This window comes from Panthera uncia, assembly GCF_023721935.1.
Source record: "Panthera uncia isolate 11264 chromosome C1 unlocalized genomic scaffold, Puncia_PCG_1.0 HiC_scaffold_4, whole genome shotgun sequence".
NCBI classification, from domain to species: Eukaryota; Metazoa; Chordata; class Mammalia; order Carnivora; family Felidae; genus Panthera; species Panthera uncia.
In genome coordinates, this window is record NW_026057585.1 from 81,925,286 (window position 1) to 81,994,241 (window position 68,956).

General features: G+C 57.3%; 2 protein-coding genes across 2 annotated transcripts in view; both read left to right on the forward strand.

The window, feature by feature from the left end:
- Positions 1 to 29,778: 29,778 nt before the first annotated feature.
- LAPTM5 (lysosomal protein transmembrane 5) lies at positions 29,779 to 53,710 on the forward strand. Its single transcript, XM_049617641.1, has 8 exons — positions 29,779 to 29,949; positions 44,702 to 44,795; positions 45,463 to 45,539; positions 47,129 to 47,260; positions 47,951 to 48,073; positions 48,873 to 48,968; positions 50,943 to 51,035; positions 52,345 to 53,710. The coding sequence occupies exons 1-8, from the start codon at positions 29,863 to 29,865 to the stop codon at positions 52,432 to 52,434; spliced, it is 792 nt and encodes a 263-aa protein (XP_049473598.1). The 5' UTR covers positions 29,779 to 29,862; the 3' UTR covers positions 52,435 to 53,710.
- A 10,576-nt stretch (positions 53,711 to 64,286) lies between these two features.
- Positions 64,287 to 68,956, forward strand: part of MATN1 (matrilin 1) — an 11,614-nt gene continuing 6,944 nt past the window's right edge. Inside the window, exons 1-2 of the mRNA XM_049618893.1 lie at positions 64,287 to 64,400; positions 66,403 to 66,749. Of these exons, the coding sequence (XP_049474850.1) occupies positions 64,307 to 64,400; positions 66,403 to 66,749 (441 nt within the window). The 5' untranslated portion in view covers positions 64,287 to 64,306. The remainder of the gene's footprint in view (positions 64,401 to 66,402; positions 66,750 to 68,956) is intronic.

Genomic DNA, 68,956 nt, shown 5'->3' on the forward strand with positions numbered 1-68,956 from the left:
AGAGTCTCCTGCTCCACCAATGGAGCCGGCCAGGCGCCCCTCATACCCTCCCATCTTATAGCCCTCGCTGCACCTGCCGCGACCTGGGCAGGTGGCAGTGTGGTACGCGGGAGCCAAAGTTGGCTTTGGAGCCATATAGGGGACTTGCTGTGTCATCTGGGGCAAATCACTTTGCCTCTCTGAGCCTCAGTTCATCTGTAAAATGGGGATAATAATAGGACCTACTTCATAAGGGTATTGTGAGCGTTACTAGAAACAATGGTAGCAATTATTTCTAGTGATTGCAATTATTTCTAGACTTCGAGTGTTCACTATGTGTTGGAAACTGCAATCCCATTGAATCTTCCTAGTAGCACTAAGCAGCAGTTACTGCTAATATCCCCTTTTTACAAGGGAGGAAACTGAGGCTCAGAGGGGTTGGATGGTTTGTCCCAGTCGTGAGCGGTAGTGCCTGGATTCCAGCCCAGGTCTGTCTGACTCCAAAGCCCTGAATACTTAACCCTGGAGGGTTATTCAAGACATTTAACAATTGGCCTGGCCCGGCCCCAGGCCATCAGAATAGACGCCTGCCGTAAATAAACCAGCGGTATGTGTTCTCGCGGCCCCGTCTGATCTATTACACACTCAACTGTGTTAAATGGGATTAATCCAGGAAATGAGATTACAGATGTCAAGCAGCTTGGAGAACCTCGAAGCGAAGCTCTCCATAGCCTTGGATTCCATTTCTTCTTACGTCGTGGGGAAGAAGCCCGAGAATCAGGAGGCCTGGGCTGAACTCCCGGCTCTGCTGAATGACCTCTGCTGAGTACTGGAAGGCAGTTTCCAGGATCAGACCTTAACGGGTCTAAACCTGCTAAGGAGAAACTGTTCAGGTCCCTCCATGTGCTCATGACAAGGGGTTCCCTCCAACCAGACCCGGGAGGCCCTCAGCTTGGCCCCGGTTTGTTATATCACTCAATCAACGAATTCACATGTTCGTTTGTAAAGAACGACTTAACATACGTCGTACGGGGGGCGCCTGGGTGGCTCAGTCAGTTAAGTGTCTGACTCTTGATTTCGGCTCAGGTCGTGATCTCATGGTTGTTGAGATCGAGCCCCATGCTGGGCTGGGCTCTGCGCTGAGTGTAGAGCTTGCTTAAGATTCTCTCTCTCTCTCTCTCTCTCTCTCTCTCTCCTTCAAAACACAAAAACAACCTGCCCCTCCCCAGCTGTCCCCGCCCGTTCTCAGGCACACAATGATCTGTTTTCCGTCACTGTAGATGGATTTGCCTTTTCTAGAAGTTGATATAAATGACATCATACCATGTGAAGGCTTTGGGGTCCAGCTTCCTTCCTTTAGCACAGTCTTTTGAAGATGTACCATGCAGTCGTGTATCCTTTTGTGCTGCTGAGTACTGTCCTGTTGTACGGATATTCCACAGTTTGTCTTTCCACGCACCTTTGGATGGACATTTGGTTTTTCTCCCTGTTTTTGGCTGTTACAAATAAAGCCGTCAGGGACATTTATGTACCAGTCTTTGCGTGCACACAAATTTTCATTTCTCTCGGTAAATACCTAGCGATGGAAAGGCTGGGTCGTGCGGGCTGCTTCCCACGGCGGTCGTACCTTTTTACCCCCCCACCAGCAGCCTATGCGGGTAACAGTCTTCCACATCGTCACCACCACTGGCTCTCGTCGGGCTTTCCAGTTTTAGCCGTTCTGGCAGATGTGAAATGATGGTCACAGGATGTCACCCAGAGGGAGGCTGACTTTGTCTCAAGGTTCGGAAAGAGCGTTCTACGTGTCGGCGCGGTCCAATTAGGGAATGAATTTCCTAATGGAGTAGTGAGCCCACCATGCCTGGGAGTGTTCAAGGCTTTGAGTGCCTGGGTGAGATGTGTGGACCAAGGATCCTAACCCCAGATGGGTTTGGACTAGATTAAAAACAATTTTTTTCATGTTGATTTATTTTGAGAGAGAGAGAGAGAGAGAGAGAGAGCATGAGCAGGGGAAGGGCAGAGAGGGGGCGGGGAGAGAGAATCCCAAGCAGGTTTCACACTGGCAGGGCAGGGCCCGATGTGGGGCTCAATGCCACGTACGATGAGATCATGGCCTGAGCCGAAATCAAGAGTCGGATGCTTAACTGAGCCACCCAGGCGCCCTGGACTAGATTTTAATGAGCTCCCTCCAGCTTTGTGGCTCTAAGAATCTTAAATGATGAAAGCCTCACTGGTAGCATTATTCTTAATATCCTCATCTTGCTGGCTCCAACCCCCACCTTCCCCCGCGGGAAGCCACGTCCTGCGTGAGTTCCTCTCCCTTCTCAAGGGTGTGGGCGAATCCTGTGTGCTCATGAATCAGGGGAGACGGCCACCTGCGTCGTCCTCTGTGCCCATCAACCGCCATTTCCACTGCCCCCTTCAATTTCTCCATGACGGTCCTGTCCCGCCAGGTCCCGCCTGCCTCTGCTTCTAGATCGCTGCAGGATCTCCCTGTTTGCGGGTCACTAAGGGGAAGAGTGCTCCTCTAGGGTGGGATCCCCCAGCAGGGCTGTTTGGGACCACTCATAGGACGGCTCCCTCTCTTGCTCTCAGTCTCCTCCTCCCAAGGTTGGTGACTGGGTTGTAACAGGTCCAGGAACCAGCCGGCAGGATGGATCCAGACCCAAGACGCCCCCCATCCTGAGGCCCCTGGCTTGCCACCCGGACTCTGTGCTTTCTCTTAGGAAGGGTTTCTCCTTGGTTCCTGACGGTCCTTCCTGGCTTCCACTGGGTGTCTGCCTTTCGTCTGCCAGGCATGCCTCACGTGTGTCTGAACCCAAAGTAATCTGGTCCTGCTGCCATCTTGTGACCTAGTGGCTGCACGTGGATGGCTGGATGTGGAGCATCGCTCAGCCTTGCCCCCTAGGTGTGTCCGGTCGCCCCTGGCTCCGTCGGGACCCCTAATGACCCAGTAGAAGTAATCAAAGGCAAGCCATGTTTTAAAAAAGCTTTCTTGGGGCGCCTGGGTGGCTCAGTCGGTTAAGCGGCCGACTTCGGCTCAGGTCATGATCTCGAGGTCCGTGAGTTCGAGCCCCGTGTCGGGCTCTGTGCTGACCGCTCGGAGCCTGGAGCCTGTTTCAGATTCTGTGTCTCCCTCTCTCTCTGACCCTCGCCCGTTCATGCTCTGTTTCTCTGTCTCAAAAATAAATAAACGTTAAAAAAAAATTAAAAAAAAAAAGCTTTCTTTTAGACTAGCTTCCCCTCAGTTGATTTTGAATATTGACAACGAGCCAGCATATACACTGATTTTTTTTAATGTTTATTTATTTTTGAGAGAGAGAGAGCAGAAGAGGGGCAGAGAGAGAGAGGGAGACACAGACTCCGAGGCAGGCTCCGGGCTCCGAGCTGTCAGCACAGAGCCCGACGCGGGGCTCAAACCCACGAACCGTGAGATCGTGACCTGAGCGGACGTCGGATGCTCAACCGACTGAGCCCCCCCAGGCGCCGCCTCCCCTCCCCTCCCCGCCCCCACCAGCATATACACATTGGAAATCACTGTTACAGAATGAGTTGGTCCACAATCTATCCTCCGGTGTTCACACCCTTGCTTGGTGCCATCCGTCCACAAGGTCCTGGGGTTGTACCAGGGTTGGGCTTGGTGACCAATAAGATATGGGACTGCTGAGATTAGGTTAGAAAAGACCGTGTAGCTTTGGCCTGGGCCGTCTCCTCCCTGTCTTAGGCCTGGGGGCGCAGGGGACACAGGCGGCCCTGGGACCTGGCGGGTTTTGTGTTCCCTCCTTTGTGCTGCCAGCAGCCCGATGGTGGGGGAATGCCTCTGGCACTTACATAATCTTCCTTTTGATTTGAGCTTCCTTCAGTTCCTGCTTTTCCAATCAAATCATCTCAAGTCAATAATCTTCCTTGGCAACGTTCTCGAACAGACATGAAACGTTCTGCCGAGCGGACCCGTCTTCGTTTACGCTACCCCTGTCCTCTGGCGGGACATCGAGGTGATTTCCAGTTTCTCTCTGTCATAAAAAAGGCCGTGACGAACATCCTCAGCACCCCAAGCTTGGGTCACATCTCCAAAGATGCCTGCAGGAGGCGTTCGAGAAGTGGGGGGTGAGCGGGCCAAAGGTTGTGAACCTCCTTTAAGCAACAAAAACATCCTGCTAAATGTCCTTCCAGAAAAATGGCACTGAGTCCTGCCAGCAGTAGAGGAAATTCTTCATCTCGCTTCGCGCCCCCCCCCGCCCCCCCCAGCATCGGGTGTCCCACAAAGCCAGGGGCTTTGTGCACCTGCGCTTACTGGCTGTCGTGGGCCCGGCTCTGGGCACCTGCTGGGGGACGTGGCCGCACATCACACTGTTTAGGCAGCTGCTATGAGGTGCCAGTGCCTCTAGGGTCCACATAAGTCAGGGAAGATCTATGTCGTTTTCTTTGATTTCAAATGAAGTGGCTTCTAAACACCACTTAAAAATACGTTAATAATGGTGGCGACGTCTCACCCATCTTGAAGAAGTGACAGGCGTTTCCCTCAGCAAAATGTTGAAGTGGGAGAGTGGGTTAGGGCGTTAGGAGATTGATTCGTTTCTGCCAAGGGGCTCATTACCTCTTGTCTAGACGACCTCCTGACTGGCCCCCTGCCTCCAGCTCCCGCAGCACCCCCCCCCCCCCCCCCGCCTCCGGCCCAATCCCTCCCCTACACTGAGGTCTAGTTAACCTTGTTGACGTGGTTCGAGAAAGTGGGATGTGTGAGGGGCTTGGAGTCAGATGCCCGGGGTTCTGGTCTGTGTTCTGTCACTGAGTTCCTGGGTGTGGTGGATCCACATCTACCTCTGCACCCCCCTTTTCTCGGATCGGCACTCCGGGTTTCCTTTGAGGTCTCCCTTTCTCAGTCTTGGGATGTCATGGCAGGCTGACACTGCTTCCCCCCCCCCCCCCTGCCCCACCCATTCAGAGGTAGGCATATTATACCCAGGCTTGGCCATTGAGAGTTCTACAGACCCCCGGCCCAATGATCAAGGGGCAGCGTGTGTCTGAGGCTGAGCCAGCCATTTTCTGAGGGCTGGATCCAACTGTACCTGAAGCTCACTCTCAACATCCTGGTTATGTGAGCCAAATCTCCACTCCTCCTCCTCCTCCTCCTCCTCCAAATCCATCTGAATTGGGTGCTTGTTACTTGTAAACAAAAGAGCTGAGACTGCTACACAGCGTGACCTTGAGCAAGTCCTTTTTTTCTGTGGTGGTCTCAGTTGTTCCATCTGGGAAATGAAAGAGTTGGGATTCTTTGAGGTTCTTCTAGCCTGGGAAGTTCAAGTTCCCCATCTGGGTTGGGAGGGTCACAGGTGGAAGGGCTGGCTCGTCCGGAGACTCCATTGCTGTGCAACATCACCAGGAGCAACCTCAGTGGGCACGTTCTCCCCAGACCTCCAAAGGGCTGCCCTGGGGCAAAGGCAGTGTGGGTGACAAACGCTACGGAGAACACCCAGCCCAGAGGGAGAGAGAGGGAGTGTGGCTGGGGGACATGTTTTTGTGTTTCAAGTTTCCTTAAGGAGTCTCTACACCCAACGTGGGGCTCGAACACATGACCCCGAGATCAACAGCTGCATGCTCTAATGGCTGAGTCAGCCGGGTGCCTTGGTGGTTTCTGGTCTGTGGCCACGGAAGCTGTGATGTTTACGCAGACACCTGAAGGCTCGGAGGGGGGTCAGCCGAGCAGAGCTGCTGGAAGGGCCAGGGTGAGCGGGGACCGCGGGACGGCGTCGCGTGTGGGCCGGGAGGGCGGGGCTGCCTGGTGGCTTTGCTCAGCCGCGTGGACCCCTGCTGGAGGCCAGGATGGACACAGGAATTTGGAGATGTGGGGAAAGGTGGAAGCTGGAGGCGTGAGTTTCAGCAGAAAGAAGGGGGTTAGACCCGAGACTGCATGGGCACCGGGAGAGGGGGCGAGGGGGCAGAGCAGAGCCCCGACTTTTCGAGCAGGAGGAAGACTGAGGGGAGAGAGATTGTCCCCAGAAGTCAAGAGGAGAAAGCCGCGTCCCCCGCGTCCATGCCAGGGCCGGTCCCATGCACCAAGGGCTGGCGCTTGGCCTCTGGGCTCAGCACCAGGCAGGTGGTTGTTGACCTGGACGAGAGCGGTGGGGGCAGTGGAGCGGAGGCCCCAGAGGGAAGGGGTTGGCAACAGGGCCCGAGAAGAGCTGGGGTCAGAGGGCAGCAGTCTGGGGATGTGTCTTTCAGCGAGGCCTGAGTAGAAGTGGGGAGCAGGGAATGGGACGTCAGAGAGGAAAGTTCTACAGGCAGGCCACCAGGGGCAGAGCTTGGGGGAGGATGGTGGAAGCTTCTAGAAGACTTGGAGCACCTTATTTATTTATTTCTAAAATTGCTGTCTGGCTCTCAAACGGGGAACTTCAGAAGCCTTTGATTCTGAGCACACCCTGCCGGGCCCCTTCCTGCTGCCCCCGTCATCAGCGCCCTCTGACCCGCCCGCTGCCCCGTGGGTCCCGGCCTCTGGCCCCGCAGCCTCTGATCTTGGCCAGGCTGCGTGCGTGTGTGCGTGGGCCCTGGTCGGCCACCCGGGCGGCGGAAGTTGGGGCACGGCAGGCGTGTCCTGGGCAGAGCCGTGTGAGGGCCCTTTGTCCTGGGTCAGCTCTGGAGCTCGATCAGGCCCTCGTGGGGCCGGAAACGGCCTCTGATGCCCCCAGACAGAGGGTCTCTTTGAGAGGCCGAGAAGTGGGGAGCTGGGGTTTATTACCACCCCCCCCCCCGTTTTTGTGGGACCATCAGAGGGCCCTGGGCCCCGGTGGACCTCGATTACTGTTATGTCACGGATATTGTGATTACTGTTGGGGACGACTTCCCTCCCTGGCTTTGCGGGGCTCTGCCTCAGCCACCCCCAGCCTGCTTCCTGCCTCCCCCCTCCGGGGCACCTGTTTGGGGCCTCCCCGCCCACAGGAGTGACTAGGGTGCCAAAGCAGCGGTGGCTCTCACCGTGTGCCAGATACGGCCCCTCTAGGTGCTTTCCGTGTGTGGGTTCTGTGTTCATTCCCACAAGGACCCTAGGAAGGCCCGACTGCTCTCCTTCCCCCCGCTTTATAGACGGGCACCTGAAGGCATGGCGGGGTTCAGGAACTGGCCCAAGTTCATGTGTCAGGGGTGGGGCTGGGCCGTGGAGTGCAGAGGCCTGGGTGTGAATCCCAGCTCCTCGATGCTACTTGTGTGACCTTGGGCACGCCCCTTACCTCTTCTAACACATGGCTTCGAGGTGTGAGTGCCTCTCCTTCCGCTCCTTTGCCCCCAGGTGCCGTGTTCACCACAGCGTGGAAGGTGACATGTTTCAAGGCACTTACCTCAATAGTGGCCTCTGGACGCCCCCCTACAACCATAGCTTTTTTATTGGGGTGCCAGCCCGAATCACCTAGAAAATTATACAAAGACCCATGCCCCGAGTCCGACCTTGGAGATTCGGAAGCCAACTCCCACAAGCTGTTATATCCAAAGGAATGAATCTCTAATAGTGGAATGCCTGACTGTGATAGGTGGTAGAGAAGAGACTTAGAAGGCTGAAGTTGGGTGGGTGTGGGAGGGTCCTTCCCACATCCCCAGTGTGTTCAGTTCAGCCCGCCCTGAACTGAAAACAGCCCCCTTGCCTGGTGGCCCAGTAAACTGAGTCTGCTAAGCTTTGCACTTAATTAAAAGCGAGGGGAGTCAATGGCCTGGGGCTCCTGATCTGTCAAGAGTTGCTGTTCAATTTCCCTCCGTCAAACCTCATTTCCAAACGTCCTTTTCTGAGGGGAGGGCATCTAGTCTCTGTTTCTTCTCATGTCCTTTTCTGTCTTTCTAGTAAGAGCTGACCTTTATGTGTGTGTGCTGTCCTGGCCTGGAGGCACCCAGTTTGCAGTAGGTACACGTGTGCTCCTTTAGTAGATGAGGAAATTGAGGTTCTGAGACCACAAAACCACTTACTCAAGGTCACACGGCTGCTAATCTGTAAGCTAAGATTTTGAGTACATTCTTAACCCCCTACTCGGAGCTGCTCTATATCAGATGGGAGTGCAAACCCGGTAGGCTGCACCGACAGGAAACTTAGCAGCGTTGAAAGAACTCGGGACTTATCATTCTCACATATTAGAAATCTAGGGCTGGTACAGCAGCTTAGCAATATTGTCAGAGAACAGGCTGTCTCCCCTCTAATGTCCCTAACTTGTGGGTTTTGCCCTTATCGTTCCAAAGCGGCTGCCATACCTCCAGCGCTCTCATTTGCATTCCAGGCAGAAAGGTAGTGGAAGGACAAGAGGTCTCCAACTTGGGGAAGCTCCGTCTTTTTATTTGGAAAGTGAAGCCCTTCCAGCAGACTCCCGCTTAGGTCTCCCGGGCCGGAACATTCCCCCGGCTACCCTTGGCTGGAAGGTAGTTGGGAAAACGAGACTTTAGCTTTCCAGCCTCTAGCGTTTCAGATGTCAGTGAAAGAGTGGCTGGGAAAGGCGTTGGGGGCCACCCTCGGTTCCTGCTTGGCCTTCAGTTGTGGTCTTTCCGTGCAGGTCTCTTCACCTGCTCAGTGTCCCCCGCCCAGTCCCACTTCTGACCCGGGGCAGACATGGGGCATGGAGGGACTTTATGGGTGCCGCTGTCGTCCAAGGTCTGGGCAACGACGGGAAGCCCAGAGAGCTTCAATATCAGGACGGTTTGTTTTTTGGGCCTCATTTTCCTCATCTGTGAAACGGGGCCTGGGCCGCGGGGGGTTGAGGTGTGGGGGCCCCGCTGAGCAACTCCCTGTCTCCACGCGGGCATCAGGTTCCCCTGCTGGAAAGTGAGAATGAACTAGAAGGGTGAGGGCCTTTGGAGGGTCTTGTTCCACAGGGAGGAGGTGCTGTTTTCAGTCGACATTTGAGGAGGGAGGTGGGACCGGGAGCCACCAGCGCCGGGAGGCCCGGCAGGGGCCGGTGGAGCTCTTGACATCTCCCCTCCGAGTCCCGCTACCTCCGGAGAGGGACCCAGGGACCCATCAGATGGTCTGTCCCCCATGGGCCTGTAATGGCCTGACCCCCAGTGCTCTCCCACCGCAGCTCCCGTGAAATAGCTCTCTGCTGGGCTTTGAGCCAGAGACTACAGTGGCCTGGCCTGCCTGGCCAGCCACAGCACTGTCCCCGAATACGCCCCTTGGAGGAGCGGACGAGGCTCACTGGGACCCACTCTGGGGCGCTGGCCTGCTCTGCCTCTCTGTGTCTCAGTGTCCCCATGACTCAGCATCCTGGGGATGGTGGGAGCACCGTAGCTGCCTCTGCCCAATTCCATTTTGCCTTGGTCCCTGGTCTGTCTGGGCTGAGCTCTCCAGGGGCCCGGGAGGAGCTGGCGTGAGTGTACTGGGGGAGGCAGGTTCCAGGGGTTCCAGCGCTGTTCTGCCCCTGACCTGCCATGTGACCATGGGTGGGTGCCTTCTGCTCTCTGCGTTCCTCCCCTCCGTAAAAATGTCCCCGTTCTAAGCCCCTTGCGACTCCGCGCTGTGAGTCCATGACTCGGGGTGTCCCCCGCCCAGAGGCAGCTTTCAACAGACCTCGGAGGCCCCTGCCCAGGAAGATGCCCCAGGACAGTCAACCTCCCTGTCTCTGTCCGGAGAGCCGGGTTTGCGGGTGCTGTGCGCCCCCTGGTGGCTTCTCGGAACACTGCTCGTGGAGGCCCTGGTGAGAGTTTTCTGCGGGGCTGGGGGGCGGCGGGTACCGGGGAACCGGGGAGTGGGGGGGGGGGGGGAGGGGGGAAGCAGCTTTCTTTCCTTTTGGGGGGATGAGTGGAGGTGGGGTTGCTATAGTTCCTGGGAAGCTTTGGGCCCCCAAATGTAACCCTGCCTGCCACCTCCCCACCTCACTCAGAGAAACCAAGTTCCTGGTTTGGCTCCCCTCCCCCCTCTCGATTCTGCGGACCCCACTGGGGTACCTTGTCTCTGTGAGAAGGGTGGATCCTGCTCTCTGAGGAGAGGAGACTGAGACTCGGGGGTCTCATGGATGAGTCTGCCGCTGGCCTCCCAGGCTGGGCTCCCATTCCCACCCGTGCGACGCTCTTCCCCATCTTTGGAGGCACGGATGCCCATCCTGCAGGTCCCAACTCAAGCGCCAAGTTATTATCTATTATCGGCTATTATTTGTGGTGAATTACCCATAACACAATCGACCATTTTAAGCATCTGGAAGTGTATATTTCGGCGGCCTTAAGTACACTCACTGTGCGGCCACCCCCTCCATCCATCGCGGGAACTTTTTCATCATCCCACACTCAAACTCTGCACCCATAACGCGCTAACTCCCCATTTCCTCCTCCCCCAGTCCCTGGCACCCCCATTCTATTTTCTGTCCCTGTGACTTTGCCCACTCGAGCGGCCTGATAGAAGCAGAAATCACAGGCTGATTTCTCTGCATGATGTCTTCCAGGTTTGCCCATGTTGTGGCGTATGTCAGAATTTCCTTCCTTTAAAAAAATTTTTTTAAACGTTTATTTATTTTTGAGAGAGAGAGAGAGAGAGAGAGAGAGAGAATGTGAGCAGGAGAGGGGCAGACACACACACACACACACACACACACACACACAGAAACCGAAGCAGGCTCCAGGCTCTGAGCTGTCAGCACAGAGCCCAATGCGGGGCTGGAACCCACGAACCGTGAGCTCATGACCTGAGCCTAAGTCAGATGCTTAATTGACTGAGCCACCCAGGCGCTCAAGAATTCCCTTCCTTTTTAAGGCTGAACGATATTCCATGTGTACCCCACATGTTGTTTATCCGTTCATCCGTGGACGGACACTTGGGTGGCTCCTAACTTTTTGGCTGTCGTGAATAATGCTGTTCTGGATGCAGGTGCACAGATATCTGTCTGTCTGAGACCTTGCTCGCGGTTCTTCTGGGTGGATCCCCCGGAGTGAGATTGGCTGGATCATATGGCAATTCTGTGTTTGATTTTTTTGGTTTTGGTTTTTAGGCACCGCCATACCACTTTCCACGGTTGGTCACGCCATTTGACGTTGCCATCAGCAGGCACCGAGGATCCTTCATAGCCTCACCGACACCTGTGGTTTCCTTTTTGCTTTTTTTCTAGAGGCCATCTTAACAGGTACGACGCGGTACTTTGTAGTTTGGATTTGCATTTCTCTAATGATTAATGTTGTTGAGCATCTTTTCCTGTGCTTGTCAGTCTTGTCTTTTTTGAATTAACACTATTTCCCCCAGACCAGCAGCTTCAGCATTATCTGAGAACTTGTCAGAAGTGCAAATTCTCAGTCCCCATCGAGGGAGGATCGACTGAATGGGAAACTCCCAGCAATCTGGGTTTTAACCAACCTTCTGGGTAATTCTGATGCACACTCAGGTTTGAGAACTCCCGGTCTGGGCATGGTGCCAGGCCCTTTGCAGACCGTTATCATCCCCACTTAGCAGATGGGAAACCAGGGCTCAGAGAGGTACCTTGTAGGAGTCATGCAGAGTCTGAGGTCAAGCTCCTAGCCTGCCCACCGGGTGCCTTCCCTGGGATTTCCAGGAGCCCGGGACACATTCCTTTCATGGCCAGCATGGGGAGCCCTCGACCCAGGACCCAGAGTCTAGGCTTGGAAGGAGTGGGGAGGGCAGAGCTTGGAAGCCTCTGGAAGCTGGGCAGAGCCCTCAGGGCTCACCCCCTATGAGTCCCATACCACCTGCCAGACCCTCACCTCTCTGATGTGAGCTCTCAGCCCTGACTGTAAAGAACCCTGGGGCAGGTACTTGGGGCAACTTGGTCAAAGCTTGAGAGATCTCATTAACAAGCTGTGTGACCTTGGGTACGTTACTGGACCATTCTGACTCCCCAGTTTCCCCATCTCTAAAATGGGGATTACCATCCCCGTCCTGAGGATCCATTGAGACCATGAAAGTTCCTTCACGCCTGAGGCATTCTGGCTTCCTGGAGGGTTGAGGCCATCTGCTCTTTGTCTGGGGGGAAGAGAAAAACGAGCATTAAGCTGGGTGCTAAATGGGCGGGGGGCGCCCTCAATGTGACAATCCGTTTTATGCTGTCACCGACTAGTGGAGTAAGGACTGTTCTCCCCGGTTTACAGATGAGGAGACGGGGCTCAGAGAAGACATGTGGGTTGTTCAGAAAATGGCAGGGCTGGAGTTCAAACCCAGGCTCTCCCTTCTTCCGGCAGCCATCCGACAGAGGGCCAGCGTGGCATCCCAGGAGGGACGGGGAGACGAAGAGAGAAAGTGGCCCCCCTCCGTCCCTCCCTCCCTCCTTGGACCCTGGGATCTAGGCCATGGCTTTTGGTTCCATCACCTAGCAGCTCTGCCCCCAAGGGCACTCCAGGCTCTGGAGGAAATGGTCTCGTCCCTGCCCCCCTCCCTGCAGTCCGCCTGCTGAAACCTAACCCCCAAGTTGATGGTATTAGGAGGTGGGGCCTTCCAGAGATGATTAGGCCAGGAGAGCAGAGCCCTCGGGAATGGGACTAGTGCCCTTGTCAAAGGGACCCTGAGGACTCCCTTGTCCTCTGCCATGTGAGGATGTTCCGGAAGACAGCCGCCTATGAACCCTGAAGCAGGCCCTCACCAGACACTGAATCTGCAGGTGCCTTGATCTTGGACTTCACTGAATGCTCCCTTCAGCGACCCCGTTTTACGGGCAAAGGAACGGAGGCAGAGGGGCGCACAGCTGGTGAACGGTGAGGCTGGGATATGAACCTAGTCTGGTTCCAGAGCTCGTGCTGCTGGGTCACCCAGAGAATGACTCTAAAGGTTGCCGAGTGATCAGAGGCAGAGGGAAGGGCCATCTGGCAGACAAAAGCTATCTATGCCCTCTATCGCCCACGGGGTCCTTGATGACACAGAAGGCACCCAGTGCTGGGCTTGGCACACAGTGGGGCTTCTTTGGGATGAAAAATCCCCCTTCTTTTCCTGGGAGAGTCAGAGCTCATCAGCTTCATCCCCCAGGAACCGGGTTGGTGCACCCAGCCGAAAGGGCTCTGTGGATGCTGCCCCAGCCGGGGAGCAAGCTGGAGGAGGCCATTGGGTCCCTCCCTCCGAGAACCCCACTACCCTGGAGAAAGGCCTCTCTGTGTGTGTTAGGAGCCCCGGCTGAGGGTCTGGAGTCTGCAGACCCCACGTTCCTTGGGGCATCGTGCCCCCTCCTGGGCATCGCGCTCTTTCCCTCTGTGTTATCCTTGGAGCCTGCCGGCCGTGGGCTCACCGGGGGCTGGGGTGGGCCTCTGCTGGGTACACAAACACGGGTCCGCCATCCAGGGGCTTCTGAACAAGGGGAGCCCTCAGCAGAACTCCATAAGGTTTCCAAAAACAAGACTGCCGCCCGTCCCACTACCCTCCCCAATACAACATTCCTCCCTCCTGCTGGCAGCTGCTAATTTATGCTAATCAGATGTATGCAAACCCCAAGTCCCCAGGGGGCCCAGGGGGGCAGGGAGGGTCCAGATGGCTGGAAGGAGGCTGAGGAGGAGGCTGAGGCTGGTGTGCCCCTGGCTGCCCAGTCCCTGCCCTCACCAGGGCCCCTGGAGCAACCCCGTTCCCCTGAACCCCTGATGGGCTGGAGGGGCCAGACCTTGTCTTTGGTGCCAGGGACCCTGGGGAAGGTCAAGGGGATGGGGGCCTGGGGGTATGTAAGCTATCTGGCTGGGAAAGGGCCAGGTCCCTGAGAAGCAGTATTTCATGATTTCATTGACTTCTCCCCTGACAGCTCCCCACTACGCCTCAGGGGCCACTGTGGCTGTGAGGAGATGGGAGCCGGGAGGGGTGACAACCTTGGGGTCAGGTGACCTAGGTCTGAACTCCTGGATTGGCCCCTTAATACTGGGCAACCTTGAGCCGGTCGCTAATAATCTTCTGTGCCTCAGTCCTCCCATCTGTAAAGTGGGGATGATACCAGGGCTCCCTTCTGAGTGTCGGGGGTTGAATGTGATGTTGCACGTGGCAGGTGGGAGCTCAGTGGCATTGGCCATGACCATCAGCAAACCGCGAGTGGAGCTGGGAGCGGCTCCGTCGGTCTGACTCGGAGGCCCCAGGCTCTCTCCTCAGAAGATTCCCAAGGCCAGACCCTTTCGCTCCGAGGCCCAAGTGCAGGGTGCTGGAGGGCGGTGCCGGGGCCCCTGGGGGCCGCTCTTGGCTTCTGCAGCCCCTGGGTGGGCAGTCTCAGGTCATGGAAAGGGCCCACCCCTAGGGACCAGGGACGAGGCTCAAGCCCTGGCTCTGCCCCTTTCTTACCGTGTGACCCGAGGGTGGCCTTTTGCTGTGAAACGCGACCTGTGCCTCGAGTGCTCTGTTATCTGCCAGGCGGGTGCTGGGGGACAGCCGTCTCCACCTCTGCCTTTGCCTGCCCTGCTCCTGCCGTGCCCGTACCTTTCTCAGCCTCCCCTCTTTCCTGGGCTCAAACTGCACCTGCGTGGCCCCCTCGAGGCCTGTCTCCGACGACTCATGCTGGGATTCCCTTTCTTTGAACTTTTGCGGCCCCCTCCCTCTACTCACCTATTCAGCATTCACCCCCCCCCCCCCTCGCCCAGCTGCCGTCTTCGGTGTTCATCTGCACTCAGCACAGTGCCTGACCCACACAAGCACTGGACAAGCCTCACCTCTGCTCTTAGGGTTTTAGTTTTCCTACTCTGGCCTCAGTTTCCCCAGCTGTACAAAGTTAGCAGTGGGGCCTCTGGACAGTCTGTGGAGTTGGTGGCTGGGTCGACCATCTCTGGGCGTATCGTGACCTCTGGCTGTGTGAGGGAGCCCAGACACCGGGGGGCTGGCTTCCTCGGGCTTCTGGAACCATCAGAACCACAGCCATCAGGTGATTCTGGGTGGCCCTTCCGGAGGCCCGGACTTGCAGCCAAGAAGAATTAATTTAAATTTTCCATGGGGGCACTGGCTCCCAGCCCTGGCCACGTGAGTTATTTTGGGACACCTGGCCACTGCTCCTTGGGCCTCATCCAAATAAACTGCCCCAACCAGCGAGGTCTGGAAATCCCCCTCCCGCCCTCGTGAACCACTCCGCTCGGCTCCGTGGCTGGTCGGTGGCCGGAATCCGGCGTATGCCCTGGGTTCCCTAAACCCGGGCTGGGTGGAGCCGGCTCAGGATCCTGAAGTGTCCTGATCTGGTCGTGCCAGTGTGGTCTCGGGACCAGGCGGGGGCATCCTGAACCGAAGTAAATTAAACATAAAAATAAAATAACATAAACAAACTCAGTGTCACCTGTTGGTGGGGCCTCCACGGTGCGTGACTGGGCATTCGATTGAGCCTGAGACCAGGAAGAAAACTGTTTTCCTGTCCGCTGATGACAAACACACACACAGCCCGTGGGCCGGGGCAAAACGAGTCTGTAATTTTCCCGCTGGAGTGCTTTAGCTCTTTTTTCTTTTGAAATTTTTTTAATGTTTATTTCTTTTTGAGAGACAGAGAGACGGAGCGTGAGCGGGGGAGGGGCAGGGAGAGGGAGATGCCGAATCTGAAGCAGGCTCCAGGCTCTGAGCTGTCGGCGCATAGCCTGACATTGGCCTTGAACCCGCGAACCATGAGATCATGATCTGAGCTGAAGTCGGTCGCTTAACCGACTGAGCCACGCGGGCGCCCCATGGAGTGCTTTAGCTCTGAACGAAGTTGGCTAAGTTGAGCGTCCAGGTGTCCAGGGGCCCCTCTCCCTCTTTGCTGCCACTTCGCTCCCCCAGTCAGGGGCTCAGTACCCTGCTGCTAGCTCTCTCTGAGTCCTGCCCAGAGACCGGTGTTCCCAGCTCCCCTGGGCGGGCCTGAGAAGGTGCCACCTGCCTCCCCCCAGCAGGCCTCCGTCCTTACAAGTCTTGTAGTAAGTAAAGGCTTTCTCAGGGGGGTCCCTCACACGGGACAGCTTTGATGATTCGCAGGGCTGCGAGATCCCCCAAGCCTGGCCCCGGCAGTGAGAGGGGGAAGGGACGAGGCTCGGAGGTGAGGCCGGACCTCCTTGTCTCTCTGTTCGGGCAGTTGCAGCGACAGCAGCCATCATTTCCCTTTACATCTAGTGTGTGCCTGGTGGCACGCAATCTGCATAATCTTCCTGTGCCCATGACCCCCTGTGGGGGAGGTTCTAGTCAAGGATGTGCTGGGAAAGAGAGTTTCTGGAAAACAAAACCAGCGGCGACAGCATCACTAACCGCTAGTGTCTGCCAATTTCCTCGGTGTCCGTGTGACCGCCAGGGTGGCAGATCAGGTCGCTGTGAGGGCCGTCGGAACGCTCGGGCCCAGCTGGCCCCGCAGGGGGGCGGAGGCCTGCTCCAACGGGGCCGCTGCTCTGCTCGCTTGCTTGCTCACGAACGTGTGCTGGGGAGCACTTGGGAAGTGCAAACACAGATGTGTGAGGAGAGCAGCTTCCTTTTTACCTCCTGAGGTCTTCACCCCCCGAGTCATGAAAACGTCATCCTCTAGCCATTCTTGGCCCCCTGGCCCTGTCCCGGGGTTTTGCTTATGGCCGGGGGGTTCGCCGGGGACACTGGTGGGGAGGGACACATTAGACCCCGACGTTGTCGTCTTCTGGCTTCCCCTGCGTTGTCCCTGTTCTTGTCCAGTCTTGCTGAATCCTCCCTCATTCCTGATCACAAAGTCCCTTTCAGAGCCACCGGCTCCCTGGGGCCACGTCGGTGCTGGGCATGTGTGGCCATGGGGACAGGGACGGGCATTGCACAGTACCTGCCCGTCTGAGGGGAGAGCTCTCTGGGCGCCCGCCGAGGGGCAGGGCTCTGGCTGCCGCATCTGCCCCCAGGAAGGGCCACGACCTTGGCTCCTGTGCCAGGCGGCACCTCCACTCTCACCACATCCCAGGGCCTCCCTCTGTCTTGGGTCCAGAGCCATCTGGACAACTCAGACTGCAGAGGAGGGCTCTTGGGGACCCCCGGCCTCCCAGCTCTGTCCACTGCTCCTTGCGTGCTTCCTCTGGAGCTTGGAGATCCACCTGGCCTCAAGGGCAGGAGGACGCCTCCGGCTCATCACGTGGGCTCCCACATTTTCTACACTATGGCAGGGTCTGGACTTTGGAAACTCAGAAGGCAGGGAACTGGAAATATTCCTTATTTTGGCAGCATGGTTGCCCCCAGCCGTGGGGACTGGGGGGTGGGGGGAGGAAGGGAGGGGGATGGGGGGAGGGGACCCTGGGAGTTCTGGGGAGAGAGGCACTGGTGGGCATTTCGACATGTTATCCTGCCACGTGCTGACACCAAAACAAGCACAGAGAGGTTAAGTGACCTGGCCCAGGTTGTCCAGCGGGTCAGAGGCTGGAGTGGCCGAGCCCAAGTCCCCTCCCAGCTGCAGAGAAAGCCACTAGTGAGAGCATAGGAGGGACTGAGCTTGTCTCTTGGACCAGATGGGGGCTGGAGGGCCAGACACGGGAACAGACTCACTTAAGAGAGTGCGCAGGTCAAGGCGGGTGAGGGCTGGCGCTCAGGGCTCCTGTGTCTGTCTTTCGTCGGCCCCAGGGGACCAGTTGCTGCCCAGAATCCCAGGGGAGGCCTCAGAAAGCCTGAGCAGGGACAGAGAAACGCACAAAGAAGGGAGCCGCTGGTGCCTGGTTGCCCCACTTGCTGTGTGGCCTCAGGCAACGCTGTGCCCTCTCCGGATGTCCATATCTCTCATTTGCTGGAGGAGGTAGGAGGACCTGGCCTCTTTCAAGGCAGTTTGTTTCTCTTCCTGGCCTCTTCTGGGTATCTGGGCTTGAAACAGATTCATGAGTCGCCGCCCTCCCCCCCCCTGCCACGCCCCCCAAACACAACACTGATAAAATCCCCTGGATATGCTGACCGGGGTCAGCCTGCCCTTCTCCACTGTCATGTTACTCTTCCCCCATTTCATGATGAGAAAGCATTTTGCAGGGAGGGACTTTGAGTCCATGTAAATTGTCCGTTCCTCATCAAACTTTTTTTTTTTAAATTAATTTACTTATTTTGAGAGAGAGAGAGAGAGACAGAGAGAGAGAACCAGCGGGTGAAGGGCAGAGAGAGAGGGGGATCCAGAGGATCCAAAGCAGGCTCCAGGCCCTGAGCTGTCAGCACAGAGTCCGACGTGGGGCTCGAACCCACAAACCGTGGGATCATGACCTGAACCGAAGTCAGATGCTTAACCGACTGAGCCACCCAGGCGCCCCCCTCATCAAACTTTCAATTCATTTGTTCACTTATTCATATCAGTACCGACTTACAGCTACCTGTTTTGTTCAGGGGATGACAGTGGATTACTATTATTTTTTATTTTCTTGCCCCAAAGGGGTTGGAGAGGCCTTTCATGCTGCCTCCTGTGTCCCCATCCTTCTTGAATACTTCCTACCTTTCTGGCACCAAAAGACCTTCTGTTCTTTTCTTTCTTTCTTTCTTTTATTTAAAATTTTTTTTAATGCTTATTTATTTTTGAGAGAGAGAGAGAGAGAGAGAGAGCGAGCAAGCGGGGGAGGGGCAGAGAGAGAGGGAGACACAGAATCCCAAGCAGGCTCCAGGCTCTGAGCCGTCAGCACAGAGACTGACGTGGGGCTCGAACCCACAGACCGTGAGATTATGACCTGAGCCGAAGTTGGACGCCCAACCGACTGAGCCACCCAGGCGCCCCCAAATGACCTTCTTTATCTTGTTCTGTCTCTGGCCCAACACTGGCGTCAGCCGTTTCTTCAAGGAAGGGCCTAACTTTCCCATGTGATTCCCAAACGAGGCAGAACGTGCACTTATCGTGCCGTGTGCGTGCATGTTAGGTGTGCACTCAGAGTTTATTTATGAAACACAGCATTCAAAAAAACCCAGGTGTTTTATAACGGTATCTGGGCAGTCCTTATTTTTGAAAAACACACTAGAAGCTTTCAAAGCTGGGTGGGTGGGGGTCATGGGATCGTGCCCTGGGCCTCTCAGTGGTTTCTGCTTCGCCTCCTGGCCCATGGGGCACGCGTCCTCCACCCGGCCCCTCCCGCCTCGGCCAGCACAGCCAGAGCCTAGAGGGGCGCGGGCAAGGCTGGGGGTCCCGCCAGAGCAAACACAGCCCCTGCGTGTGGCCAAAGGAAACAGCCCTGGGTCAATATTAGCTCGTGCGGAACGGGCCCAAGGAACGTGTCGTTTGTCCCCTGTGGTCTCTGGGAGGGAGGAGGAGAGGTGGACCCAGTTGCTCCCAGAAGCCCAGGATGTCACTGGTCCAACCTCCTTCTGTGTGGATGGGGAAGCTGAGGCCTGGAGGTGGCAGGGACTTGCCTTGGGTCACAGCGTGAGTTGCAGGACTGGCCAGCAGAAGAACACTCATTTCTCCATTCTTTTCCCTTGGGGGTTTCGGCTTCTCCCCCCGGGGCTTTGGGGAGGGGACAGGAGGTAGGTCAGCGAGCACTGAGGTGGGAGTCAGGAATCCCGAGTTCTAGTCCCCACGCTGCGTGCTCCACGGTGGGGCTCCGGGATGTCCGCTGCCTTCCCCGCGATCTCAGAGCTCCCCTCTCCCAGCACACTGACCTCCAGTGTCTCCACGCTGCTCGTTCAGGTCCTCAAACTCAAGTGTTCAGGGGCCAGGTGCCGAAGGTGAGCGTGCGACGCGAGCAGCTTGCAAGGTGCCGGGCGAGGCGAGGGCTATGCAGACTGGAGGCGTGTGCCCTGCGAGAAGGCCAAGTGCAGCAGCCACAGGAAGCACGGGGTTGGTAGGCTCCGCCGACTGTTTTCCCCGAGCGGCTGGCATGGGGCAGAAGGACAGACCCCCGCTTTCTGTCCCAGTGGAGACGGCGGCGGCCTGGCTGGGGCTGCGGCATCCCAGGCCCAGGGGAAACCCCGCTGCGGGCTTTGCAAGGCTCAGTTGAGATGCGACCCGAGGAGCGAGGAGTGGGCCTAGCCGGGCCCGGGAGCGGCTTGGCCCTGTTCTGGCCTTTGCGTGGGGCCGGCTGTGGGGACGTACACAAAGCCCGCCCACCTCCTGCCTTGTCCGTGGGCCTCCTGTCTCCCAGCTCTGGCCACCTCCCCATCCACGCTCCTGCCACAGGAGAGCCACGGACTGGCAACCACTGTCTGTACCCTGGCCCAGCCGCCCCCACCCCCTGCAACCCTCAAAGAAGCCAAGAACAAGCCAGCATTTGAGCCCCAGCCCTACCGTGTACTGGCCGTAGGATCCTGGGCAAACTAACCTCCCGAAGCTTCGTTTTTCTCATCTGTAAAATGGGAATCCAATGTTGCTGGATCACTGGGTTGTTGTGAGGACTGGCCAAGTAAGGTATGCCGGTGTGCTACGAAGCAGGGGCTCGGTTGCACACCCATCCTCTCTCGCTTGGCTCCCAGATTGCCTCCTGCCTCCTCCTGGAGGTCTCTCTTGACTGCCACAGCCTGGGCTCAATTCCAACCTCTAGACTCAAAGGAGGAATAGTTTGGCAGTGGGACAGAGACGGGGGAGCAGGAAAGGAGCTTGGCAAGCGTCTAGAACACCTTCTCCTTCTGAAGCTCAGAGAAGAGGAGGGAGTTGGGTCGGGTGGCACAGTGACCTAGGGGCAGAGACGGTTCTGGAGGTCTCTACTGTTCCTCCTTGTGCAATCTCTCTGCTTTTTCCGTTTAACGTCCTGCCACATATAACCATTGAAGGTCCATGGGGGAAGTTCGTCTTATTTCATGAATGAGCAAACGGAGGCACAGACTAAGTCAGGACAGAAAGCCAGTAAAATAGAAGTGGCCCCCGGCACAGTGCTCTTCCCAGTATAGCGCATGGCCTCCTGTGGTCTGTACTCCTTCCCTTCCAGTAGCCCAGGCAGCCTGTGGACAAGCATTATGGACACCTGCTCTGCACCTTGCCTGGTTCAGCCTCCACTCCAGAGTAATACACAACAGGAAGAAGAGACGGCATCATCAGGGCCTGAAAAATGTTACCAAACCCAGGGCACACAAGTAATCAAAAAAAGAAAAGAAAAAAAAAAAAAGGCAAAAAAAAAAAAAAACCCAAACAAACAAAAAAACCCAAACAAACCAGGTAAGAATATGTTTATAACCTGACATTTTAACAGATACTGACACTTACAATATCAACACATTCGAAGCTCCTTTAAAAATGGTCACAAAACTCACCAGCAAGCCAAAAGATAAACTGTGTCAAAATGCTTGCAACGTCTATTACTGACCAGAGATTAACTTCCTGAATACGTAAAGAGTGCCTTCAAATCAATAAGAAACAGACTCCCCGACCAACGGAAGAAAATGGGCTAAGGATCCAGCCAGTTTACAGAAAAGGAAGCGCAAATGGCTCCGAAACACGTGAGAATATTCTTTACCTGTGAAATGAACCACAAAGCAAGCCATGTTTTCATCTCTCACATCGGTAAAGATTAAAAGTTTGATAACTCACTGTGTTAGTGAGGATGTGGGAAACGGGGGCTCTCTTACGTCACGGGTGGGAACATATATTAGTACGGCCTCTGTGAAGACCACTTTGTCCATTTTGATCAAAACTGGCACACTCATACCCTTTAGCCGAGTAATTCGGCTTTTAGGGACTTATCTCACACATGTATTCGAACAGTGTGAAATTGATGCACATACGAGGATACATATTGCTGTAGTGTTTGTGATTTGCAAAAGATTGGAGACCAGTCTCCCATCCACTGGACGTCCATGAAAGCTTCTCTAGTCGTGAGACAGTCACTCGAAGGAGGACAATGCAGCCATAATCCGGACTGGAAACGCTCTTCGTGTGCTTATACGGAACAAGCTCCAAACGTATTTTTCGGTGAAAAACTCATGGTGCAGAACGTGTTTAAGGAAGATAGGCTGCCATTCTCGGTAATGGTATGTGTGTGGCATAGTAATCTCTGGAAAGAAACATCAGAAACCGGGTAATAGTGTTGCCCTGGGGGGGGGGGATGAATACTTATTTTTCATTTTATAGTCTTTCGTAGACTTTAAGTGTGGTGCCACGTACCTTTGTTAGCTGTTCAAAATCGATTACAAAACTGAATGGCGAGGGTTTTGCTTTCCCCTTAGGGAGAGGGGTTGACAGGATACTCTCAGGCATCGTTGGACGGGAAACGAAGAAGAGGAGAAGGTCTCCACCCTGCGTGCATCTCAACATTTCTTTTGAGTCCTGAGCAGCATCGGGTGGTCCCGTGGTGTGGAAAGTATACAGGATTTCAAGCCTGAACGTACTCCTAGCAAACCGATTCACCGCAGGAATCCCCAGTTTCTTAGTCTGTAAAATGGGGAGAAGAACAGCGCCTTCAGGGGGTTCAGTGAGACGACGCATGTGAAAAGCCAACCCTCCGGAGGTGCTCTGCCAGGCTGCCCCCTCAGCGCTGCCCTCTGTCATCCCTGGGAACCCCCTCGGGGGCAGACCCCGGCCCCCTCTCCCCTCTCCCCCGCCTCCCCAGCAGGAGCAGCTTAGCAAAACAGCTGGGGGGGTGGGGTGGAAAATGTCAACATCAGATTAGCCCCATGGGAAATAGCACACTTGTCCAACCACAAACACCCCCACGTTTCCCTCCAGGGTAGTGGGGTTTTAGGCGAATGGGGTGGAGCTGAGGCTGGTGAAGCCGGTGACGTCTCTAGGCCTTGTACCCCTCCCCAGCCCTCTTGGCCCAGGTACCTTTGGGGGGCGGGGACAACATGGTCGGGGCTCTGGGCCTCATAGCTGCCCCACTCTGATGGATCCAGAAGACCTCAGAGAAGGTTTTGGCTTTACTGGGGTGGCGTGGACAGAGCAACGGCCTCTGATTAGCGGCTGCCAGAGAATGGATCCTATGGGCTATGGGGAGCCGCTGAATGTTCTTGAGCCAAACAGGGCTTGTTCCGAATCAGCCTTTAAGAAGTATGGTTGGCAGGGGGGACGGCAATCGATCGGGGGAAGAATAGATGCCCCATTGATGTCCAATCCAACATCCCCATCGTTATCTTGATCTTTATAATAATTCTGCAAGAAAGCTGGACTATTGTTACACCCGTTTTACAGATGGGCAAACTAAGAGAGGTGGTGAGGCTGGTCTCACAGCTTGCTAGGGGCAAAGATGGGGAGTGAACCTGGGTGTGCCCCCTTCCAGGGTCTGCGGACTTCCCCTGCACCTGACACCCCTCTCATTGAGGGGACAGCTTTTTTTAGATCACAGGTGCATCTGCATTATGCCTTTGACTAAGAAGTGGTATTGTTACCCGTCCCCGTGCTGCTCTTACTAATGTCATGACTGTGACTGGCCTTTATCTTCCCCAGTTGGGTTTTGGCTGGAGTCGCTGGGGCTGCTGCCTGTGGCCCCCGCCTGGCCCAGGCTGGAGGAGCCCCGAAGGGGCAGGAGGCCCCCACTCTGACTCTTATGAGGGGCTGAGATCTGGCGGGCAATAGGAGTGCCCTGCAGCCAGCGCCTTTGTGTGGCTCGCTGCTCTGTCCCCAAGGCCTAGCTCAGAGCTTTGCAGATGGTGGGCACGCAATACGGGCTTGTTGAATGGATAAATGAGTGATGCGGTCGCCTGGCAGATTCACACAGCTGCTCTGTTCCCTAGAGGGGGACCACCAGCAGGCCTGGATTCCCTTGACCTTCAGGCTGGTGTGGGTGCAGCCACAGGATCTGAACAGGTGCCTCTTATTAGGGCAGCCTCACGAGCACAGCGCCGGACTTTCGGCTTCTGGGCAGATTCTGTGGGAGGTGGTGTGGCCTTTGGGACACGCAGGGGTCCTCAGTGGTCTCCTCATTTGTCCAGTGTTTTTAATTGTTGAAGAATACACACACACACACACACACACACACACACACAAACGCATATATATGTGTATATATCACTCCACATATATGTATATATACATATACATGCAAGGCTGTGTTGGGGGTGGTGAGGCTCAGTAGCTGACCCGGGCAGGTGGCTAGCGGCCACTGGGGGGGGGTGACCAGAGCAGGGGCGGTGGCCCCTGGGGAAACAGCAGAGTCCAGTGGGGCTGCCTCATCGCCGCCCGGCTTGCCCACCTGCCCAGGGCCGTGCCCAGTGTTGGCAGGGAGAAGCCTCGGCCGCAGTTGGCCTCTTCAGCTCGCAGCCGGCTGGGGACCGAGCTTTCAGCAGTTGCTTGAGATTTATTGGCGGCCCTTAAAGGGCTGCAGTCAGGAGGCTTGGGCCCGCCGACCGGGGCCCCCCGGCTCTTTAGTCAGTGCCAAGGAATCTGAGGCCACGCAGTCAGGCTGGAGGGTGTCCAGGCGCCGGGTACAGCTGCTCCGAGTAGATGACCTGCCTGGCCCCGGGGCCTGGCCAAGGGGTGCCAGGCCTCAGACAGTGTGGCGTGGGACGCCTCCTTGGTGTTACAGACGGGGAGTCGGGGTGGATTGAGAGATGACCATTCCAGGTCCCACAGCGAGTCTGTTCTCCTCCAGTTAAGACGGGAAGCCAGGCCGGTGCAGGCCGCAGAGCGAAGTGTTTACTTGCTGAAATGGCCTTGTTTCTGCCGGTCCTTGTTTGTTCCCCCCCGCCCCCCCAGAACGTTCACCCCGTGAGAGCAGGGACCATGTCTGTCTCGTCCCCTGCTGCGTTCCAGAGCACCTAACACAAGCCTCTTGTTGAATGGATATTCATGGATATCAAATGAAAAAGACCTGGGTAGGGTTTCTGTTTCTCATGTCACAAGGTGTCCAGAGGAAGAGGGCTCCGGGCCGGTGCAGAGGCTTTGTGATGCGCTCAGGACTCCGGGCTCTGTCTCTCTCCGCCAGTATCCTTAGGGTATGGCTCTTGTCTTCATGCTTCCAAAATAGCTGCTGCTCCCCCACGCAGGAATGCCTGCATTCCTGGCGGTGATAGGGGAGTTCGGACAAAGGGTAGAAGGGCAGGCATTTGTGGAACCTGTCCCTTTCTGATCAGGGTAACCATAGATTTCCCAGAAGTCCCTTAATAGTACATTGGCCAGAACCCGAAATAGTAGTTCTCTGCCTTTCTTTTTCTTTAAGCCTCTTCCAGGGCCTGTCGCTTTTGTTGTTTGGTTGTTGTTGTTTTTATTTGGTTACGTAAAAATCCCCTATCTGGGGGAAATGCCCCAGTGAGATCATTCTTAACTGTGGTCTCAATGGCAGGTGTGCACGTTAGCACCAACTTTTTAGGGACCTGGATCTAGGAGGTTCTTTCCAAGGGTGTGGTTAACAGCTGCGTGGAGGGAGGTGCTGGTATTCAGCTGGAGGGCACTGGCGTGGCCCTTCATACTGTTTACATCCGGTGCCTTTTCTGACTGTGGTGCCATCACCTTGGGGCCCGCAGCCCAGGGGAGCCCACGGCAGCAATGACAGAGCAGTACAGGTTGTGATTATGCCCCTGGGTGCAGCCAGTGACCTTTGATCTCCTTGGCTGAGAACAGCTTCCTTGACCCTGTGTTGGCCAGACCACCTCAGGGGCTCCGCCTGTCCACGGGACGACGGCCTGGTCACGGGCTTGTGTGCGTTCCTTGCCAGGATGACCCTCTGAGGTCGAGGTCTGGCTCCCTTCTGCAGGGCAGGGGTGTGTTGGGGGGGTACCCCGAGGCTGCGTGTGCAGGCCCCGGGCCCCTGGCCGGCAGGCGGGTTTGGGCGGAAAGAGAGGGGAAAGAGTACTGCGTGTTTTCTCACATTTTCCAGGCCACCGGCCTTGGCCCTGCAGGTCCCAGCTCCAAATCTCAAAAGTGGGAGTGGGGTGGTGAGGGCAGCCAGGGGGAAATTATAGGCTGGTGGTCGGGTAGGAAGCTTGTCCCTTGGCCCCGGGTGAGCTGCAGAGGGCACGCAGGAGCCCTCTGGGGAAGAGAGCCCCGGAACTACCCTGGGCAGCACCACTCATCTCCTAAGCAGCTGTCCCCAGGCAGGGGGACACATTCTGGTTCGGCCGCTGACCAGCTGCGTGCACCAGCCACTGCCCCCTCCGGGCCTGCCAGGGGCCGATCGATTGACACCTCTTTGCCGCCTTCCTCTCCAGGCTGGGGCTGGGGGACGCTCAGCTGAGTTACTCGCTGGGAAAGGGCTTAGCTAATGCCAGGAAGAATCCTGGCAACAATCCTATCAAAGTAGCTCCCGCTGTTGAGTCGTGACTAGGAGCCAGGCCCTCCTGAACACTGCAGGTTAACTGAGAGGGCAAGACTCCCCAGCTCTTTGTTTGAATAAGAAACCTGGAGGAGTCGTGGCGGGTTTTATTTTTACCGCCAGGCCTGTGGGTGAAGAGGGAAGTCCCAGTGATGTTCTGGCCCAACAAAGAAAGCTCACAAGCAACTCTGCCTTTGAGGAAACCGAGAAGTCTGTTGAAATATATACTAAAAGAACATCAGGCGGGACAAGCAGCTGGAGGTACGGATGCTTTGGGGACACAAGGTGACCAGCTAGGAGATGGGAGTCCCCGAAGATCCCTTGTCAGAAGTGACACTCAGGAGGTTGGCGTCGTGGCAGGTGCATCCCCGCCGGGCTGCTGCTATGGAAATCTGGAACACCTTCTTCTCCTTCTCTGGGCTTCGGAAGGTCACAAGTTTGCAAGGTTTCCACCAGTTTACGGTGAGGTTAGGAAGAAGCCTGGAGAAGCCCAAACCTTGTCGTTTGTCATGGAAACGGGCTGAAGAGGCGTAAGGGGCACGTGCCGGGTTGCCGCCCACCTGGGCATTTCCTTAGGTCGTTTTCACAAACAGCAAGATGGGCGTTATCGTTATAGGACACGTGGCAAAAGGAAATCGAGGCTCAGGGAAGCCCGTGACTTGCCCAAGGTCCACAGCGAGGAGGCCAAGGGCTGCACGTGTGAGGATGGGGACTGTGGCTTCCGTGGAGTGTTGGAGGGGCCCAGGGTCCAGCGTGGACTCTACCGAGGGGCAGCATGTCTTTCCTGTCGCTGCTGTAACAAATCACAGTGTAAACAACACAAAGTTATTCCCTTACCATATTCTGGAGGACAGAAGTCCAACATGGCTCTCATCGGGCTAAAATCAGAAGAGGGCATCAGCGGTCAGCGGGGTGCATTCCCTTTGGACAGGGAAAAGTCTGTGCCCCTTTCCAGCTTCTAGAAGCAGCCTGTGTTCCTTCGCTGTCGGCTCCTTTCTCCATCTTTGGAGTCAGCACTTCCGCATCTTCCAATCTCTACCTGAAAAAGGTTTATTTATTTATTTTGAGTGAGAGAGAGAGAGAGAGAGAGCGTGCGGGGGGAGGGGGCAGAGAGGGAGGGAGAGAGAATCCCCAGCGGGCTCTGCGCTGTTAGAGCAGAGCCCCGTGTGGGGCTCCAACTCGTGAACCGTGAAATCATGAACTGAGAGGAAATCAAGAGTCTGACGCTTAACCGACTGAGCCACCCAGGTGTCCCTTGTGCTTACATTTTTGATGGTGAGCGCGAGACACTTTGATGATTCTGTTTTGCTTACCTGGGGCCTCTCACCTGGATATTCCAAGACAACCTTCCCAGCTCGGGTCTTAGTCACCCCTGCAAAGTCCCTTTCACCGTGGGATTAAATCTCTAAATCCAGGGATTGAGCTCTGGGTATCTTTAGTCTGCTTACCTCAGTGGCCTTGGCCGAGAGGTCTGATATTTTGCAGAACAAGCATCCCTCTCTCAGGAGGTTTGGAGGGGATGGAAATAAAGAGGAATGGGCTTCCACCCCGTGGGGGAGTGACTGAGTCTCCCCCTCCCACCAAGGGCCCGGCAGGTGGTGGGGGCAGCAAGGAGCTCACGATCAATCAGAACTCCATCGGTTTGGGAAGGGAGGTGGTGCCCCGGACCCAGGAGCAGACGGACCAGAATTCGAGTCCCAACCTTGCCTCTTCTCAGCAGCCCTGCGGGTGGGGGCGGGCGTGGGGAGCAGGCATGTCCCGGAAGGGAGGAAACAGACAGACGTGTTTGCACGTGATCTCATTTCGTCTTCTCCAAGGTAGAGCCTCTGCCCTCTGGTTCGCGGACGCGGAAACAACAACTCAGAGAGAGATCAAACGCCTTGTCTGAGATCACACAGCTACCGTGAGATTTCCCTCGGCCCAGAATTCCCAAACCGGGGATGCCCATCCTGCTCCGTGGCTGTTTGCCACATCTGCCTGCCTCCTGGCCAGCGGTGGGCTTGATGGTTTTCTTTAAGCCGACCCACCGCTTTTTTATTTAAAGGCGTCTGTTTTAAAAAGAGGCTTTCTATTACTCTCACAAATGGAAAGTCACAAAACTCATGGGCGAGTTATGTGTATTTTTATAATGCACATTAAAAGGAATTTATCACCGTAAAAATGAAAAGTGTTCATCCGCGTACCGTGCGAAATGGTCTCACACTCCGGCGGTGGGTTCTGGCACTCTCTCTGGGAACGGGCTCTACACCTGCCTTAGTTTCATCAAATCATGATGTTATTAATGGCTATCATTTGCTAGGGCATTAAATTTTCAAGTGGTTTCCCAGCACAATGAAATCCAGGCTCCCCAGCTCGGCCTCGGGGCACTTCTGGCCCTTGCTTTCTTTATCTCCTGCCACTCTGGTCCTGCCGCTCTTGGGCAAAGCAGGACTTTTCTCTCTGTGTTGTCTCTGTGGCCGGCAGGTGCCGGGAATTGAACCCGGGAGCCCCGGAGCCCACGCACGTAACCAAGTACCCTGCACCACCCTTCCGTGACGTCTGATCCAGCAAGGCCGGTGACGCCAGCTAAACAAGCTTGAAAGTAAAGTAGGGGAGGGACTGGCTGGGTCACCCAGGAACCCCAAGCTTGCAGAGCCCCCTTGGTCTGACAGGCAAACAGAGAAAGGTTTGATCAAGTTTACCAGCCAAGTTTTGTGAGTCTTGCCCGGGGGAGCAACTCTTGCCCGGGGGTAGGAGCAGAGAGACCTTTTATAACCTCTCCTGGGGCGGAAATGATGAGCAGCCGTGGTGGCCAATCCGAACTCCAGGACCTCATGCGAGGGTGGGGCTTCATGGCAGGTGCCCAGGAGTTCTCCAGGGGAACTATGCATTGCAAGTGAGCTCAGCATCAGCACAGAGCAGAATTCTGGCAGGGATTTCCCAAGTGCCTCGTATGCCCTTCTTTTACTGCAATAGGGATCACTTGTCGCCTGAGAAGGGCGTAGAGACGCTAGCTTGCCGGCGAAGCTTGCTAATAGTCACGCTTTATTAATTCCAACTCCTCCCAAGAGTGAGGGGGAGAAAAATCCCTGGCGGCATGTGAGCCTCGGGGTCCCTGTGGCCCACGGAGAGAGGCTTGACTGAGGGCTTCCCAGATTGCCGCGAGGCATAAAGGAGCCAGCTATGGGGAGAGCCCAGCTCAGGGCCAGACGTGTGACTGAGGGCTTTGCTCAGTAATCATTCTGTCCTGGTTCAGACAGAGCTCAGGAAGGACACGTTCTGAGGCTGGACGTAGAGTGAAGAGAACACCAGCTCCAAGGGGCCACCTCTCGGAGCAGTCGGCTCCCCTTCATCCCAGTTCCTCCATGGGCTGGCCGCATGACCTTGGACAAGTCGCTCCCCCTCTCTGGGCCCCCGTTTCTTCATCTGTAAACTAGGGCTGGTAATGCTACCTCCCTCAAAGGACAGAGGTGAGCATGAGAGCAACTCATCCAGGAGCACGCTATGCGGTAGCTACGTTTGCAGCCAGGCCGACCTGGGTTTGAATCGCGCCACCAGCACTGACTGCTGTGCGATTTGGGGTGGTTGCCTTGACCTCTCTGGCCCTGTGTTCCTCCGTCTACAAAATGGTAACGCTGCCTTCCACGAGCGATGGGGAGCGTCCAGTAAGCGGGGCGTGAGTCTGCTCCAACCCCAGCTCTACCGAACGGTACGTATGGAGGTGCAAGGACCTGCCCTCCCCTGGAGGCCCCTCCCCAGCCCCCCAGGGCTGGCAAAGGGCCAGCTGTGGTGCTGGAGGCAGCCTGTAGCCCTTCCCAGCCACCCCGCCCCAGTGGTGACGACCCGGCCCCTGCCTGTCTGAGGGGCAGGAAGGAAGTGAAGAGGGTAGCTGGCGGCTTCCTCTTTTCTGCCCTGCTCCAGGCGCTGGGCTCTCTCCCTCAGTGCCTAGGAGCAGGGGACGGCAGCACCATGGCCCCCCGCACGGCTGCCGTCCGCCAGACCTGCTGCTGCTTCAATGTCCGCATTGCCACCACCGCCCTGGCCATCTACCATGTGGTGAGTGGGTGGGTGGGCGCGGGGAGGCTGTGTGTGTGTGTGTGTGTGTGTGCAAGAGAGAGGGCCCCAATCTACTGACCCCCTCGGGTGGGAGGACCGCTGCCCACCACCTCTCCGCGGGAGCCCGGCCAGATCCCTTCCCTGCTCTGGGCCTCAGTTTCCCCTTTTTCAAGCCGGGAAAGGGGGGGGGGGGCCCTGCAGCAGCTGGCAGAGTGGAGCTGTGGTGGGAGGAGGGTCTTCATGCTGAGCGAATGGAACTCACGTTGTCTCTGAGGCTCAGTTTCTGCCTCTGTAAAATGGGACAAAAGAACAGCCTCAAGGTTCAAAGGCAGCAGCAGCCGGCAAAGTGCGTCGGGAGCCAGGCATCTCGGGAGAAATGTGGGCTGGGGCTGTTGCCAGGGGATGGGGTCGGGCCCCAGGCACAGCCTGACTCTTCCTGTGGGGGGTCCTGGGCCGCCGGGGGGATGAAGGTGGGACCCTCTCCTTTGTGCTCCGGGCGGGGAGGGAGGGGGCTGAATCCTCTTGGTTTACAACCCACCAAACCACCAAAGAAGATCTGAGATCTGGTGCTACGGGGTGGGGTGGCTTGCCTGGCCCGCACTGAGGGGGAGCAGCCCAGCAGTTCCCCTTTGGAAGCTGGTGTGCAAACCGCCCCCCCCCCCCCCCCCCCCGGCGTGGAGCCTTTGTCTTTTCGCTCGGAGCGACTGTGGGCAAGCCACAGCCCCTTGGGGCCAGCGGCTCCCCGCTCTGTCTCGGTGGGTGAAGCTTGGGGTCTCTGTTCACTCCTGCCCGGACCCCGTCTACCCCACCGCACGACTCCGAGCCACACCCAGCTCCCCCAGACCCAGGCGCCTTCCTCCTTAGGGTGACTCAGGGCCTGTGGTTAACAGTTCTCTCATGAGCCTAGAAGGGCTTCCTCAAAATTAGCCTAAATCCGGCATTCTGTTGTGGTGGGCTGCTGGAAACTGCTGAAGTCTGGCTGCATCTGCTTCCTGTCTTGGGCAGGACAGGCAGGGCTGTGGCGAGAGCCCGGCCTTCAGAGGGGCGGGGCTCCTCAGCGGATCAGTGCACAGCTAGCTTCGGGGTCCACTCCTGGGTGCAAATTCTCGCCTCCCCGCTTCCGAGCTGTGCCGCTGGGGACCGCCGACTTAACCTCTCTGGGCCCCGGTTTCCTCATTGAAAACAGTAATACCTCTCTGGCTGTGAGGGTCGGGGTGCCTGGCGCACAGCAGTGTTGTGAGCAGTGCCTCCGACACAGTGTGCTGCCGGGCACTTGGAGTGATGCCGGTTTGGGGCGCTTCTCAGAGGTTGCCTTGCCCAGCTCCTGCCGGCGTGAGAGTGATCCTGGGAGAAGCGAATGGCGCCTTGGTTGTCCCCACGTGAAATCCTTAGGGCCTCTCCAAGCTCAGACTGGGCAGCGTTCTCCGAAGGACGGTGATTGGCCCCCGCGGCGTCCCTGTGGGGGAGAAGGCCCCCGGGTCCGTACCCCAGCTCTGCCACTGACTGGTTGTGTGACCTCGGACGAGTTTCTCTCTCGGGCCTCCGTGTCCCCTTTAGAAAATGAGGGGTGGGGATGTGGACTGGCGCAGAGGTTTCAGACTCCAGCCTCTTGACGGGCCGGACAGGTCGCGTAAGTGAGCGTAGTGGGGCGGGCGGACCCGCGGTGACCTCGGGGCCCTGTTCTGGGTCTACCCCGGTGGCCGGTCTCTGCTTCCGCTGAGTGTTGCCACACAGGAATGCGGGCCCCAGCAGCCGCTCTTCTGACATTCAGAGAAGCAGGAAACACGGCCTTTTATGCCCCATGTTGTGGCGTTCCCATGTTGGCGACCGGCTCGAGGTGAAAAAGAAATCCCTGTGAGGGCGGGACCGCGTCCACATGCAGGCTGCTTGGGCTTGGCCTCTGTCCTGAAGGCCTCAGGCTTCGCGACTCTCGAGAGTTCTTCTTGACCACGCTGCGTGAGGTCCTCACCAGGACGTGGTGAAGCGACATCAGTGCCTGCCCGCAGAGCTGGAGAAAGTGTGGGCGAGTGACCAGGGAAGCCTCCTTGGAGGAGGTGCCATTAGGGGAGGCGTAGCGTATGGGGGGTGGTGAGGCACAGGTGTGCAAAGTGCACAGGCTGAGGGGTGGTGGCTTGTGTAGGGGACACTTACACAGCCCAGGCTGGAGGCTTTGGCTTGGGGTGCAGGTGGTGGTAGGGGCTCCGAGTGACAAGCTGAGGACTCTGGGAGTTCGGGGTAGGGTGCTGTTGATATTTGGGGCTGGAGAATTCTTTGTCGTACGTTGCGGGACGTTTCACGGCATCCTTGGCCTCTATCCACAAGGTGCCGGTAGCCTCCCCCCACCTGCCCAATTGTGACAACCCAAAATCCCTCCAGACGTTGCCAAATGTCTCCCGGGTGCTAAGTCACTCCCAGTGTCTGTAATGTGAACCACGGGGAGCCATGGGATGTTCTAGAACATAAGGCATGAGAACAGAGGAGAAGCCAGGAAGCTGTACCGGGCAGTGCTGTCTGGGGTCCTTGGTTGGTTCCAATGGGGGGATCATCCTCTGCTCCTTCCCAGAAAGGGCAGGGGGGCTGGGGGCTTTCTTGTGACTGAGCAACTGGGGGGACAGGTATACAGTCCTGGCCTCTAACATCTGGATGGAAAAAGGGAAGCTATTGCCCAGATGTGTTGATTGCCCAGATTGTCGTCATCTGGAGCCAGTCATGGGTGACAACATTAAGAGCTATTCATAGACTCGGCCTCTCTGGGGAGGCTTAAATTGGGTCTTTGGCCCCGGCTTGTCTGCAACCCAAAGCCTGTCTTAAATCAATGGTAAGAGGAAAGGATCCCCGGAAGGCCCTTTTGCTCAGAAATCTCTCCCTCCCTGACTTCTCCCCTCCAAGGCACCTGGAATCCCATTAGGAACGCATTGCCCGGACGAAAAAGCTTACGCCCTCTGTGGTTGCAAAACCTTGTAGCACCAGGCCGGGGAGGGATGGAGGCCGGGGCTGGCTGTCTCTGGGCTGCCAGGGTTGTGAAAGCTCTAATTGTTTCTACACTCCCGTATTTTTCGTGTCCGGTACAATGCACACGTATGACTTTTTAAAGTAAACTTAATTTTAGAACAGTTTTCGATTTACAGAAATGTCACAGACATAGTACAGAGTTCCGTACGCCCTGCACCTGTTTTCCCCTAGTGTTAGCACCTTATGCGATGGCTCGTCTGTCACAGTTGATGGGTCGCCTTCGACGCACTAACATCCACACTCTATTCAGATTTTCTCAGCTTTTCCCTAACATCTTTTTTTTTTTTTTTTTTTTTCCCTGTCTCAGGATCCCATCCAGGATACCGTGTCACATTTAGTCCTTATGTCCCTTAGGTTCCTCTTGGCTGGGACGGTTTCTCAGATGTTCCCTGTGTTTGGTGACCTTGACAGTTCTGAGGCGTGCTGGGCATACGTTTTGTCAAATATGCATCAAATGGGACTTGTCTGAGGGTTTTCTCTTGGTGAGGCTTGGGTCAGGTGTTTTTGGGAGGAAGACCACAGGGGTAAGGGGCCATCGTCAGCACAGCATATCAAAGGTATGGACTCCTGACGTGTCTTAGCACTGTTGACGGTGACCTTGGTCACCTGACGGCAGTCGTGATCGTCAGGTTTCTCCCCACTGCCCCCACTCCTCCCCCCTGCCCCACCTTCCATACTCTCCTTTGGGGAAGAAAGTCACTTAAAGAATGGGAAGTTATTTCTTGAGGGCGTTTGGAATTTCTCATGGGAGATTCGTCTGTTTTCCTCATGTGTTAATAATACGAAACGGTTTACTTATTTATAGCAGTAGAAACTCACGGATATTTATTTTGTACTTTGGGTTATCATCCAATGCTACTGTATTTATTTGGTTGCTCAAGTATATTGCTTTTTAAATTGGCAAAAAAGGGGCGCCTGGGTGGCTCAGTCGGTTGAGCGGCCGACTTCAGCTCAGGTCACGATCTCGCGGTCCGTGAGTTCGAGCCCCGCGTCGGGCTCTGGGCTGATGGCTCAGAGCCTGGAGCCTGTTTCCGATTCTGTGTCTCCCTCTCTCTCTGCCCCTCCCCCGTTCATGCTCTGTCTCTCTCTGTCTCAAAAATAAATAAAAAAAACAAAAACAAACAAACAAAAAAACCCGATAAATTGGCAAAAAAAAGTAAAGCCATCTTACTATTTGAAGGAGCCTGTCCTTAATGAAGATACGTTCTCCAACATGCCTTCTTTTTATGTGCCGAGCTCCAGACCAGGGTCTGGACCTCTAGGGGCTCCAGGCCCAAGGACGACTGTGACAATGCCTTTGCTGGATGACGGTGCTGACTGTTCTGGGGCACAGATGAGGGGCCTTATCCCAGTCCCGGAACAGACTGGGGAGGGGAGATTCAGGGGCGGCTTCTTGGAGGAGGCTGGCGTGCTAGGGATGAGCAGGCCCGAGCTTGGGGTGCTGGGGAGAAGAGTGCAGGCCAGGTCGAGAGAGCAGCTTGAGCAAAGCCTTGGGGGTGGGAGAGACCATGTGATGTCTGGAACACGGGGAAGCTCGTGAAGCTGGGGTTTAAGGAGGGATGGCTATGAGGTGTGGTGGGGGGAGGCTGGGCCGAGTTCCTCTTTTCTTGCAGGCTTCATAGCCAAAAGGAGGGATCTCTGCTTGGTCCAGTCCTCTCCTTTTATAGATGAGAAAAGCAGAGGTCCAGGAAGGTTCCTGGTTTGTTCCAGGTCACAGGGGGGGAACCAGTCTCCTCACCCAGTCTTCTCATCTTACCCATTTCTTCTTTATGGTCCAGCTCACGGGAAGCTTCCTCCTCCAGGAAGCCCTCTTGATTTGTCTTTCTCAGACCCCCCAGGGGCTCTCCTTTCCACTCCGTTTTGGGATTGAAAATCACAGAGCTGTCTCCTAACTTACGGGGTGACCTGGCGCAGGCAGGCACTTCGCTGTCTGGGGCCTCAGTTTCCTCATCTCCTAAATGGGGTCAGTAGCCCCGGCCTCAAGGGCGACTGCTTTGGGGCATTGAGCTGATGCGGTCCCATTTGAGGGAGGGGCTGCCGGCTGGTGCCCAGAGTGGGCTGGGGGAGCAGACTGCATCTTTGAAAGCTCGTCTGTCTGGGGCCTAAAAATAGGCCCTAACTGCCAGGTGGGGAAAGTCCCTGATGAAAGTCTGTTAGAACCTCCGCCTTCACGCCTGGTGCCCCCATGTGGGGCAGAAAGGCCTTGGTCTGTGCCCTGCAGCTCTGTGCCCTTCCTGGAGGTGTGAAGAGGCCGGTGGGGGTGGGGCGGGGGTGGCCCAGGGGCCCCGTTGGAACTGAGCTCTGTTCCTCATCTCAGGGATGTGCACCCCACCTGCTAACTTATAAAATGCTGGAGGCCTACACAGCTGCTCGAGGGGGCTGTCAGACCCACTGGACCCATGGGGGGCTGCGCGCAGGGCGCCCCCTGGGGGGCAAAGTTAAGCGTTTCCTGTGTCACCAGACCTGGAGGGCTGGGCGATGGAACTTTTTTACCCCGTGAGGGGGGAGAAGACAGGCCAGACCCCAGGCTGGGCTTTGTCCTCTTCCCCACTTCTTGGTTCTCAGGCCCCAGGGAAGGGCAGGAAGGGGCTTCTGGGCATGGGGTGTGGGTGGTGGTCCCAGTCTTCAGGAATCACCTGGATTGGAAGGACCCACTGCTGTCAGAGGGCCACAGCTAAGGGAGGCACCAGCTGGGAGGAGGGCGTCCACCCCACTCGGACTGGGCCCCATGACTGGAGGGCCGGGTCTGGGTGGGGTGACGTCTTCTCAGTCACCCAGGAGGTGAGGCTTCTATTTTGAGGTCCTGGGACCAGAGCCTCGCTCTGTGCTCACTGCAAAGCTTGTGCTGGTCTCCTGTGAGGAAGGGGCCCACGGAACGCCCAATGAGGCCGAAGGCTGAGCGAGAGGCTGCATAGGCGAAGGTTCTGGCTCCCTGCCCTGCCAGTCCTCGGCCCTACTACGGCCCAGACCATCCCTCCTCTCCCCCAGCCTCAGTTTCCCCCCCTGTCAAATGGGGGCCGGTGGCCCAGAAGTGTGGGGTCATTCCGGGACTCACAGGAAACCAGGTGGAGACATGCTTAGTCCCTGACGAGTGCCCCACAAATGGCAGCTAACGCTGGAGCCTCCGTTGGGCAGGAGAGGAAACAGGCTTGGAAGGGCCAGTCGACTTTGCAGCCTGTGGCAGATGAAGGACGAGAGCCCGGGGGTCCTGCTCATGGCCCAGACTGTGGTGGTGGGGGGGCAGGCTTCTTGGTAGTGACAGGGGAGGGGTCAACTGTAAGATCTGGGGGGGGGGGCTCGTTTGTAGAAACTCAGAGCCCACATGTAAAGACACAGTCTCGATTTTCCCTGCAAAATGGGGAGAAAATGAGAAAAACAGAACTTGCCTCACAAGGCTGAAGTGAGGATAAGGGGCAGGTCTGGAAGGGCCGAGGGGAGAGGGCAGAGGGCAAAGGGAAGGTCTTGCTGGGCTGTTACGTGCGGAGGGCAGGGGTCCCTGAGGATAGAACGCTGGCCCTCCCAGACAGCCCGGGCCGGAGCAAGACGCTCCCCACGGAGCGCTCCCATCTTGGCGATCCTTATGCTACAATGTGATAAACCGAGGCACGCGCCGTCCGAATCATGTTCTGTGAGCTCCCCGCCTTTGGACAAGCTGTCCTTTCTGCCTGGAGTGGTCTTTCTCGGGCTTCTGCCAGTCCCAAAGTCACGGCCCCTGGAAAATCACCTGTTCCCTCATGTCTCCGACACCCCCCACACCAGCCCAGCCGCACGGCAGCTACCGTTTCCTGGGGGCTTACTGGGTGCCTGGCACGGATGGCCCCCAAGTTACAATCCCCAAGAGAACTTCTTAGTTTCCTGAATGGGGCTCACCCACTTTTGGTCTTGTCCTTCCCTCTGCCTGGAACACCCTTCCCACTGCCCTTTGGGAGAAAATGTCTTTAAGACATACTGCTTCTCAGAAGCCTTCCTGGAGCCCCCAGTCCCGGACCCTGAACCCCCAATAGTCATCCCCATCCCAGGGCGGCTCCTCACCCCCAGCTCCTGGGCCCCGTGGCTCCTGTCTTCGGGCCTGGGGGCCCGGAAGCCTGATTTATCTTTGTAATCCCCAGGGCATGACACATAGTAGGTACCAGCTAATCGCTCTTTGATTTGGCTTTTGCCAACCTTTTATTGGTGTATAACTTACATAACTATCACAAGTGCACATCTTGAACTTGTACGAGGTGAACACACCCGTGTCACCTCCACCCACATTACAAAATAGGACAAGGCCAGCACCTCGAGGCCCCTGGTGACATCTCCTCATCACCGCCCTTGCCCCACTGGCTTCTTCCCACATATGTTCTAGAACTAACTAGGGATGAGATTTCACAGCAGGTGCCTTTTTCTGTCTGGTTTCTTTGCCTCAACACTGGGTTTGTGATCTTCCTCTGTGTGTGGCCAGCAGCCCCGCCGTGTAATATTTCACTGAACGGATACATCACCAGGTATTTGCCTGTCCTCCTGCGGAAGGGTCGTTTCTAGTTTGGGGCTATTACAAATAGGGTGGCCGTGGCCATGGGGACTGGTGGTTTGGTGTCCACACACAGGCACTTCTGCTGGTCAGCGAACAGTGGAGGGGGCAGGGGTGGCAGGGAGGACGGCAGAGTGGCAGCCTCGGGGCGGGGAAGCTGGCTCTGGGGCACAGGAGGGCAGCCGAGCCCTGGCTCCAGGGGCCCCGGCAGATGATCTCTGGGCCGGCTGGGGAGGTGACTGGGACGGTAGTGCTGTGGGGGAATGGCCCCCGCCCAGTGGCCCCGATAAGCCTCGGCAGGAAGTATGGGGTGGCAGAGGAGGGGGTGGGGGAGGAGAGCTTCCTCTTGACGCTGATACATCTGGCTGTCTTCTCCCTTCCTCCTCCCAGATACGTCGGGGGGGGGGGGGCGGGCAGGGGAAACAGAGTGGGCAGGTGAGTTTCAGTGATGGCGCGATGATGATGAAAGCGATGATGATGATGATGATGGTCCAAGCATGCAGGAGCCCTTGGGTCCCTAGGCCACCAGAGCCAGAGGACACAGGGTCTGGCTGGAGCAGCCCTGAAAAGGGAGAAGGGGCGGGAAGGGGTGTGCACTTGGGACTCATCTCCCATTTTGCAAGCTGCGCTACGTGTGGAGGGAGGGTCGAGGACCAGCCCGGGCCTGACTCCTTGTGCAAACTCAGCCAACTCACACCCAGGCCCCTGCTCTCCTCGGACGTAGGTGGGGCGGCGGGGGCGGGGGGGACAGTCTGACCTCGCGGATTTGTGAAGCGTCGATAAAGTGAAAGGCCGGGAAAGTGTCCCGCTCCAGCTGGCACGTAGTAGGTGCTCACCGAGGGGCGGGTCTCTGTAAGTGGCGGCCCCCCTGGAATCTCAGAGGCCGGGGCCCTGCCTGCCTGCTTCTGAGGGGGTGCGTCCTGAGCCCCGGGAGGTCAGGCCCACCTTCCTGGTCAGGGAAGTGGTGTCTGAGCCCCAGAGTCGGGGAATGTCACATGTCACCACCACCCTCCCCGTGACTGCCATCAGCACAACCGAATCGAGATGTCACCACGTCATCAACATCAGCAACGATGTCCGTGACTACTTTCCAGCAGGTCCGCTGGAGTTGCCTCTGTCACCCCCCACCCTTGCCACAGCCGTGGTCACACACGTCATCGTAACTGTCTCCGCCACGCCAAACCCAGCCACGTGACAGCCAGTCCTCACCCCCCAGCAAGGTCGCCAGGGTCACCGCCACTATGGCCACGGCCATACTCCGTAGCCACCCCGTTCCTCTCGCGCCCACCCCCCGGTTTTGCCGCTCACCCTACGAGCCCTGCTGCCTCTATTTCAGCTCTAGCTGTCGGTTGCTTCTCAGAATCACTAGGAAAACAGAAAATCTCCCAGCTTCCAGGCCTGCTCAGCTTAGGGAGGTTGTGTTTATTGAGAAAGAAGGGACAGGGTAGGGCTGGGCATGGGGACTGAGCCCAGGGAGGAGCAGAGGGAAGGGGTGAGAGGGGGGAATGGAGAGCAGGGGGGGGGGGGGGGGGGGGGGGGGGCTGAGCACGGTCAGGATTAATGTGGTCTTGCCGCCTGAGCCCTGGCTCGGTGTCTGGAAGGAGGCTCGTCCCGGCTCTGCGACAGGCTTGCTGTGTGGACTTGGGCTGGTCATTGTGTCTCTCTGGGTCTCACTTGCCCACTGGTAACATCCCCTCCTTCAGGAAGAGGCATTCCCGCCCACGAATTTCCCTGGATCTGCACTGCCAGCCTCTGGGCCTCTGCATTGTGATGCTCCCTCTTCCTGGAATGCTTTGTTCTCTTCTCTGTTGGGAAACTCCTACTTAACCCTCAAAACCCTACTCCAACTTTTCCCATTTGTGAAACCCTCCGTGAGGCTTCCAGACAGTGGCGATCACTCCCTCATCAGGGACCCTCAGCCCTCTGCAGGCCCTTTGTCGTGACTCTGAACACACTGGTCACCCATGGTTTCCCCTGGGGACTGTGACGCCAGCGGGCCAGGCCAGGGTGAGTGGCTTACCTAGACAGGGCCTGGGGCCATTGTGTGCTCAGAGAGCATTTCTTGGATGAACAAACAGAGGGAGTGAATGAGCGCCTACACAGGTTAACGAACACGGCCCAACCGTGTTGGTTTACGGAGCACTTGCTGGGACGCCTGGCCCCGTGCTGGGATGTCATTTGGCTTGACCGCAACCCTGTGGGGCAGGTCTGGTTGATATTCCCAGGAGGCAGGCTCAGAGAGGTCAGTGGCTTGCTCGAAGGCACAGAGCTCGGGTTGGACCCAGGACCACCTGACCTAGGCACCCTAGCTCTTCCCTGCGTGATCTCCCCGCCGAAGAGAAAAGGCAGTGAGAAAGGCGCCGCCCTGGGGGAGCAGGTGAGCGAGTGGGCTTGTGGGAGGAGAGGAGCCCTGTCCTGTCCCTGGGGGTCGTGGGCCAGGGCCCAGCCAGACCCTCAAAGCTCCGGGAGAAGGCAGCTCTCTGTCCAGGTGGGTAGCAGCAGGGGTGTGGCGGGGGTGAGGGGGAAGGTGGCGGCCAGGGGCCTGGAACCTCGGGGCTCCTGAGGTCTCCGGGCCTCTCCCAGCATACACTGTAGGAACACCAGTTACTTTCCGGGAACCGCCAAGGCTCCTGGGTAGGGGCTTGGGTGGAACAGTGAGGGCCTGCGGATGAACAGAGCACAGCTTCAGGGGGCCACCCTGGGTGGCCTCGGTGTCACATGCCATAGTTTGCCATAGTTTGCAAGGAGTTCGATCATCCCAGTGGTGCAAATGGGGGTGACCCTCCTCAATGACCAGAGGGGGTAAACTGAAGGCAGGGAGGAGTCCGGAACTGGGCAGGGTTACACAGCAGTGAGGCAGTGGGGGAGGCCTCTGGTGCCCCACCCGCCGGCTCTGGAGTCGGAGGTGTCCAGAGCTGCCGGGGGGAGGGTGGGCAGAAGGTTGGTAAGACCAGGGGCTGGGCCCACTCGGCCCTGGGTGGAGCCCTGGACCCTGGGAGCCCAGGTAACAGGGCTCAGATTCCCAGCGGCCATGTGAGTTCTCTTCTCGGAGCCTCCATTTTCTCATCTGTAAAATGGGGAAAATGTGGCTTCTGTCGCAGGGTTTTGGGAGACTGCGATGGAGGCCTGTGTGTGCAGGTCTGGGCACACAGTAGGTACTCAATAAGTGTCAGTTCCTCCCCCTCCCATCTCCTAGGGAGCGGGGGCTCCTGTCTTTCTTCTGGACTGGGGCTGGTGTCTTCTGCTGAAGGCTAGGGGCCGGCAGAGCGTCTGAGTCAGATTCTGAGGTTGCCGGGCTCTGAGCTGGTTCCTGCCTTCTCTGGGCCTCGGGGCTCTCACTTGGGGGACAGAATTACCTCCCTCGCCTTATAGGGCTGCTGAGAAGGTGGAATGGAGGGAAGGCTGAGCCCGTAAGAAGGTGATTCTTACGCAAGGAAGACCACTTCCGGCACCTGCTGACCTCGCAGGAACTGCGGGGAGAGAGGGGGTTGGGGCCCCTCTGACTCTGCCCCCGGCGCAGGCATGGGAGTGGCGAAGCGGGCCAGGCTTCAGGCAGAGGCGGGAGGTTGGGAGGTGCTGGAAGGACAGTGGAAGAAGGAATCCAATCTCGGGCCCGTTGGCCTGGGTTTGAATCCTGGCCCTACAGATTACCAGCTGGAGGCCACAGACAAGTCACTGGACCTCTCTGAGCCTCGCTTTCCTCATCTGTGAAGTGGGGGTGGGAGTATTCAGAATAGTCCCTTTGCTGCGTTTGGGAGGATCGTCGGGAAGGTGTGGGTGGCACGGATAGCATGCGGTCAGGGTACACAAAGGTCCCTGCCCTTGTCTCCTCTTCTCGGGGTCATTGGATAGGGTGGAGGTGGGGAGGGAGGGGGTGACTGTGATGCTAATGGCAGGATGGCAGGCAAGATGGGGGGGGCCGTGAGAGATGTTTAGGACCAGAATTGAGGGGTTGGGGACGGCTGTGGGTTAGCATTGGTCTCCAAAGTGCGGTGATACCCGAGGTGACCGCTGGGACCTCAGGAGGACAGTATTAGAATTTCCAAACTTTTCCACTATATCCTTTATTAACTTCTGGGTGTGTGTGTGTGTGTGTGTGTGTGTGTGTGTGTGTTTTACGATGTTCGTGGTAACCAGAACAGTGGCACGTGCATTCGGTTTTGAAATGAAGAAATAGGGGCGCCTGGGTGGCTCAGTCGGTTAAGCGTCCGACTTCAGCTCAGGTCACGATCTCACAGTCCGTGAGTTCGAGCCCTGCGGCCGGCTCTGGGCTGATGGCTCAGAGCCTGGAGCCTGCTTCCGATTCTGGGTCTCCCTCTCTCTCTGCCCCTCCCCCGTTCATGCTCTGTCTCTCTCTCTCTGTCTCAAAAATAAATAAACGTTTAAAAAAAAATTGAAATGAAGAAATACAGAGGAGTGTGTTCAAAGGGTTTTACTGACACAGGTGCATGGTCAAAATATCTGCACCCCCTGGGGTACTGGCTAGCAGGGGTGCTGAGGTGTTTTGGGGAGTGGGGTGTGTGCGAAGGAATCAGGAGAGCACTGGGAGACTTGGATTCCAGTCTCCACTCTGGCCCCAACTTGCTGTATGTCCTTGGGCAAGCCACCTAACCTCTCTGAGCTTCCAAAACAAGCAGAGGGGAGCTTATAAAATGAATGGGCAGAGGCTCTTTCGAGCAACTGGAGGTTGGGATTGTCTGGTTCTGAGCTTCATTTGGGACTTCCAGAGTCTTCTCTTGCCACACCTGGTAGATACCCATGTGCCCTTCTAAGCCCAGCTGCGTCTTATCTGTGGTCTGCTCTCACACCCCCAGGGACGGGGAGCTCACCACCTCGCAGGGTGCTCTGTTCCGTCCCAGATGGAGCTGTCATCTACCTCGCTTCCTCCTTCCCTCCTTAAAGGTGAACTTGAGGGGTGGGGGCTGCGAGGGGCTGGAACCCTAGCTTTTAGGGGCTGAGGAAGCAGCTCTTTTCTCTTGGGGCCGTTTCCTGTGGGTGCCAGCCGCAGCTCTCACAGCATCTGCCTTCTGCTCGGGGCTGCTCTCAACCTTTCTGGTGAAACAGAGCCTTTTTTTTGGCTCAGCTCGCGCCAGGTAGAAGGGCAGCTACAGCAAGCTTGCTGTCCACCCCCTGGCACCCTGGTCTTGGTACCGCTGCAGCACCTCATGTAAGCTCCCCTCAGCCAAAAGCAGATTGTGTTTGATGAGCCCCCACTGCAGGTTCCAGGCTCAGTGCTTTGCAAATACAGTACTATTCCTCACTGAATCCAGGGGTTGCCAGTTTCCAGACGAGAAGGCTCAGAGAGGTGAAATGACTTGCCCAAGGCCACGTATTGAGCTGGATTGAAATCCACCTCCGTCTGACCTGGAGCTCAGCAATTTATCACTCTTCTGTGCTGTCCCTTTGTGCCCCCACCTTGAACAGAATGTAACATGGCAGGAAGACAAGTTGAGACCTGTGTCTGAGCTAAAGCAAAACAAAACAAAACAAAAACAAAAAACAAAGAAACCCAAACCCACATAATCGGCAGGGGGGAAACAGGTGGTGGGTGTTTGGTTGCCTGTCAGCTGAGCATGAGTTACTTAGTGCAGGGCCACCCAGAAAGCCTGTGTAAACTCACGCCATATTACTAGAGGTAGGGCAACCACTACAAGGAAGGAGATAGTCTTGTGATTCTCAACGTGGGCCGACGGTGCCTGGAGACTTGTGTGTAGAGGTGGGGAAGAGCAGAAGGCTGCTGCAAGAACACGGACGTACAGAAGACTGAGTTCCCTTGGCTGGAAGTATTTAAATAGAGGCCGCATGGCACAGGACTCCCACATTGGATGGCGGAGGGCACAGGCAAGGTGACATCCAAGGTCCTTTCAAACTGCAGTTTTGTGGCTGGACTTCAACTGTCACCAGGGCCACAACACTCAGGCCCATAAGATTTGGATGGGGTTTGTTCATTCGTCTGTCTGTCCATCTGTCTGTCCATCCATCTATCCATCATCCATCTATCCATCATCCATCCATCCATCCATCCATCATCCATCTATCCATCCAACATCCATCCATCATCCATCCATCTATCCATCCACCCATCCATCCATCATCCATCAATCTATCCATCCATCCATCCATCATCCATCCATCATCCATCCATCTATCCATCATCCATCCATCATCCATCCATCTATCCATCCATCCATCCATCCATCTATCCATCTATCCATCCATCATCCATCCATCTATCCATCATCCATCTATCCATCCATGTATCCCTCCATCCATCCATCCATCCATCCATCATCCATCCATCATCCATCCATCCATCCATCTATCCATCCATCCATCATCCATCCATCCATCATCCATCCATCCATCCACCCATCATCCATCTATCCATCCATCATCCATTCATCCACCCATCATCCATCCATCCATCCATCCATCCAATACAATAGCTAGAGCAGTGAGCAAGAGAGACACAAGCCTTCCCTGCCTGGAACCTTCAGTCCAGTGGGAATAATAGCAATAATAATAGCAAGCATAGGTGCTTCAAGTGAATTATTCCATCTGGCTCCACTACAACTGTATGAAGCAGGCATTATTATCCCCAGTTTGCAGATGGAGAAATTGAGGGCACCTGGGGATTGGTATTGACAGGGCTCCCCAGGGATTCATGGATCAGGTGCTCCCAGGCCTGTGTTGAAAATTCCAAGAGCTTGAAGCTTTATGATGCTCAGATGCCATGACTAAGATCCCATAAGGCCCAGAGCCTGTTATAAAAGAAGGTGCAGAAGAGGGGCCAGTCACTGGCGGGAGCCCTCAGAGCCTCCCCCCCCACCCCCCGCCACCAACCTTGACCTTCAATAGTCATAGTTATTGTTTTATCAAGAACCAGGCATGGTTCTAAGTGCTCTCCTGGGATGCTCTGACTTATTCCTCATGATAACCTTAGGTAGCTACTAGTGCTATCCTTATTTTACAGATGGGAAATTGAGGCACAGAGAGGCTGTGTAACTAGCCCAAGCTCACACAGCTGGGAAAAGGAAGGAGGAGGACTATGGGCTTGAGCCGTCTTATCTGTTTAGGCCACACTTTCATCCGGGATGCTCCACGGACCTGGCCTTCCGTCTCCTCCAGGAGCCTCCTCCCAGGCCCCTGACTGCCTGCCACCAGGGTGGGCGGGAGCAGGGGTGGGGGTGTGCGGGCCTCACTGATGGTCGCTCTGTCTGCCCGCAGATCATGAGTGTTTTGCTGTTCATCGAGCACTCCGTGGAGGTGGCCCACGGCAAGGCCTCCTGCAGGGTCTGGCAGAATGGCTACCTCAGGCTCGGTAGGTCCAGGGGACCCGGGAGGGGGAGGGGCCCTGGCGGCAGGTAGACGGGCTGGGGTTTGAGGCCCTGCCCCTTCCCTTCTGAGCCTCAGATCTCTCATCGGCAAAGGGAGATCTGTCCCCACCCAAGTCTCTAGGTGGGAGAGCAGAGAGGCTGGTGCTTCGCGAACCTAACCAGCTCAGGGAGGTGATGGCAGGACTCTCCTGCCTCCCTCTGTCAATGGCTGCCCACGACCCTGGAATAAACTAGAACCTCCCCATGGTGGGATCCAGCCCCGGTGAACCTCTCCGGCTACACCTTGCAGCGTCCCTTTGCTCCCTGCTCTGGTGGTGCTGGCCACACCGAGCTCAGCCCTGTCTCAGCTCCTTGGACTCCTGGTCACTCCACTCACAAGCCACCTCCTCAGAAGGCTTCCCCGACCTCGCCCTGGGCCCGAGGGTGGCAGACCCGGGCCACCCTCCCACCCTGCATCCTGTGTTACCCGAAATGTTCTGTTTGCTGCCTTAGTAGTCCCCAAGACTGAGAACTGCAGGAGGCCAGGGCCTGGGCTTGCTCCTTCACTGTCATAGCCACCACACCAGTGGCTCCCAAAATGTGGTCCCTGAAACCTGCATGGGGTTCCTGGGGGCACCTCTGGGCTGCTCACTGCTTTCCCTTGCCTTTCAGCCAACCTGATCTCCAGCTTCCTGCTCATCACCATGCTCTTTGTCATCAGCTTGAGTCTGCTGATCGGAGTGGTCAAGGTGAGGGCTTGGTGGGGGGAGGGGACGGGGGTCCGGACCTGGGGCCTGGCAAGGAACCCCAGATGCCCTCCTGCCCCCCTTCCTGTTCACACCCACTGAGTGGGCAGCACTGGCTGCCAACAGGGTGGGAGGTGGGTATTTTGGGAGACTCCCCCCCTCCCCGCCCCTGCACCCTAGAGATCGCCATGCTTCCTGGCCGTTTGGAAAGTCTCGTTTCTGTACCAGACTCGTCAGGATGGAGGCCTTGGTTCCCCGTTAAAATGCACGCTCCATGGGTGGGGGCTTGCACACGGATGCTTTGGTTGTACTAGCTGGTGACCCACATGCTCGTAAGCTGCCAATGCAAGCAGGGAGTTTTGACAGGGGAAAGAGAAGGGTCATTTTGAGGCCTGGGGACAGAGGAGAAAGCAGCGGGTTTTGTCATCAGTGAGAGGAACCAGAACAGAGGCGGGGTGGGGTGGGGTGTAGACGCCTCTGGCTCTGTTTCACCCAGCTAGCAGGAGAGAGAGAGAGAGAGGGAGAGAGAGAGACTGGGCCTCAGCCTCCTGTGAAGAGGAACCAGTCTGTCCCTCGGCCCCCAGGGGGCAGGAAGCCAGGGCCTCACTACACAGGCACCAGAGCAGAACCCAGCAAGTGTGTCCTGGGGAGCCGGTGGCCCGGGACTCACAGGCCAGCAGCGGTGGGGCAGTGGATGGTTTGGGGGTGCTTTGGAATGCCTCCACTTTGCCTGAACTGCCACCATTCACTCCCTGAGCCAATGCCGCTCTTTCGGAAGCCCGGTACCCCAGTGAGTGATTTTACCCTGGGCAGGGTAGGTCGCGGGGCGCAAGTGGTCCAGCTAGAAAAGTGGATCGGGGCGTCTGGAAGGTTCTGAGATGGAGTCTGGGTTGTTTTGGTGGCCTCCTGAGCGATCTTAGACAGCCACCCGAGAAACCACAAAACCACCCCTTCTGCGATTTTGTCCCCAACAGCGGGTTCGAATGCACTCATACTAGCCCCCTCAGTTTGAAGGAGAGGGACTTTGGCCTCAGCCTCCCAGGGCCTCTCACCGTGACTGGACCCCCTGGGAGTGGTCACCTAGGGAAGGGTCCCACCATTTAAGCCAGTGCAGACTTTTCCCCACCACCGGACCTTTGTTTGGCCCTTCTGCCTCCTGTCGCCTCCCATCCCCCTTGGGGTTCTTTCCAGATCTAGCCTCAGTGTCCCCACCTCTAGGAAGTCCCCTCTGATCCCTTCTCATCTGTGAAATGGGCACAAAGCCCTTCCTTGTTGGGTTCTTGAGAACACATTGAGTCAGACCCTGCCCCTGAAGGCCCTGGGGCGCTTATCTCTGTAGATGGGGACTGTTCCCTGTGTCTCCTGGGACATCGAGACGCCTTGCATTCAGGGCCTGGGTCTTACCTTCTCCCCATCCCCAGAATCTCACTCCGGGGTGTGGGTCCACGAGGAACGACCTCAGCTGAGCCAGGAGGGGATGATTTGGGAGAGGGCCATACTCCCCGGGGGAGGGAGCTGCTGGTGAGGGCAGGGGGTCCCTGGGGGCGTCGGGCTGCACAGGACACCCTGACCGTGCCGGGCCTGTCTTCCAGAACCGGGAGAAGTACCTGCTGCCCTTCCTGTCCCTACAAATCATGGACTTCCTCCTGTGCTTGCTCACTCTGCTGGGCTCCTACATCGAGCTGCCCTCCTACCTCAAGTTTGCCTCCCGGAGCAGCAGGGTTGTGAGTACCCAACCCTGACCCACGTCCCACAACCACCCCCCTTGCCTGGGGGAGGTGGTAGGGGCTCAGGCTGGCGAGGGTGGGAGTCCCCGGGGCCCCTCCCTGGGTGATGAGCCCGAGCCCCGTCGGATCACCCCAAGCCTCCTCCTCTGGAAAATGCATGATGGCACATCATCAACAGAGTTATGGGCATTCAGGGAGGGAGGTGTATCCGGGGCGCTCAGCGCCTTGCGGGCAATCAAATGCCAGCCACACGTGATGCTATACCACAGGGAAGGGCGCATGGCCATTTCAGTCCCCAGCCCCTGCTCTGTCCCTCCTTCGTGACCTAGCGGAAGGAAGGAGGCTAAAGACGATTCACGCCAACGATGAGGGCCGATGCCTGTGACGGAGGGTGCCGGTCCCTGACTCGGCGCCCCAAAAGTCACCTTGAGACTTTTCCTAACTGTTGTTGCTGGACCCGGGCTGGGCCGCGGGAGCCCCCCCGGGGCCTGCCACCAGCCCTTGGCGGGAATGTCTGAGAAACGGGCGTCCGTTTCTTTCTGGGTACTGTGGGCTGGACAGTCGTCAGCATCCTTGGCTGAGTGTCTCTCGGGCTGAGGGAGCACCGTGTGCCCCACAGCCCCGGGACCTCTGGGTTAGGGCCTCACTGCCGGTTTGCTTCCTTCCTCCCGCCTTTGCCCTCCCAAGGGCGCCCCCAAGGTCCCCCTGATGACCCTGCAGTTGCTGGATTTCTGCCTGAGCATCCTGACACTCTGCAGCTCCTACATGGAAGTCCCCACCTATCTCAACTTCAAGGCCATGAACCACATGGTGAGTCTGGGCTAGGGGGCGGCGCCCATCACCGGCTCTGCGGCCTGGAGCAAGCTGCTTCCCCTCTCTGTGCCTCGGTGCTCAGGCTGGGCCCCCTTCCTAAGCGGGGCCTGGGAGGAGGACTCTTGGTGGGGGTGATTTCTCGAAGGAGAGCTCTCAGGACGTCGCTTGAAAAGGAGTCAGAGAAGCAGGGGAGGCAAAGGGAGAAGCCGGGAGGACACGCGACTTTGGGGGCGGCCCCGCTCGATCCCAGGGGGAGCCCTGCTGTGTGAATTGCACCGCAGAAATAATACCCGTTGTCTCTAGCGGTCTGACAAATTATCCCCAAACCTAGTGACGCGGAATGGCTAACCGTTGCTGTCTCACGCTGGGTCCGAGGGCCGGGAATTTGGGAGCGGCTCAGCTGGGTCGTTCACACTCAGGGTCTCTCGTGAGGTTACACCTGAGGTGGGGAGGGGGCCGCGGACGCCAAGGGCTTGACTAGATCTGGAGGACCCACTCCCGACACGGCTTACTGGTGTGGCTGGGACGTACCTCCCAGAGCCCTCGCCCGGGAGCCCGTCCTCTGGAGAAGGGCATCGGCGTGGCCCCACCGCAGCTGGGGGCCCGGTGCTCCAGCCAGGTAAGAGCCAAGTGGGCGGGCTTGCTGAGCTCGCCTGTCGCCTGGGGCTGATGGTAGGTCGCACCCCTGGCAGGGGTCGGGCAGGATGATGGCTGTGCCACGCCTGTGTCATTCCTCCACGTGTGGAAGAGTCCCTTGCGGGCAGAGGCGCTGACGTGGCCCCCAAATCTCTTGCAGAACTATCTCCCCAGCCAGGAGGGTATGGCTCACAGCCAGTTCATCAAGATGATGATCATTTTCTCCATCGCCTTCACCACTGTCCTCATCCTGAAGGTGAGAGGCCCTGCCCCCGCCCCGGCTCTGGGAAGCGTGGGGAGCCGCTGCTGTCCTCCCTGCTCTTGGCTCCCACACCAGCTCCTTGGACCCCACTTAGGATCCCCAGGGACATCCCATTGAGACGGAGGGGATCTGTGAAGACCCCCCCCCCCCACGCCGTGTTCAGGTGTCAAGGACTTAACCTGTAACCTGGAGAGACCCTGATCCAGGGAAGGAGGAGTTGTTCGGTCTGGAATCAGATTCAGAAAGTCTTGGATGTGATTCCCAGCTCTCCCCTTGCTAGCTGTGTAGCTGGTGTTTGAGCCACTTCGCTCTGGGCCTTGGGTCTCATCTGTGAAAGGGACGTAATTAATATTGCTTCGCCCCGTCACAGTTTTCTGTGATTCAAGCACCAAAATGTAGGTGGGTCCTGAGGTCATGTTACTAGAGGTTGGGTGATGACAGGGAGGGAGGGGAGTGGTTTTATTCTTCTCGGAGGTGGTCCGGTCCAGAGGATAGAGTCCCGTGTCGGGTCCCTTAGACCTTAGAGTTCTTAGAGAGATAAGAACTCTAGAGACTTCCTAGAGAGACAGGACAGACTGGAGTGTGTCAATAGCAGCATGACCAGGAGGGTGGGGAGGTAAGAAAACTCTGCCATCTGAGGGAGTCAGGGAGACCAGGGCAATTCAGCTGAGAAGAGAGATGAGTCAAGGAGGACATGATCCCTGTCTTCAAATACCTGAAAGACCCTCATGGGGATTCCAGAGGCCAGCGCTGGAACCCGTGTCCCAAAGCCGCGGGGAGGCTGATGTCGACTCGGCAGAAGATGGGGCTTTAAAGAGGGTTCTTTTCTGACTGTGACAAGATGAGCAGAAAGGAGGCAGTCAACTCACCACCCACCACCGCCCAGGGACCACGTCCGGATATCTGGGTGTATTTCCTTCCCGTCTTTCTGTGTGGGTGGCTGTCACCGGACGTCACTGCCTCCCTCAGTTGGAAGCCCTGAGCAATCTCTGTTGTCACCTAATGCCAGCCTGGAAATGGAACTTCACTCCTTCGAACCTTCCCTCTAAGGGCGAACCCAGTGCAAGGGCTTTAGTGAGGTGCAGCGAGAACCTTCCGGAAGGCTTGGGGGAACCAGCGCGGGGGTTGACATCATACATCAAGGCCACCACACAGCCCTGTACCCCCCCTCCCCCCATCTCCCCTCCTCTTCTTTACCCCCTTGGGTGGGAGCTCTCTCTGCGTCCCACACGCTGCCTCAATGGCCACCCTCCACCTGCTTGGTTTCCCCAGGCCCCTCCTACTTCGTTCTTTTATAATTCATTTTATTTATTCCTGCGACCTTTAAGTCATCATCGTGGGGTTCCGTAAAACAAGAGAGCTTCCTGAGACGGGACCCACTCTCCTTCCTTGGGGGCTTCACTCCCCACCTTGGAAAATCCACCCCCCCTTCTTACATCAACTGCTAAGAGAAAACAGTTGCTGACGTCATCTGCCAGATGTATACATCTGTAGATATAGTTTTTTCTGCCCTTATAAACGCAGGATGCTGTTGCATACACGGTTTTGTAATCTGCTTTAACAAATGACATATCCTAAGCACTTTGGGAGAAAAGGTTTCCCACCACGGGCTCTGTCTCAAGAAGGACGGGGTCGTCTCAGGAGGTGGGGAGTTTCCCAGCTCGGGGGGTGGAGAAGACTGATTTGTGGGACCATTGCCAGGGAGGCTGGAGGGGGACCCAGAAGCCCCCAGAAGCCCCCTTCCGCGCTAGGTCTGTGGGGGCAGTGAAAAGGACAGTGTGTGGAATGCTTGGGGCTGGCCGGGGAGGCACCCCTCAACCGGAACCAGGGCGTGAGCAGCAGTGGCCGGTTGCTGCCTTCTGGGCTGAGCTGGGGCTCCCCGGGGAGTGCCCAGCATCTGTCCCAGGCGTGCTGGGTCAGCGAGAAGAAGGGCCGGCAAAGCGTAGCCTGACCCGGGCCTGTTTCCAGGTCTACATGTTCAAGTGCGTGTGGAGATGCTACAACTTCATGAAGTACATGAACTCAGCCGAGGAGAGGAGCGGCTCCAAGACGCTCCAGAAGGTGAGCCTGGTGGTGGTGGTGGTGGGGGCGGGGGGTCAGGTCCCAGCCCTGCCACACGTTGTGTCATTTGGGGCAAGCCTCTCTCCCTCCCCGGGGTTCAGTTTCTCCACTGTGAGATGATTGGACCAGAAGAAATGGGAAGATCTCTTTTGGCCCTGATAGTCTAGGATGTTATTCATGCATGCATTCAATATTTTCTGCCTCTGACTCTTTGGTGGCCTTATATCCAACCCTGGGGGTGCAGAGAGGACTTAAGACGCCACCCTGTGCTGGGGGAGTGCATAGCCCAGAGTGAATCCAGATTCAGAGATCTGATTGCAACTCGGGGCGTAGCGTTGGGGGGGGGGGGGAATGGGAGCATAGAGGAGGTACCTGGTCTCCTCTGGGGTATCAGGGAAGACTTCCTGGAAGAGGTGACACTTGACCAAGTCTTGGACTGTCAGTTGATGCAAGTTAGCTGGGAAAGGGGAAGGGGCCTTCTGGGCAGAGGGTTGAGGCGGTCTTAGAAGCAGCTGATTGGAGATGTGATGGGCAAAGTGCAACTGGTCTAAACGTCTGGGGCCACTTTCCTCCTCTGTAAAATGGGGGTTGTATTAGCCAAGAGTCTGTTGGTCGCCAATGGCAGAAATCACCTCGGTCTGACTCAAGTGATAACAGGGAATTTATTGGCTGCCAGGACTTGAGCGTCCAGCGTAAGTCTGGCTCAGGCTGGCTGAGTTGTGACATCTGGTGAAATCTCATTCTCTCCGTCTCTGGACTGTCCTGTCCTCAGTGTTGGCTACGTTTTCAGGTAGCCCTTTCCTTGTGGTGGCAAAATGGCTGCCAAAATCCCTAGGTTGACATCCCACCCTCTCAGCAACCCCAGCAGAAAGTCCCAGGAGCACGCCTGATGGACCAGCTTGGGTCGCAAGCCTATCCCCAAACCAATGATGCTAGCCAGGGGGGAGGAGATTCTACTTTGCGTGGCCGCACCCAGGGCGCATGTCCTTGGATCTGAGGGGTGGGGCCAATTCTTCTGAAAGCATGTGGACTGAGAGCGTTTTCCCAGGGAAAATGGTGCATGGTTATCAAAACAAGGGGGTTTGAAGCTGAACAGGCAGAGGCCAGTCTGTCCCCTACAGGGATAGACACTGCCCCTGTCTCGTGCATGCATTGTCAAGCATAGTAAGTACCCAAGGTCCTGGGTGGGCAAGGTGCTGGTCACCGTCATCCATTTTGCCAGAGGTGGGGGTTGGAACCCCTTGACTCCAGGTTGGCATTCTGGTTCCTTCCGGCCAATTATCAGCCCTTATCTCTCTGTCGCTCCCAGGCGGTCCTGCCATCCTATGAGGAAGCCGTGTCTCTGCCATACAAGACCCCGGACGGGGACCTGGCACCACCTCCCTACTCGGAGGTGTGACGCCTGCCAAGCCCAGCCCTGGTGCTGGGAGGGGCGGAGCTGTCTCGCAAGCCGCTTCTTCGCTTTGGTGGCCCCTGCGGCCCCGGGGTGAGCCGCCCGGCTGACTTCAGGACAAACCGGCTTGTGTCCCCCTCGCTGGCCTGCTTTTCCCGTGGGGCCTGGGAGATGCTCACGACTGGGTCAACGCTGTCGGCGGAGTGGCTCCCGGAGTCCCTCAGAAATTCAGTCCAACGAACCTCGGCTCGTTTCCATCTCCAGCACCTGTCTCACCTGTTCGTCATTCTAAGTTCGGGGGGGTTTGGTTAAACAACTTGCAACTTGACCGCTTTCGCCACGTGGCTGTCAAATCAAAATACGCTTCCCCATGCAGGGAGGTGGTTTGTCCAGACAGCAACAGCCGTCGCGTTGGCTTTCAGGCCGTTGTCCGTTCACACAACAAACAATGCCGCTCAGTCATCGCCTCTTGGTCCCCCCCCTCCACCTCCACCAAGCACAGCGTTCCGATTTCTTCAGACGGCTTGTTTCAACAATTACGGTCCGCCGCCCATCAGTCAGTTTTAAACTAGGGACAGCATTCAATAATAACAATGCTAAAAATCAAATTAGCCCCCAAACTATGCCATGCAATCGCCCCCGGCAACTGGTCGCCCACGCTGGTCCCTTGGGCGCCTCTGGGCGGCTGAGCGATTGTTAGTGCAGATGAACATTCAGGCACTTGCCAGACGTCACCCAGCAGCTACTTCCAGGAAATAACGGTTGTCTCGTCACGGAACCGTCCCGACACACGATGGTTTTGCCGAAGAGTTGTCGTCACCAGCAGCTGGCCGCACGTGGTCACTATAGTCACGCAGCGACTGCCAGTCCATTCCGCAGGCTGGCCCGTCCGTCACCAGTCCCGGCACAGGGGACTCCGTCCTGCCCAGTGCTTGTGCTTAAGCAGAAATTTAGCCCTGACGCCAGGCGGGTCCGTTGGCTGGACTGAATCCGCAGGTTAGGCAGGCAGACTCTTTGTGGGCCCAGACCCTGCCACGGGCGCTCGTGTTGGTGATGGCAGAAGGGAAGGTTTTGGTCCCAACACCCCCTCTTTTTCCTGTTTCCGGGGTTCTGAGGACGCTGACCCCAAGGCGGAGACAGGGCCATGGAGGCACGTTCTCTGGGGTCTGAGAGGGGGATACAGAGGCAGAGGGCTGTGCAAGAGGTTCCCTGCCAGCACCCCCTTGGGTAATTGCTTTGTGTGTGACGGGGAAGAAATTTCAATAAAGCAGCATCACGCTTCTCTTTGGCTGACCTGATTCTTTTTTTTTTTTTTAATGTTTATTTATTTTTGAGAGAGAGAGAGGGAGAGCGAGAGAGCACAAGCGGGGGAGGGAGAGAGAGAGAGAGAGAGAGAGAGAGACAGACGGGGGATCCGAAGCAGGCTTCGTGCTGATAGCAGCGAGCCCTGCTTGGGACTCGAACTCATGAACCGCGAGATCATGACCTGAGCCGAGGTCCGACGCTCAACCGACTGAGCCACCCAGGTCCCCCTGATGTGATTCGTTAAAATGTGGTGTAGGCAAGGGCTGGGAGTTCTTGACCCTGCACTGTTTCTGATCACAAGTCATGGACCGCATAAGTACCCTGATGTCTCCCCAGGTAAGGTGTGAACTCCACCCACCTAGAGAGTGCCTACTTGGAGTCAGATCCTGTGCTGAGAACCGGGGGTGACCGCAATGGGTCGGACTTGCCTCCAGTGACCCACAGTCTGGGGTGGGGGAAGACAGATCCATGATGATTATAATAGCCCACGGCCAACACCACGATGGGGGGAGTCCCAGAGGCCCCTACAGTCAGCGAAGGCTTCTTGGAGGACCTCTCGCCCAGCGGGATTGGAAAGGCGGGCAGGCAGCAGTAAACAAAGAGGGGAAGGATGTGGAGGGCCCCCGCAGAGGTGGGGAGGGGAGGGGTGGGTGGGCTGGCGTGGCTGCACGTGGGGATGGGGAGCCTGGCCAGGTCATGGGCCTGGATCGTGAAGACCCTCGGCAGTCGTTAGGGTCCTTTGGCCACAAGCCCACCCTGGCTCACTTTAGCCAAGAAGGGTATTTGCAGGAAGGAGATGGTCGCAAGGAACAGAAACCTTAGCGAACCGACTTAAGAAAAAAAAAGAAAAAAAGGTGGTTGTGATATTTCTTGGCTCACATAAACGACAAGTGCAGCGATTTCTGGCTTCGGGCATGGTCGGACCTAGGAATTAAATTTTTCAATGATCTCTCTCTGTCTCTCTCTCTCTCTCTACCTCTGGCCTTTATCCTCTGAGGCTGAGCTGCGGAGGGCCTGCCTGAGAGTGAAGTCAATAGAGAGCCTGGGGCAGCCTGAGTTGGGCTTGGTCACCGGTGCTGATCGAGCCTTGAATGTTGCACAAGGAGCGGGGGCTGATACTGGGACGAGGGAGTCCCTGGAGGGTTTGGACAGGGGTGTTGTGGGGTCGGGTTTGGGCTCTAGGAAGGATGAGAGCAGGTGCAGGGAGCCACAAGAAGGCTGATGAAAGAGGTGTCAGCTTTTCTCAGGACATTTCTTCGTTTTTAAAATATTATTATTATTATTATTATTTGTGGGTTTTTTTTTGAGAGAGAGAGCGCATTGGTGCAAGCAGGGGAGGGGCAGAGGGAGGCAGAGAGAGAGAGGGAGAATCTGAAGCAGGCTCCACGTACACTGTGGAGCCCGAAGCAGGGCTCGATCTCACGACTGTGCGATCATGCCCTGGGCCCAAATCAAGCGTCGGACGCTCAACCGACTGAGCCACGTGGGCCGCCCCTCTTCGTGGTGTTTCCTGCTCTTTGTCGGATCCCCAAGGAACTGACAACGCAGGCTCCGACAGATGGGTAGCAAGCTCCCGTTCGCACACGAAGGAATGGAGGTCCAGAGACATCCGGTGGCTTTCTCGAGGCCACAAAGCAGCCAAAGATTGGACCACGTGCCTTTGTTCTCTACTACGCTGGGGGCTATTAAGAAGGTCTGAGGCCCCAGCATGTGTGAGCTCTTGCTTCTCGAGATGATCCCTGTAAAGGAGCTTCCCAGAAGCCCCCATCAAATGAGCCCTGGGGACAGAGTTCTCAGGGGGAAGGGGATTGGTCTTGTCTCCAGCCTTGTATCCTCACCAAGAGGACACCAAGAGGGGGCCGTGGCCGTGTGTCCGGAGGACCGGCTGAAGCGACACCCTCCCGCCTCCCATCCCTCCTGGCCTGAAGCCAAGAAGCAGGCTGAGCTGTATGGTGGGATTGTGCCCCGTGGCCAGGCGGCCGAGAGGAGGCTGGCCCGAGAAACAGGAAATAGCTGGGTTTGGGGAAGTCGAGTGGCCTGGCCAAGCCAAGCCAGTGCACCATCCACTGGGCAGCGCTCACTACGGCCCTATCAATGGCCCGTTTGAGGCTCACACAGGGGTCCTTTGACAGGGCTGAGTTGGGACCCACTGCGGGGGCCTGTTTGAGCTGGATGCCCGGAAGGGAGCCTGCCCCAGGAAAGAGCGGCTGCGTGCAGGCTGGGCAGGTGAGGACCGCCCGCACAGGCTGTCTCTCAGAGGGAAGGAGAGTCGGCAAAATCAGATCCGGGTCCCCGAGCAGGAACTTCGGTGTCTCAGGACTGCGTGGGTAGCAGGCACGTTCCCCTGTAATTGAGAGGAGTTCAGGGTCGTATCTGCGACTCTCCCACGGGCCCCAGGCGGCAGGTGTCATGTGATGATTAGTCCTGAGGCTCGGAGCAGGCAGATCACTTGCCCAAAGTCACGATCGGGTGGAGGGCAGAGCTGGGGTTGGACTCCGACGGGCCTGGCCAGAGTCTGAGGTCGTCTCTCTTGTCTTATCTAGCTTATCTTGTCTGCCCGACAAGGTGAGAGGATCAGGGGCATGATTTTAGAGGCTGGGACAGGCCCTTGAAGGTAGGGGGTTGACATACAATCATTGTTGTGCACCTGGCACTCGGGACAGGCCTGGCTCAGGGCGCCGCTTGTGGTGGGGGATGGGAGTCCACTGTGGGCGCAGGGCCCAGACCCAGGCTGACTCAGCCGTGGTCCAGGGGAGGCAGGCTTTGGGCATGCACTCAGGCGGTGGCCACGGGGCTGGGTAGATTCAAGACGCATTTTGGGAAGCAGGACCCCCAGGGCTTGGATGCAGAGGAAGAGGGAAGGTCAAGGCTGGTGCCCATGTCTGGAGAGCATTTGAGATGGTGGGGCCCGGCTTTGAGCTGAGGACACAGGATGGGGAGCAGAAGAAGGTGCTTTGAGCTCTGTTTGCATTTAGGCTCCCTTGGGGACACAGTGGGGGACATAATGCTGACCTGTGGCCACGCTAGATGTGCCCTCAGATAGAAGCTTCCCACTCTGTCTGCCTGCTTGTGGGGTGTGTGACCAAGGCAGCATGTGCAAGGCCTGATGGGCACATGAGAGGCCTCACCTGCAGCGGTGTGTCCCAAAGGGGCCACGGCCAGGACGGGCACGAGCTGCGCCCCATTGGCCCCGGGGCGTCGGGGTGATCATACCCACTTTGCAGACGGGGAAACCTCGCCCTGTGCTGACAGGGCAAGTTCTCCACTTTGAGGGGTCCCTTCAGACTTTCGGGGAGCTCAGATTCATGGCCACTCAGGCACCCTGGGAATGCCCCTAGGTTGCCATGAAAAGCGTCAGGAAAAGCAGCTGCCAGGTTAAAGGAAGGGGATGACCCACCCATGGGCCCACCTTGGGTGCTTCTGGGTGGCACCCACGGCCCCGTGGGGGTAAGGAGCAGCTACTCTGGATGTGTGCCCGCTACCTGCTGGATGGGCTGTCTGGGAGCCCGAGCTCACACTCTAGTCTCCTGGCACGCCGGGAGGAAGCCTGCCTAATTAGCCGCCAAGAGCGTTCTGATAGGCAGCCGGCTTGGCAAAGAACAGCCGGCACAAGGGAGCCAGGGCCCTAAATAAACAGAGTCCATCTGGTCAACCTCAGTGGCCCAGCTGGGCAGGCAGGATGCTGGCCTTGCAGCTTCGTCTGCTGTACGTGCCGGGGGGCCGACCCAGGCAGGGGGACAGCCTGGGCAAAGACCCGGAGATGGGACCACTTGTCCGTGTGGCCATGTGGCTCCAGCCCAGGAGTCTCACCTGCAATGCCTCACAACTTACAACGGCATGATTACATTCAGCCTTGACCTTGACCAAGTTGCTGATTTTTTTGGGGGGTGGGGTGGGAAGGGGCAGAGAGAGAGAGAGAGAGAGAGAGGCAGAGAGAGAGAATTTCAAGCAGGCTCTCCGGTCAGTGAGGAACCCAACCCAGGGCTTGATCCGACGACCCTGGCATCATAACCTGAGCTAAAATCAAGAGTCGGATGCTCAACCGACTGAGCCACCCAGGCGCCCCTAAGTGGTTGAAATTTTACAGTTGGTGGAGCTGAGTTCCTAACAGAGGGCTTTGGGAAAAGCCAAAGATTTTCTAAAACATTTCGAATGGGGCGATGGGAGGAAAAAAAAAAACAAAAACAAAACACATCAGGAATCTTACTGGTCACCTTCCCGGCTCTTCTGTCCTGGGGAGGTGATGTCAGGTGTCTCCGGGGAGGGCAGAGAGGGAAGATTTAAATGTTTCTGGCATTGGGCATCCTTGGGAAGGCTGTAGGCGGACCACCTTGACCCTCAAATACTCCTTGTTGCCCGTAGCCACTGTGCGGGTAAGAACAGAACCAGATCTTCCATGAAGCTCCGTGGTTGGGGGGGGGGTGCTTTTCCCACCATCCTTCATCGTGGAAGGCACCACGGAGGGAAGGGCCTGGAGACAAAATTACGAGACTAACCACGGCGCTGTAGTTTGGGTACGTAAGTTAGCACGTAGCCCCTCCCACACTGACCCTGGAACAACTTTCCGCAGGCTGAAGATGCTGTGTTTCCTTGTCAATCTCTTGCCCTCCTCCCTCGTTCCCGCCCTCCCTCATTCCACGCACACATATACCATCTGAGGTAGGCAGAATTCTGAGATGGCCTCTGCTGACCTATGACCCTGGGGAGCTCTGTCTCCTTGAGCACGGGCGGAGCCTGCAAGACGGATGGGATAGTCACCCCTGTGAGTAGATTATGTTTCGTGGCACAGGAGACGTGAAGAAAGGGAGATTGGGTGAGCCTGCCCTAATCAGGTGATCTCTTAAAGGAGACTCAGCATGGGAGGGATTTGAAGCCTGCGTGGGCCTTGGAGGAGACCCCATGACAAGCTGCTGAGCGTGGCCGCTGGTTAACAGCCAGCCAGAGGGTGGGGGTCAGGGAGGGGGGTCGGTCTGACAGCCGCAAGGAACCGACTTCTGCCAACCACTGTGTAAGTTTGAAAGAGGGGCCTGAGCTCCCGAAGAACGAGGCCCAGCCAACATCCTGATTTCAGCCGTGTGAGGGGACACCCGGTGTCGTGGTGCCCAGACTTCTGACCTTGACCTGCAGGAGCTGGGAGGTAATACATTTGCAGTCTTTTAAGCCACTACGCTTGCCCTACCTTGCTACACAGCAAGAGAAAAATGAAGGTATCGCTCTTTCCCAACCTGGAGGACGTTTTACTTTTCCTCCTTCAACTTCGAAGTGGCAACAGAGCCAACCAACAGTCTTGAAGGGCTGAGGTCGCGGTCAGTGTAGACCCAGGGTTTTGACACGGAAGGATGGAACAGGGGAGCTGACCGCTGTTGGGACATCTTTTGTGGTCTTCTGGGGCCTCCCGAGGCTCTGTTTGGAGGCTGAGGGGCACAGGGCAGGGGCTGCGGGCAGCTTGAACAGAGGTGAGGGACTCTGGAAAATGGAGGAGAAAATACACGCTGCTCTGCCAGCTGGAGGGTTATCTGAAATTCAGAGCTCAAATCTCTAGGAGGGAGAGAGACAAATCGAAAAGCCGCACGAGCTGGCACCAGGCTGGGTTTTCGCAAAGCCGTGTGTCGTGAAGGACGGTCGTAGGGAATGAGGTTGTTCTCATCAGGGAGCAATCGACGCAGCGGGGCCCTGACCGCGATCTTCAGGTCACTGAACTTGGTACACGGGAGACCTGCTTACTCCCGGAGATGGATGGAACACTTCTGGAAGAAAGCAAACTCCCTGTCCAACAGGTGTTCTACCAGGGGCTGGACAGCAGCTTTCCGAGACAGGGAGAGAATTCACATTTCCTACGGGAGGCTGGATGAGACTGCGGTTTAGTTACATCAAAACTAGAGATACGGATTCACCAGGTCTGGGGTGGACCCTGGGAATCTGTAGTTTTCTTTTGAAAAATCTTAACCAAACGCTGTAGAGGCCTGTTCTCCCCCTCACCCCCAGGAGGGCCCCCCGAACACATCCTCGTCTCGGTCTTCCACACCCGGGAAGGCTTTGCATTGGCTTTGTTTTCAAGTTCTCCCCAAAGCAGCTCCTGAGACAAGGACTTGGGTGGGTGCAGGTAGTTTACTTGGGGGGGGGGGGCAGTGCCCCCAGGAAGCACGATGAGAGGGGAGGGGAGACCAGGAGGGGGTGAAAGCCAGTAAAAAGTGCACTGGTACACGGGCCACTTCTGCGGGCAGTTGGGGCGCAATCCTGCTGGAGACCCTCGGAGGAGCCGCGAGAAGCACGTGTCAGAACCTTCCAGCAGGGAGTGGGGAAGCCATTTATCCGCAGCTCCTGTCCCTCACTGGTTGAGGGCCGCCCTGTACCTTGGAAGCATAAAACCCGACACGGCCCCTGCTGCAAGGAGGGAAAAAAGTATGCTTAGAGAACACGGAGGAGGGAGTGACTCACTCTGGGACGGAGAAGAGAGGGGACGGAGCAGGGGAGGGAGGGAGACTGGAAAGGCCTGGAAAAGATGGCAAAAACCAGATCATGAAGAGGCTTGACTACTCCCTTAAGTGTGACTTTTCCTTTAGAAGTGATAGAGGGCCAACGGAAGCCTTTTTTGCCCTTGGGGAGGGTGACCGAGTGTCACTGCCCATTAAACCCACGTCCTGCCCCTGGGCGTCTAGGCAGAGGCCGGTGATGTGCACTCCTTATCTGACACTCGCCGTCTCGCCCTCATTCTTGTGGCCAGAGACAGAGGACTTGGAAACGGTGGGATCATCACATGAAGGCGGCTTTGGGAGGAGTCTGGGCAGGGGGGACACCTGTCTAGCGCCGGACCGTGTCACGAGAGAGAAACACACCCTCATGTTAAGCCACTGCCATTTGAGGCTTCATTTGTCAGTCTGCTTACCCTAGCTAATACGAGAAGGCAACACGAAAACGAAAAAGTAAAAAATAAACTCGGATGCGGTGTTCACACATGCCGTTCCCAACCACCCTGTGACGTCGGCGCGGAGGTCCCAGCTTTGCAGACGTGACACGGAAGAGCGGAAAAGCGAAGGGATTCACCTGAAGTCAGCGCAGCTGGAGGGTGAAGGAACCGGGGCTCACACCCGGCTGGGTGTGATTCTGGTGTTTTGCACTTCGAGGGCCGGCGGAACCCAAGGTAACTTCTGGCCACGCGCGGATGCGGGTGCTGAATTTAATTAGCTTCGAATTTATTTGAAGGCGTACCGGAACACCTTCGCAAGCTGGGCCTCGAGCCGGGGATTTCACGGCTGTGATATGTTCGGAGGGGGAGAACGTTGCTCACAAAGTGAGTTGGCTGGTTTGGAGTTCAGGAGGCAGAGTAAATAAACAACAGTAAAGCTACGCGTGGACCCGGCCAAACTGTGATGTTTGGGATGGTGGGGGGGGGGGGGGGGGGGGGGGGGGGGGTGGGGGTGGTGAAGGACCAGGATTTGCTCTTTAGGAAAAGAACGGAGTCTTGGGTCCTGGGAAGGGGAGTCCTGTGCCCTTTGTACACAGCCGCGCCTGCCGGGGGCCTCTCGCTTGATCGCAAAAGCTTCCTTGGACAAAACACTAGCGGCTTTAAGTTTCTGGAAACCCGAGGTATGTGAAAACAAGGAGAGGGAACAGTGAGAGCCCTTCACGGCTGCCTGTCTGACTCGCGAGCATTTTTTTCCCCTCTGGCTCGTACCGGACACGCTGTTCCCGATTTTCATTCCTGGGGGACAAAAGGCTTCACATCCCGAAAACACAAATATTTATCTTCTTTCCTCGGCGTATATGCTGAACTTCCTCCCCCAAAGCCCTTGCTCCCGCCGTGGCATGTGAAAGCCGCCCCCTTTTGGGGGGACCCTATCTCTGCTCCTGGAGACTTACCTGTGGCGCGTTTCTGTGGCCCTGCTAATGAGCGGAGGGGTGACACAGAAAAGGTGCCTGTGTTCCTCCGAGGGGTCCACAGAACGGCCATTCAGACATGCAGCTGAAAGAGCTGTTTCATGGGCCCAGCTGCCGCCCCGGCCAAGAGAGCTGTGTACCCTGAAGTCTGGCCACAGCCCCGTGCATCGGGGAGGGGACCCCGAGCCAGGAGGCTGCCGCTCACGTTTCCCTCGTGCACCTCCAGCAAGGTCACGGGCAGCACCCTGCGCCCCCCTCTCCCCCGCCCCACGGTCACCACCGCGGACCCCACTCCGACCCTCGTCGGTTCACAGGGAAATGGAGCCCGTTCGTCATCTGGTTCTTCTTTTAATTCATTTCTTCATTTGCTCACGGGATCCCTTGTTCCGGACTCGTGCCGGGTCTTGCGGTTCAGCAGTGACTGTGACGTGCAAGGCCCCCCCCCCCCCCCCCTGGCCCCGGTCGGAGGGCACTGGCGGCCAGCGGGGGAGCCGGCTGAGACCCAAATTGGGGAGGCGAGAAGCAGAGCGGTCGCGATGCCCTGCAGTGTCTTTGCAGAAAAGGATCACACTTAAAAGTGGGAGAGGGGAAAGGAACCGGCAGCCTCAGTTGGTGTTTGGGGCTGGGGAGGGCTATGAATGTCAGGAATAAATGAAATGTCAATGGGAAACGGCAAAGGGAAATGGTTTTGGCTTCCTTGTTCTCTAAAACTGGGGCAAAGAGGCAAGAGGCCTGAGTTCCAGGCTGGGCTCCGTCCCTAAACCGGCTGAGTGGCTTCGGGCAAGTCACGGGCTCCTCCGGGCCTCAGTTGCCTCGTCTGACAAATGGGCTGATGCTCTTGGAGATGCTGACCTCACGGGTCTGTCTGGAGAACAAGGAGACGCATAACAGAGTGTGACCGCCGTGACTGGTCAAGATTGTGCGAACATTGAGTGGGGCACTTTTATTTTTTAGTTGTTTAAAGTTTTTGTTTATTTATTTTGAGAGAGACGGAGAGAGTGCGAGCAGGGGAGGGGCCGAAAGAGAGAGAGGGGGAGAGAGAGAGAATCCCAAACGGGCAGAGCCCGACGTGGGGCTTGAACTCACGAACCCGTGAGATCATGACCTGAGCTGAAATCAAGAGTCAGATGCTCAACCCACTGGGCCACCCAGGTGCCCTGGTTGTGTCCCCTAAAAAAAAAAAAAGTCTTTACATTTCTTTCTGAGGTGTAACTTACGAAGAGCGAGGCACAGGGGTCTGAAATATTGATGATCCCATCCTCTGGAAAGATGAGACGCCTTTGACCCTCGTCTCTACTGCTTCTCACTGCTTCCTCACGTGGTCCCAGTGAGGCAGGCAGGCCAAGAACTACCATTCCCATTGCATAACAAGCTGAGGCTCAGAGAGGTTAAGTTACCAGCTCTAGGTCACACAGCTGTTCAGTAACAGAATGTCAGTTGGCCAAGCCTATGCTCTTCCTACTCTAACCCGCCAACCACTCTCTGTGCCTGCCTCCTAGGGTGGCACCGCGAGTGGGACCTCTCTCTGCAGCGCCAGGGGCCATGCCTGGTTATATTCCTTTCTGTACGAGCCTTTATTTTTGCCTTCTCAGCGCAGATCCCGGGCGGGGCCCGGATGCAGAGATGAATGAACCAATCAGACTCTCACCAGCTCGTGGGTGAGACACACAGTGTAGGGAAGCACGGGGAGGGGGTCCTAACCCTCGAGGAGTCCGGGGGAGGTGATGCCTCTGCCAGGCTACACCCAAGCAAGCGGGGGGTGGGGGTGGGGAGGGGGGCGGCGCTGAGAGTGCCGGCCTGGGGCCCTATTCTGGTGATGATACCCCTCAGCGGTGCGACTGGAGACGAGTCACTTCGTCTCTCTGCTTCTGGCTCTTCTGCAAAATCGGTGTCAGGGTAGGGTTGTCGAGCGAATCCCGTGAGACACTTCCTCTGACCCCGCTCCCCTCATCCACCCTAGGAGGCAGGCACAGAGAGGGGAAGCAACCTGCCCACGGTCACACGGGTGGCAAGCCCCGGGGGCATCTGGCTTCAGGTCTGCGCTCGTAACCGTTCCCTCTCCCGGCCTTGCACACGCGTGTCGGTTTGAGCTACGATCTGGAAAGACTCTGTTAGGCAGAGAGGGGATGGGAGGGAAGGGCGTTCCGGGCGGATGACCCTGCTGGAGAGGCCCGGAGCGGAGCTCTGAGAAGCCAGTTGTCCCTGCAGAGCAGGGAGTGGGCAGAGAGGCAGGGGACAGCCGAGGTGGTGCAGGGGAAGCGTGCTGGAAGCGGGGGCAGGTGAGAGGACGGGGGCGGGGGCTGAGGGTGCAGGGCAGGGCCCAGGCCTCAGGCTTCCCTGGGCTCTCGGAGGGGCGGCTTTGGGTCTGTGCAGGCTCTGGCCCCGTGGCGGAACCGCCCTCCGCCCACCCGAGATTTCCTGAGTTCCAGCTGCCGTTCTAGTTCCTTCGGCAGGCAAAGGAGCCCTTGTGGTCGGAGGGGCCTCTTGAGCCCAGGCCAGGCGTCTCCCTCCCTCTCTGGGCACACACACCTCCATTCAGCCCCGGCCCCGCCCCCCAAAGGGGCTAGGGGCCCGGGCAGCCACCCCCACGCCAGTGGGGGGCCGCCTGGCTGGGAGGCTGGGCAGAGAGGTTGATAAGACCTGGACCCCAGCGGCCCCCACCACTGTGCCGGCTGCTGCCCTCGCTGCCAGAACCATGAGGGCCGTCTCGGGCACCAGCCTCGTGCTGTGTGGCCTCCTGCTGTGGCTCCAGGCCCCGTGCACGCTGGGCCTCGCCCCCCAGTCCAGAGGTGAGGGGGGTCCCTGTGAGCTGGGCCACACTGGCCGACAGCCTGGGGGGGGGCGGCTGGGCACTGAGATGAGCAGAGGTTAAACGGGATCCAGGGTGCACTGGGGTCGGGGGGCAGGGAGGCAGGGGTAGCCGGAGGCTGGCACAGGAGCAGACAGCAATGGTGACATTCACAAGGGTCAGGACAGCGGTGACCCTCAGTCTGCTCTGTTGGGGGACGCGAGCGGGACCTCTCTCTGCGGCCTGAGAGCCTTCGCTGGGGCGTCTCAGCTCCCAGGCCGCCCTCAGGGACCATGCATGGTGCAAAGGCCAGTCTCCCTGAGGACAGAGGCTACACCGAGAGCCAGCTGACCTCTGGAGCTGCACTGAGCCTGGGGCCGCGCCCACGGCTCCGCTGAGTGCCACTCTGGGGTGGCCAGGGCTCCATGCTCCCTTCTCCAGCCATGTCTCGGGGTGGGGTCCTACCTGCTGTTCCATTCCCAGAGCTTTAGCCCTGGGCACTGAATCCTGGAACGCCTAACTCGTCCTGCACAGGTGGGGAAACGGAGGCCGGAGAAGGGAGGACCTGTCTGAGACCACAAAGTGAGATAGCCCCAGAGCCTCCTGGCACCTGATCCTCTACTCTGGGGTGTGGCTAATTCCCTCACCCTCTCTGGGCCTCAGTTTACCCATCTGTAGCCTTAACTAGTGGGGACCAGGAAGAGTCTGCAAGGTCATTTCTAAGGTACCTCAAGGAACTCTGATACCTAGGGCATTGTGGCTGGGGGGCTGGAACAGCCCAGCAGACCTTTCCTTTCTCGATCCTTCCTGCACCCTCACCGGGGAGAAGCTCTGCTTAGTTCAGGGGCGCAGAGGGAAGGGCCTTTGTACCGAGACTTGCCCAGCTGCAGGCCCAGGCCTGTGACAACATTAAACAGCGAGCCTTATTCTCCCCCACCGCCCCCCCAGACAAGGCCCGTAAAGGTGTAGTGAGCTGCTCAGGGCTGCAGAACGGCTAAGCCGGGATTCGAACCCTGATCTGCCTCATTCCAGCCATGCTGCTGCCTCCTGGGGTGTCTGGGAAGACCTGCCTCTCTGGGGATAGGTCTCAGGAACCCACCTGGTCAGGCTGCCAAGATGGCCATGAGGAAACCCTGCTCTATCCCCTGCCCAGGGACACCAGCCAGAAGTTTCCGGGGCTGAGGGAAGCTGGGTCCACTTAGGTGACTGACTTTGATGCTGAGATGAAAGAGGCCAAGCTCATGGGCACTGCGCTGCCCATCCCCCCCCCCCCCGGGGCTGTGCCCTCCCCCCTCCCCCACCCCCCACTCCCTCCCCGGGAGAAATGCTGCCCTTGCTATGGCAGCCACCTTGGGCTGAAACCTGAGAAGCATGATTTAAAGTCTGTCTTCTTGGGGCGCCTGGGTGGCTCCGGCGGTCGAACATCTGACTTCGGCTCAGGTCATGATCTCACGGTTCGTGGGTTCGAGCCCTGCATCCAGCTCTGTGCTGGCAGCTCAGAGCCTGGAGCCTGCTTCGGATTCTGTGTCTCCCTCTCTCTCCGCTCCTCTCCCACTTGTGCACGGTTTCTCTCTCTCTCTCTCTCTCTCTCTCTCTCTCTCTCTCAAATATAAATAAACATTAAAAAATTTTGAAACAATTTAAAGGCTGCCTTCTCCTTCGCTCCCCGCTGGACACCTGCTTCGTGCCCTACACGCACTCCTGCTTGGGCCCCCGAAAGATCCGGTAAAGAGGGGATTGTCAGCTCATTGTACAGACTCATTGTACAGAGGAAACTGAGCTCAGGCAGGGGAAGTGAGTTCCCCGGGCCGAGATCTGAGCCTCTGTCTTTCCCACGGGGCTGAGCGGTGGGGCCTTTGGCAAATGGCCTGCCGGGCCGTCCACACGCTGACAGAAGGCTGGCCCAGGTTCAATCTACACTGCCTAGGGCCTCGAGTCTCGGTCGAAGTAGCCCCTGACCTCGGCCCCCTGCCCTCTGCCTCCCCCCTCCTGCCCCCTCGCAGGGCACCTCTGCCGGACCCGGCCCGCCGACCTGGTGTTTGTGGTGGACAGCTCGCGCAGTGTGAGGCCCGTGGAGTTCGAGAAGGTGAAGGTGTTCTTGTCCCAGGTCATCGAGTCGCTGGATGTGGGGCCCAACGCCACCCGGGTGGGCGTGGTCAACTACGCCAGCGCCGTGAAGCAGGAGTTCCCCCTGCGGGCCCACGGCTCCAAGGCCGCGCTGCTGCGGGCCGTTCGCGGCATCCGGCCGCTGTCCACGGGGACCATGACCGGTCTGGCCATCCAGTTCGCCATCACCAAAGCCTTCAGCGACGCCGAGGGGGGCCGTGCCAGGTCCCCCGACATCAGCAAGGTACGTGCCCGCCCCTCCCCGCCGGCGTCTTGTTGTGTGCTGAGAACGTCACCTGCGTGATTCTCAGAGCACCTGACGGGCTGGCCTTCTTACGGTTGTGGATTAGACCCGCCTAAGCTAAGTGGCGGAGCTGAGATTTGAACCCACTCTATCCACCGTCTGACCCCAGGACCCCGATCTGGCGAGCACTTGATTATCGCAGTTTCGCTGACCTTGGCTCCCCAAGGCAGAATGAGGCAGTCCGGATGCTTCCGTGGTGGAGCCTTTTTGGATTGAAGCCCCCACTCCGCCACACTGGCCGTGCCACCCTGAGCAATCTATACCTCAGTGTCCCTTACCTATGAAACAGGAGTAACATAACTCCTCCCCAAGGGGCCGTCGGGAGGCCTCTGGGTTCATAGCCCAAAGCGCTCAGAATAGCACCTGGCAGCAACAGGCTCCGTGTCCGTGTTAGCTCATTCTTAAAAATGATTTATTTATTTACTTTTCAGAGACACAGAGAGAGAGGGCAGGGGCAGAGAGAGACAGAGAATCCCAAGCAGGCTCTGAACTATCAGCACAGAGCCCAACATGGGGCTCGATCCCGCAAACTATGAGATCATGACCGGAGCCGAGATCAAGAGTCAGATGCTTAACCGACAGAGCCACCCAGGCACCCCAGCTTATTTTTTTATTTAAAGCCTTCGAGGGCAGGGGTTCAGAAAAATGACACGACGTGCCACAAGCTGATGTCAGGAAGGGCTCTGAGTAGGGTGTGTGGAGGGGCTGCACGGACCTGGTGCCCACGGTGTAATTTTCCAGGGCTCCGTCCGGGGCCCGTGAGGCCGGTCAGGTGTTCTCTCCTCCCACAGGCTCCCGCGCCTCCCTTTCAGAGCCCTCGATGGCCCCAAGGAGTCACCGCTTATCTGCCCAGGCCCCCAGCCCCAGGGGATGTACTTCTTATCCCCATGGAGAACACGCCTGACATATGAGTGCCGAGTGAATGCAGTCCTGCTTGGGGGCGGGGTCCTCATTTTTACAGATGAGGACACTGAGGCACGGGGGGGGGGGGGGGGGGCTTAAGCATCCTGCCCAGTTAATAAGAGGTAGGAATGTTTACAGACAACAGCGTGTAATCCCGGCCATGACAGGCCTCAAAGAGCTGGTCTATGAGGCGGCCTGTTGGTCGTACCTCGTGAGGGCCATTTACAAACTCTGACAGGAAGTTGACGGTCACGATTACTGGGAGGATGTGGTGGCCTGGGGTGATCCTGATGGAGAGACGTGGTGAAGGGGATGGTGGTGACATCTGTGGCTGTCACACCTCTAGTGAACGGTGTCAGCCCAGGGTGGACAAGCGGGGGGAAGAGAGTTCCATCGGGTCTGGGTGAGTGGGTGGCCAGCCTGGAATTCACCTGTGGGAAGCCCCGACAAGTTGGGTTCACGGTCGCAAGGCTGGACTGATGGGGGGCGGGGGGAATGGGACAGGCTGGGGCAGCGGACGGTCATAGCTAGGTCAGTCTAGGCCTCTGGGGGAAGGGATGGTTCGAGACCACTCCCCAGGGGTTCCATGGGAGGGATACGGAAAATAATAGTTCCCCTTCCTGGCTTCTTACCATGAATCATCTCACCGGGAAGGTGAGTTGCACTTCCAGCCCAGGCCTGCCTTAACCACCACACTACAGGCCAGGGGTTCGGGCCCCAGGGCTAAGGGTGGGGACCCGGGAATCAGAAGCAGGCCCAGGTCAGAAGAGAGAAGCAGCCGGCAGGGCTGGATTCCGGGCCCCAGACTCGAGCAGAGCTGGGGGTGGCCAGGGCTGGGACCGGCCCCGGGGTCCCCTCTGTCTCCCTTCCCAGGGTACAAACAGAGGAGCGTTGTGGGAGGGGAGCAGACAGTGCTTTCCCCCACGGAAAGGGCAGGTAGCATCCTGGGGAACGGAGGGAGGTTTAAAGGCCCCTTCCCAGGGCCTAGAGGGGAAAGGTGGCCAGACTGGAGGCCGAGCCGCCGTTCGCTAGCCTCGCTCGCCCTCTGGTGGCCAACGGGCAGAACTGCATGGTGTCGGGCACACTTCAACTGCAGGGTTCTCAAGAGGTCCCAGTCTGAGGAGGGAGGCAGGGTCCTGCCCTCAGATGATCACAGAGGTGTCTGCCTGAAGGGGGAGAGATCCAGAGGCCCCAGTCAGAGGGGAGAACACTTCAGCCGGGTCTTTCAGTCAGAGGAAACCTCT

Excerpts from the sequence above, each read along its gene's own strand:
- LAPTM5 (XM_049617641.1), top strand. The coding sequence starts at position 29,863 with ATGGCCCCCCGCACGGCTGCCGTCCGCCAGACCTGCTGCTGCTTCAAT. Across the intron at positions 45,540-47,128 it reads TGCTGATCGGAGTGGTCAAG|AACCGGGAGAAGTACCTGCT; the intron begins GTGAGGGCTTGG and ends CCTGTCTTCCAG. Across the intron at positions 51,036-52,344 it reads GCTCCAAGACGCTCCAGAAG|GCGGTCCTGCCATCCTATGA; the intron begins GTGAGCCTGGTG and ends TGTCGCTCCCAG.